The sequence below is a fragment of the Emys orbicularis genome, chromosome 6, assembly GCF_028017835.1.
Source record: "Emys orbicularis isolate rEmyOrb1 chromosome 6, rEmyOrb1.hap1, whole genome shotgun sequence".
Classification (NCBI taxonomy): domain Eukaryota; kingdom Metazoa; phylum Chordata; order Testudines; family Emydidae; genus Emys; species Emys orbicularis.
The window spans coordinates 124,378,283-124,450,371 of record NC_088688.1 but is presented as its reverse complement, the minus strand read 5'-3'; the positions used below and the strand labels follow the sequence as shown (position 1 = coordinate 124,450,371).

The following is a 72,089-nucleotide window of genomic DNA, read 5'->3' as shown; positions in this document are numbered from 1 at the left end:
CAGAGGGTTGTACTTCTTAGGAGCTATATTATGAAGTTGTTATGGGAATCTCCGTAATCAAAGAGATTTCAGTTCTTATGGGACCTTACATAAAAAAAATAGCTTTTTTATACCCTTGAGTTTTTTCTGCTCTTCCTCCTCATGGTATTTGAGTCTAAAACCCACAGTTCATCCACCTCAGGTGCTGTGGGGCAGGTACAATTGTCTGAAAAAGGTAAGTGGGAGGGGAGGGGTGAAAGACATCTCGCTGTCCAGTTACAGAAAACATGTGTATTGCCTAAGGGAATCTCCTGATTCAACAAGCTTCATGTACGCCATTATTTAGGTGATGGAAGTTTGTGCCTCTCTTCAAGACATGGTAACCTGAATCTTCAAAGCAGCCTTTTGTTGCTACTATGGAAATGGAAGATGCTGTGGTATCACTTAAAGATCCAAAGAAGCTTATGAACATTAGCAAAGTGCACAGGCTCTGGCTGGTTCCTGTAGGCACACTCTGTTGATTGTCCATGGATCCTCAAACGGGGGCAAAGTATGTCCCAAGAAGAAGGGCACCCTTGCAATAATGAAATCTTTAGCCTCTTGGAACAGTCAGTGCATCCTGACTCGTACATAACTAAGCTCACATGCTGCCCAATCTCAGTTTTGTTTGGACATAGCAAAATATTGTTGCACTTTTTTACAGCTCATGTCACATGGTACTACTTGGATTTGCCTCCCTTCATGATGAGAAACGTCCCTTTGAAAGGTGACCCAATATTTCCAATGGCTGTTTATCTTCACACAAAGGAATTCATGTGGCACCACCAGGAATTTGTGTCTGAAACACTAGAAAAGCTGCACAGAAGACAGAATGAGAAATGTACCCATTTCCTCAAGCAGGGAAACAAGCAAGTTTCTCTTGGATCCCGGGAGTACTGCACAAGTCATCTTATGACTGCTGGGGCCACTTAGGTGAGAGGCATGGAGAGTTAGGGGAATGTTGACCTAATGGTTTTGAAAGACCTTTGTGTCACAGCTAATCAATTCAGAATCAGTGGAAGAATTTCAGAGCAAATATGGAGAATTCCATGTATTGTGACATCAAACCCTTCAGACACATCTGTGAAGACTATTCTAAGGACAGAGTCCCAAACCACACAGCCGAATTTAACTTTAAAAAGGCTACAATAGCAACTGACAATACTCTAGGAAGCATGAACAAGGTCATAGAGGGATAGATGGCTTGGAAAGAAATGCCAGTGTACACAGTGGTCCTTTTAAAAAGTGATATATGCAGTGCTATGTCCTTTACAAATTTCATCAGTCTTATTTTGGACAAAGAAATTAAACACTTGAGAGCAATTTTTAACCCCAAGAAAGTCAGCAGCAGAGCTACAACGTCTGGTGTTTTTTTCATCGGTTGAGAGCATCAAATCAAGCAGTGACTTTTAGTTTCCCCCTCCTTGTGAAAGGTGTGGGAAAAGGTAACTGTTACTGAATTAATCAGACTTCTCTTACGAGAATTTGCAAAATCTTGGGTGATGTTTTTCTCTGTTCACAATCCTCTACATTTACAGCGAGATGTTGATAGCTCCAAAATGCATGCTATGCAACTTCTGATCCTGGCAGGCCCCCAAATGGCAATTGGAGACAAGGAGGCTGCCAATAAAGCAAACTAATTGTCCATGTTCTCCAAAAGAAAGTGCGGCAGGTCTGTAGAAGAAAGGCGTGGGCAATACGATTACAATGTTAACTCTGCACCAGGTCTAGTTTTTACGCTACACAGAGAGCAAAGCCTTCTGTTTGACCACTCAAAGAGAAGTGATCCAGTGTGGGACATTTCAAAAATTCGAGCAATGGACTTGCGGGGCTTTTGAGGATGACACTTCTGAAACGTTCTATCCCCAAAATCAGAGACTATCTATTAAACATGAAGAACAAGTGAATGAAGAGTCACATCAGCTCCAGAATCAGAAAAAATTGTCAATGAGAGAAGTAATTTTTTTTTTTTTAAATCACTGCACTCTGGAAAATGGCTTTGATGAAAGGGGTAAGTTACAATGAACTCTGCCGGAAACAGAACAAGCAGATTTCTGTGTCTCCAAGTTACATATACCAAACTATTGTAAGTGGGTAGTGCAAATATTTTGTACAAATTCCTTGAGTGCAATGTGACTCTCAGTAAGGACATTCTGATGGTTCCATTTATCATCAATGTTTGGGCGTAAGGAGCAACGCAGGGCCTTGCTATAAGCTAATGTTCAGAACCAGAGCGAGGGAATCATTGTTTGATTCCATCAAACAGCGGGAAAGGGTGAAATAAAATGGTGTCATGACATCCCCATGGCAACTGCATGTGCTCAGCTGATTGATGGCACCTTTTGTTATTACCACCTGGAAGATATTTTTATGTGAAGCTGCGAGATAGGAAAAGTTCATATGACTGGAATCTATACGGTTTTAAATGTCCATTGTTACTTCTGAACAAGAATGCACAATCAAGCTGACATGCTCAAACATGAATAAGAATCAATGTAGTCTCCATAAAACTGCCGTTGGCAGGAAAGGAAGCAAACCCCCTTGTCCTCAGTCATATGCATATGGAACTCCCCAAATCAATTTTGATTTCACAGGAGAGGAGCAGTTACTAGGACAGTACTTACTGACCAGTTAAGACTGCAGTAGATGGACCATGTGTCCAGAAGCCTCATGCCAAGCTAGCTTTACATTGGGGGACTATATGTTTTTTTCTATTGCTGCAGAAGTTGGGTAGAATGCGGCTTGCCTGTGAACATCCACTGTTAGACTCCCAATCTGACATTTACCCATTCTGTGTTCATTAAAAGGTAGATTGCCTTTTACAAACAAATACCTGACTGAAATTTCAACTGTCAGTTAACTTCTCCCACTTAGTACACAGTCTTAATACAGGACAGATATCCAGTTAGTGCAAGAAACCTAAACTAACAAACTGTGCTGTGAGCACCAAAATAGGAAGGACTCCCTTTGTATTGGATTTGGTTGTTGTATAGCCAATTGGTTCATTTTATCATTCATTTATTATATGTTGTGTGATGTTATTAACTCATGTGCTATGTCATATATAATCATTGTATGCTAAAGAGATGTAAGTTGTAGGATCATAGAAGTGTAAGATTGATAAGTAGTTAGAAGGGATAAGTACGCATGAGGTATCTAAGTAAAGCAGGGCTGAAACGCAAGGCCTACAGGTTGAGGCCTGTAAGATGTCAGCTTAGCCATACTAGGCCATAGGCTTAAGAAATGCTTGACATAAGTGACCAAAGACTGACCCTACACTACAAAATCACGAGAAAGATGAGCCAATGGATGATGTTATGAAAAAGTGACCGCAATGTACGGTTCAATATCACGAGATACCCTATTGTAACAATTTTCTAACACGTGGCCTGACTCACAGACTTTAAGGTCAGAAGGGACCGCCATGATCATCTAGTCGGACCTTCTGCACATTGCAGGCCACAGAACTTCAGTCAAAACCTCCACAGGGTCTCTGCCAATCTGAACCAGGAGAAAATTCCTTCCTGACCCCAAATATGGTGATCACTTAGACCCTGAGCATGTGGGCAAGACCCGCCAGGCAGATACCTGGGAAAGAATTCTCTGTAGTAACTCAGAGCCCTCCCCATCTAGTGACCTATCACCAGCAGGTGGGGATATTTGCTGCTAGCAGTCACCGATGGGCCACATGCCATCGTCGGCAGTCTCATCACACCATCCCCACCATAAATTTATTAAGCTCAGTCTTGAAGCCAGTTAGGCTTTTTGTCTTGCAGGGTACATGTTGTGCGTAGACGCTAATGAGAATAAAAGGAAGTACAAGCAACCTATGAAAAATGTGGCACTCCAATATTCGGGGGGGGGGGGGCACAATACAGATAAGGAAAAAGAGCATTGACACCTTCATGCACATGCGCAGAGTGTTAGGTATAGTCAGAATCACAAGAGAAAAGAGGGCTCCCGGACTGGGTACAATGAGTTCCCTATGGGAAGACTCCAGCAGGAGCCATCCCTCTGCTGCTGATCGATTGGCAAGGCAGCCATCAAACCTTAAGAATATCATTAAGGATGTGAGTATGACTGTATTTGTAACGTGTGCACAGGTCTTCATAGGGTTTCTGTGTGCGTGGGTAATCATTACCTTAACTGTAACTTTAATAAAACGTGGACAACAGACTAGACCTTGTACTTGTGACTGTACATGTGGTCACTATCCTTGGTCTTCATGAGTTCCTAGAGGCTTTAAATCTGAAGCCAGTGACTTTCACACTGTTGAGCTTGAAACTGTGGCCGCCAGAGCCGAACCCACGGTGGTGTAATACAGCATCACTAAACTCACTTTAAATCAAATAAAAGGCGACCGTTGGAACAAACCTGTTTTTTTATTTTATAATAAACCTGGAGTGCTCCCAGCAGAGCATGCAGGGTCCTTTGTGACCACTTGTGATTCCTTTCTAAAAGATTTGCAAACACCATTTCAGAGTCGCCAGTTTTTGAAGATGCCAGCTCTATCGTTGAGTTGCCATCTTTACCATATAAATGTTTTGGCAACATGACCCCAGGTGTACTGCCGGCCACAGCCTGTTTCCACAGGTGTGTCGCCCCAACGCTTTGTTGAGAGACGCCATGTCATGTGAGCAGTATGAGCTCAGGCCATTGGTGGATTAAGCCACCGTAGAACAACAGGGATTACATTGTGTGCACCAGTCGTTCTGACATTAAAGTCCCTGGATCTGAATGTCACTGCCAGGTTGCTGAGGAAACACCAGCGTCTGGTTTCAGATGATATTTCCTTGCTGATAATAAAAAGATGTGAGCAATTTTGGCTATGCAGCTGTTTATCATGTCTCCTTACCCTCGAGGGCTGCAGTGTGTAATTTGATTCTCATTGGTCTCAGCTATGTTGGTGCCACCATCAGAAGACTATTGTGCCATGGGCTACGGTCTGGTGACTCAGCATTTAAAGGCCTAATTCTATATTTGATAAGGATTTATTTTACATATGAGCATTCATCATTATAAGGGCATCTCTGAGACTGCACCACAAGTCACCATTAGGAGCTAGTGCTCAGAACTTCAGTATAGTTCAATATTCATGGATAAGGCCAGAAGGGACTGTTAGATCATTAAGTCTGACCTCCTGTATGACACGCAAAAGAACTTCACCCAGTTACCCCAGTATAGAGTCCTATAGTGCATTTAATCAAAGCAGATCTTCCAGAAAGGCATCCGGTGTTGATCTGAAGAGTTAAAGAGATGGAGAATCCCCTACTTCCCTTGGGAGATTGCTCCAGTGATTAACCAACCTCACTGTTAAAAATGTGTGCCTGATTTTCTAATTGGAATTTGCCTGATTTCAGCTTCTTCTTATGTCTTCCGCCGCTAGATTAAAGACCCCTGTAACATCTGGTATTTTCTCCCCAGGAAGGCAATTAAGTCACCTCTCAATCTTTTTGAGACGCTAAACAGATTGAGCTCTTTGAGTCTCTCACTGTAAGGCATTTTCGTCAGCCCTCCTTAATCATTTCTGCGGCTCTTTTGTGCAGCCGTTTCAATGTTTCAACATCCTGTTTAAAACGTGGACCAGAACTGGATGTACTGGATTCCAGTATCACTCTCACCAATATTGTAAGATCCCCTTCCTGCTCCTGCTCACTGCTCCCCTGTTTAGACCTCCAAGGATTGCATTAGCCCTTTTTGCCACAACATTGCCCTGGGAGTTTATGTTTGGTTGCTTGTTCAGTGTGACCTTCAAATCCTTTTCAAAACCATTGCTTTCCAGGATATGGCCCCCCATTCTGCAGGCATGCTCTGCATTCCTTGTTCATAGATATATCCCTTCGCATTCAGCTGTGTTAAAACACATTTTGTTTCTCTGAATGGGTCCAGCTTGCCAAGCAAACCAGATTGCTCTGTATGGCTGCCCTGCCATTATTCAGCACTCCGCCAATCTTTGGTTCATCCGTGTGTGACGGGTTGGACCCCCCTTCTGGAGACCACCTGATATACTGGGATTTCACTGAGCCTGCCCTGTTCAATCAGCGTGAGCTCCCTCTCCCTGCTTTGCTGAATTAGGCTCTCCGGCCTCTTGCAGCGCACACACACACAGACTGAAGTCAGCTCTGTGTGATAGGACTCCCCCAGCGCTCACATGTTCACCCCTTTTGGGAGATAAACCCAAAATAATACTGTCTTGCGTTGTATAGAAAAATCTGCACAGCGCAAGCTCATAAGAATCCGCCCTCTTCCTCAATGTGAAGTGAGATGTGCACACTTCTTGCCCCCCCGCAGTTAGAAATTGCATAAACTGGGTTTTATTATAAACAAGAAATAAGTTTATTAAGTACCAAAGATGGATTTTAAGTAAATATAAGAGATAACAGAACAAAGCAGATTACTAAGCAAATGAAACCAAACACGCAAACTAAGCTAGTTTCACTAAAGAAATTGGTTAGGCAGTTTGCAGAAAGTTTTGACAGGCAGCTGCACTGATTTCCCTCTTGAGACCTCAGGTATTACTACTCACAAGCTAGACACCCTTCCAGCTTGGGTTCAGTTCTCCCCTCAGTTCAGTTTTTGCTTCCAGGTGTTTTTTCAGTGTCTCTCTGGGTGGGGAGGCAGAGGAGAACCATGATGATGTCACTTCCCCGCCGTATATAACTCTTATGTAAGGCGGGAACCCTTTGTCTTCTAGTGGAAAACCACTGGCATTCCAAAAGGGGGGTGGGTATCTAATATCAGGTGACTCGGCCCCATGTCTCTGCGTGGCTGTGGCAGCCATTGCTCGTAGGTTGTCTCCAGTATTCACAGGAAGACTAAGCTTTTTTACAGACCATTGTCTCTGCTAATCGCCCATTAGCCCTGTCCGGCTTTTCCATTGTTGTACCTGAAGTGTTAGCAGTGGGCATCACCCAAAGTTGCATAGTTGAAATACAGATACATAGTCAATATTCCTAACTTCAGATACAGAAATGATACAGGCATACAAATAGGATAATCACATTCAGTAAATCATAACCTTTCCAATGATATCTTACAAGACCCATCTTGCATAAAGTACATCTCAGTTATGTCATATTCGTATCATAAGCATATTGTCATTAAGAATATGGAGTGAAACGTCACACTGTAAATTTGATCAGGAGTGATTTTAAAGTTACTTCCAGATTAGTGATGAAAATATTTAACCGCATCAGGTCTAGTACTGATTTCTGCAGAACTCCATTAGAAACACCTCCATCTGATGATTCCCCATTGATAGCTACTTCAAGATTTGTCAGTTAGCCAGCTCTTAATCCATGTAATGTGTGCTTTATTGATATTGTCTAGTGCTAATTTTTTAATCAGAATGTTGTGCAGTAAAGTCAAATGCCTTACAAAAGTCTAGGCTTATTACATCTATATAATTACCTTCATCAACCAAACTTGTGATCACAAAGAATGAAATCAGATTTGTTTGACATGAGCAATTTTCCATAAAATCATATTGACTGGCAGTAATTATGTTCCTTTCTTTCAATTCTTTAGCAGCTGAGTTGCACATCAGCTTTTCTGTTATTTTGACTGGGATTGATGTAACAATCGGCCAGACATCCTGACCTGAGTCAACTTACTTGCATTTTTAAATATTGGCACATTAGCACTCTTCCAGTCTTCTGGAATTTCCCCAGGATTCTAAGGTTTATTAAAAATTAACATTAGTAGGCCAGAAATCTTCTCATTCAACTCTTTTAGGTGTAAGTTATCAGAATCTGCTTATTTAAAAATGTTTATCCCTAGAAGATGCTGTTTAATATCCTCACTTATTAGTGGACTAGAAAATACTTCATCATCCTCACACAATACTAGTACATCATCCTGCTGCTTTCCAGACATAGGCAGAAGTGTTCAATAAATATTTCTGTTCTGTTGGCATCATCAACAATTCTACCATCTCCAGCTGGTAATGGGCCTGTACCATTGTTAGGGTTTCTTTTGTTTCCAATGTACTTTAAGAAATCCTCCCTGTTCTTAGACCTGCCAGCCATAGATTTTTCTTTCTGATGTCTATCTTCCCTTATCAATGGCCTTCATTTTATAACATCTAGTTTATATTGATTGCTGTCTACTTCCCCTTTTGTCTAAGTTATAGGTTGCTTTTTTGTTTCTAATTGCTGCCTTCACTCCGCTACTGAACCAGATTGTGCTTTTAGCCAAAGTTGCCTTCTTGATTATGGAATCATGGCTTTTGGCCATTTAATAATGCCGTCTTAAAGAGCTCGCAATTTTCACTCATATCTCTAAGTTTTCCCTCCTGATCAATTTCACTAAAATTTTCCTCAGATCTGGGAAATTTGTCCTGTTGAAGCTCCAAGTATACTTATTACTGGCTGGGACTGTCCTCTGTTTGCCAATATTGAATGTAATCAGATTTGATCACCGATCCCTAGGCAATGGTTTATTCATCGTTATCCATCACAGTGATGTCCAGAATAGAATTCTTGTGTTGGCTGCAAAACCTTCTGTGTTAGAAAATGGTCTGTAATTTTTAGAAACGAGTGATGTTCTACAACTGGCTGCATATGAAGACTTAGCTGAACAAGGCTATTGTCAGAAACCAGTGTCATTGGAGAGGCTTGCAAGGTGGCACAAAGTCCTTATCCTCTGATAACTGTTTAAAGAGGTCAGCCTTGACTAGTGTCTTTCAGCTTCCTTGTCGACTGCTCACTGCTCCTGAGCTGCAGAGATAACTGTAAACACAGGGAGCTCGATATCTTATATACAAAGGGCTGAAAATTAGTTTGTGTTAGAGAGACTTGAGTCTCATCTGCAATTCCCCTGGTGAATATCTTTTATTCCCTTCTCCCTTGACATTTAGAGGTGTTGTATCCCCATGAAAGGTCTGAGATCACTGGGAATAATTTCTATTTACATCTTTCCATAGACAAGACTGTGCCCCACAGTTTCCCAGTTTTGGAGGACATTACTTTTGCCTGTTAGTTGGGTACCGTATCAGAGATGTTATTTTCTGAATCAGCAGAATGTGGCCACAATACCACACAAACATCACTTCTCCTGCTTTGATTAATCCATCTTTGATTCCATATAACACCCCTCCATGCAAATGTACCATTCCAGCAAATTGAAAAGCAAGTGTACAGGAGAACAGTTTGCAATTACAAGGTTTTTTTTAAAGTTAATTGCGGCTGGTATTTTTATCTAAAAAATGCTTTGAGTGCTGCACCTTTTCACAGAGATGCTCATCATAACCTGTGCAAGTTTAAATTTGAGCATGGGATGCTGTGTGTTTGGCAGCCATTTTCATTGCCCCAGGGTGGCTGCGGGGGAGTGAGTGGTAGCTAGCTGTTTTATATGTTACCTCATGCTTTGAAATTGGTTATGTTTTATAGCTCTGGTGTGCCTGGGGAGTGGTGTCGGCATAGGATCGAATTAGAAAAAAACAGCTGTATTTCCCCATAGTTACTCAAGGTGGAGGGAACTTCCGCATGCCTTTTAATTTCATGATGTTCCTCTGGGAGTGCTGTAAGTATGTATTTGCTGACATCTGGTGGCTCTTTCAAAGTATGGTACTAAACTGCAGCATAGACACTGGCATTTCTAGAGTTCTGCAGAGTCTAACTCAGGGTTAGTCAATTATTTTTTGTCAAGGTCCAAATGTCCTGGTCAAGGTCCAGATTCCAGAGAAAATAATAAAACATAATTATAAGTAAATAAAAAGATTTCGGAGTCCGTTTAAAGCGTCTGGAGGTCTGGATTTGGTCCATGGTCCGCCTATCGACTACCCCTGATCTAACTGGAAGTCATGTGGCTAAAGCTCTTACTATGACAGCATCCTGCTGTCCATTATTGGTGACCAGATTCTTGTGCAGTTAGTTTATATGACCTAGAAATGTGCATCAGTAGTTCAAATTATTCCTTGCAACATGCACTACATTGCACTTGTCAACACAACTTCATCTGCCTCTGTGTTCTTCAGAGACACAAGGTGGGTCAGGGACACGAGGTGGTAATGGAGCAAATAGAGGCAAATCAAAAGAGAATAGTGTCGTCTCTACCACAGTTATATAGCTTATAAAATTGCCCAATGACTTGCAGATCATTAATCGTTTGTCAATATAGGGACACTACATACTCAGATGATGAGGTGTCTCACTACAGGTTCCTGAACCCTTAGGGCTTGTCTTCACTACCCGCCTGGATCGGCGGGTAGAAATCGATCTCTCGGGGATCGAATTATCGCGTCTCATCGGGACGCGACAATCGATCCCTGAATCGACGCGCATACTCCACCAGCCCAGGTAGGAGTAAGCGCCGTCGACGGGGGAGCCGCGGCGGTCGATTTGCCGCCGTCCTCACAGCGGGGTAAGTCGGCTCGGATACGTCGAATTCAGCTACGCGAATAGCGTAGCTGAATTTGCGTATCTTAAATCGATTCCCCCCCCCTAGTGTAGACCTAGCCCTAGACATGTAGACCCAAGAATGTTTTAACCTTGGTAAAACTCTATAATGTCCATCAATATAGTATTAAATTGCATATCCATAACATTGGGAGTGGAGATAAACTTATAACAGGATAGCCCCATAGAAACCATTCTTGTGGAGATGCAAGTTTCTCTCTATTACAAGAATGAGTTTAAATAACTTATAGGGCTACTGTAACAACAGAGAGGAGGAAGTAATTAAGATTAAAAAAACAATACTGCCCTTGAACTCAGAGAACACCAAGTTTCGGATACACTGACAGTCATCAGTATAGGCACTGCATTGAGGTATGGTGTAAAAGCTGGACCAGCCTGGAATGGCATTTTAATAAGTAGAATTCTTGCAAAAAAAAAAAAAAAAAAAAAGCAGATACCGTTACACAGCTTGGAACAATATTTTAGTAATGAGAACAGACTAAAAACACATTGTTAAGTGGTTATGGGCCAGACTTGGTGAATGAAAGTGTGCTACTAACCGGTTTTCATTACTAAAATATTGTCCTCAGGGTAATGAAAATCGATTAGTAGCACAGTCATTAACTCGATCTGGCCCAGAACCATTTTTTTTTAAACAGCAGTAATGACCCAGACCATCGTTATGAGGCGGTACAGGGGACCAAAATGATACACAGCTTCCAAGTAACTAAGGCCAGGTCTACACTACCGCGGTAGTTCGACAGCTGGCAATCGAACTTCCGGGTTCGATTTATCGCGTCTGGTCTGGACGCGATATATCGATCCCGGAAGCGCTCGCCGTCGACTGCGGTACTCCAGCTCGGCGAGAGGAGTACCGCGGAGTCGACGGGGAGCCTGCCTGCCGCGTGTGGACCGCGTCTGAACCGCGGTAAGTTCGAACTAAGGTATGTCGACTTCAGCTACGTTATTCATGTAGCTGAAGTTGCGTACCTTAGTTCGAATTTGGGGGTTAGTGTAGACCAGGCCTTAGAATAACTCTATATCACAGAAAACCTCTTCCAAACCCACCTTCTAGGGCCTGTTCTGGGCAATAAATACCTTTACAAATAGAGCCACGCGGAAGACTCAGTTCTGAGGCAGCACAGGGAACAAAAATATTCCGGAACATCCCAGAAAGACATTTTAATAAATAAAGCTGCTGTGAAACACAGCCGATATTGTTAAAAACACTTAACAATATTTTTGGAATGAGAACGAACTAATAACATTGTTATTATCCTGTTCCAGCCCAGAACCATTTTTAACACCATAAAGAACCAGGAACACAGACAAAATGGTGGCACAGGGAACAAAAATGATATACAGAATACATCTAACTGAGAATAACACAGTACTACATAAAACCTTGTCCGAACCCATCTTCAAGTGCCCGTTTTAGGCAATAAATACCTTTATGAGTAGAACCACCAAAAAACACACAGTTCCGGGGCAGCACAGGGGACCAAAATTATACACATAGTACAAGTAACTGAGCACAACACTGTATGGCAAAAAACCTGTTTCAAACCCACTTCCAAGTGCCAGTTTGGGGTTCTAAACAACTTTATTAAAACCACATGGAACATTCCCAAAGCAGCTCAGAGAACAAAAATATGGTGGAACAAGCTGAAGTGGCCTTGGGAATGGCATTTTAACACTAAAACTCTTAAAAAACCAACAGACAGCGTTAGACAAACTTGAGAACGATATTTTAGTCATGAGACTGGATTAATTGCACGCAGTCAGTAACCAGTTCTGGGGGCATCCTGGTGTGGATTGTTTGTACTCAGAGACGAGGGGAAAAGAAGCTTTTTTTGTTTTTTTGTGCCTCAACTGTTTTGAAACACACATCTATCAGTCCCTGGCAGATTTCATAGGAGCTTTGCCCATACCATGCCTTGTTGAACTCAACATCAAGAAAAAAAACGGGTTGATCAATATTCCCTAGAGAAATGGGCAACAGTAGTTTGCAGCAGAAAGACAGTAGTTTTGGCAGGTCTATTTAGACCCCAAATGCAGGCATGTCCATGTGCCCCCGCCACCTCCTGCCCCATCTACTAGCGGTTTTCCTTTAGTCTTTAGGAACAGCAAAACATAAGCCTCATCCTAAGCTTCCTCCTGGGTTTAACTGGAAGGCGAAGAGTAGCATTTGTCTCCCTGCTGGACCCCTTTGCACCTGTCTCTAGTTCCTGAGGGTGACTTAGCAAATATACCTGCACTTCTGTGCAGTGTCCTGGCTCCGGACAACCCTGGGAATCAACAGAAGAGGTGTGTGTTATGTGTGGTAGGACCACTAGATCTGTGTAAATCAGGGCAGGTCTTCACTACGGGGGGGGGTCGATTTAAGATCCGCAAATTCAGCTACGCGAATAGCGTAGCTGAATTCGACGTATCGCAGCCGACTCACCCTGCTGTAAGGATGGTGGCAAAATCGACCTCCGCGGCTTCCTGTTGACGGCTCTTACTCCCACCTTCGCTGGTGGAGTAAGAGCGTCGATTCGGGGATCGATTGTCGTGTCCCGACGAGACGCGATAATTCGATCCCCGAGAGGTCGATTTCTACCTGCAGATTCAGGCGGGTAGTGTAGACCTAGCCTCAGGAACCTGTCTGCAGCCTTCTATACTGGCTCCTATCCCCCAGCATGGAATGCATGTAAATGGTGCTGAAGGTTTTGCATGGGCCTCCATGGCTGGGTGAATGTCACACATATACCAAGAGTGAAATCCAGTGAAGTTAATAGGAGGTTGCAGCAGGGCCAGAACTTCACCTTCTAATGGTAAGTTGCTTATCTCAGGCCGCTGCTACAACCTGAAGAAAATATGAAAACCAGCTACTTTGTATAGTCAGTAGGTATTTAAAAAATGTGACTTTTGATATTAGAAAGCTTTCCCAATCATAACACCCAAAGCAAATCCACTGGGCAGATTATTTGCAAACAATTATTTTCCAAAATGAATGTTTTAGCCTCTAAAAAAGTTGTTAACACATCAACTATACATGTGCTCGCATGGGGCAGGGAAGTTTTGCAACAAACCAAACTGATTTAAATATTTGACAAAACATACCACCTTGCGACGTGATTTGATTTTAAGTCATAATGACCGAAACCCAGTTACAAAGCTCATTTCTGGAAACTGAAATATCCTTAACTGTGCACAGCTATGCCGCTTCCTGTGTGCACACACACTGGTGGAACAACGTCTGAACGCCAAAGAATTCTCACTTCTGTGCACAAACGCAGCCACGTTCAGCTACGTGTACTTACAACAGTAGTCACTGAAAATGCGTAACAATTCACGTCAGCTCAAATCTAACTCTCCTGCAGACCTGAAATATCAAAGCTGGCACCAGTATATTTTTCAGCCTGATTCTGATCTCATTCACTCCGCTTTAAACCAGTGTAATGCCATTGATATCAATACAACTACTGTAGGTTTACACCGGTGTGATGGAAAGCAGAACCTGGCCTTTTCTGCTCAGTGGCTAAAGCAGGCTAGAACTAACCCCCCCGAGGCTCTTCTTATTCAGGCTAAACTAATACTGAGTTCAGTCTTCGCACTGCCAGTTATATTGATGCAAATCTGGAGTAACTCCATCCAAGCATTTACACTGCTGCAACTGAAAGCCGAATCTGACCCAGTGATTGAAATCATCAGGAATTTTGGCTGAGAAAAGACTGCTACATGAGAACGGCCATACTGGGTCAGAGCAATAATCCATCTAGCCCAGTAGCCTGTCTCCCACAGTGGCCAATACCAGAGCTTCAGAGAGAGAGAGTACAGAACAGGGCAATTCTGGAGTGATCCACACATTTTCCATTCCCAGCTTCTGACAATCAAAGGCTTAGGGGTGTCCTGAACATGGGGCTATGTCCTTGACCATCTTGGCTAATAGCCATTGATAGATCTATCCTCTATGAATGTATCTAGTTCCTTTTTTAACCCAATTATACTTTTCGCCATCACAATGACCTATGGCAATGAATTCCACAGGTTAATTATGTGTTGTGTGAAAAAGTACTTCCTTTTGTTTGTATTTAACCTGCCTGCCTATTAGTTTCACTGGGTGACCCCTGGCTTTTGTATTGTGGGAAAGGGGAAATAACACGTCGCTATTCACTTTTTCCACACCATTCATGATTTTCTAGCTCTCTATCACATCCCCCATGAATTATATCTTTTCTAAAATGAACAGCCGTAATCTTTTTAGTCTCTCTTTGTACGGAAGCTGTTCCATACCCTTGATCATCTTTGTCACCCTTCTCTGACCCTTTTCCAGGTCCACTAGATACTTACTGAGATGAGGCGACCAGAACCGGACGCAGTATTCAAGGTCTGGGTGCACCCTGGATTTATATAGTGGCATTGTGATATTTTCTGTCATATTTTCTATCCTTTTCCTAATATTCTGTTAGCCCTTTTGACTGCTGCTGTGTACTGAGCTGAAGTTTTCAGAGAACTATCCAAGGTGTTTCCAAGATTTCTTGCTTGAGTGGTGGCATCTTATTTAGAACTCAGCATTCTATATGTATAGTTGGGATTATTTTTTCCAATGTGCACTAATTTGCATTTATCAACATTGAATTTCATCTGCCATTTTGTTGCCCAGTCACCCAGTTTTGTGAGATCCCTTTGCAACTCTTCATAGTCAGCTTTGGACTTAACTATCTTGGATAATTTTGTATCATCTGCAAACTTTGCCCCTTCATTGTTCACTCCCTTTTCCAGATCATTCATTAATATATTGAACAGCCCTGGTCTCAGTACAGATCCTTTGGGGGACCTTGCTATTTACCTCTCTCCATTGTGAAAACTGACTGTTTATTCCTATCATTTGTTTACTATGTTTTATCCAGTTACTGATCCATGAGAGGACCGTTCCTCTTGTCCCATGGCTACTTACTTTCCTTAAGAGCCTTTGGTGAAGGACCTTGTCAAGGGCTTTCTGAAAGTCCAAGCACACTATATCCACTGGATCACCCTTGTCCACATGCTTATTGACCCCCTCAACGAATTCTAGTAGATTGGTGAGGCATGATTTCCCTTTACAAAAGCTATGTTGACTCTTCCCCAATAAATTGTGTTCACCTATGTGTTTGATAATTCTGTTCTTTACTAGAGTTTCTACCAATTTGCTGGGGGTAAATTAGGATTACTAGCCTGTAATTGCCAGGATCACCTCTGGGGGTCTTTTTAAAAATCAGCATTACATTAGCTACCTTCCAGTCATCTGGTACAGAGGCTAATTTTAGCAATAGGTCATATACATAGTTAGTAGTTCTGCAATTTCATATTTAAATTCTGTTGTATGAATTTAGATGGAATAAATGGGTTTGTCACGGGGTGCTCTGCTCTCTGCTGGGGCGCCTTCTCCTGTCCGTGTCTGGGGATTAGCTTTGCCAGTTGCTCACTCCAGCACTCTCCCTGTCTTGCTCACTTGAGGCTTGACTGCTCCCGCTTCGTGGCTTGGCCCTCCAGCCAGGTCACTGTAGTTCTCCCCTTCCAGGGTATCAAACTCTCTAAGGACCCACTGACCTAGGCAATCCTTCCTCTTGCTGCTCTTTAACAGCTGCGCTGCCCAGTGGCTGGTAGGGGACCCCGGGCCTGCCCTCTACACTGGGTTGCAGCCCAGGGACCCTACCACAAGCAGTCAAGGTCTGCACAGTCCCAAACCTTAATGCTGTCTGTATCCCTGGGCTACTTCTTATCTTGCCTTCTCTCACCTTGAGAGTGATGGCTGTTCCTCTCTCTGAAGCCCCTTTCTGCTGTCAACTTCCTGTCTTTGTACCAGCCCCACCCACTCCATTTCAGCTGGGCTCCACCTCCAGTCAGCCTCTCCAGCCTGGCTCTCCCTCCGGTGCAGCCTTTCAAGTTAATTGGCCCCCTTCTCAACCTCATGAACCCTTTCAAGGGTGGTATGGGGGGAACACCCCAGCGCAGGGCCAGCAGTGTTAACACAACCCAGTCACTGTCTAACACTGAACAGTGTTAAACAAAGCTCAGGGCTTGGTGTACAGAGACCTCAGCTTGCTCAGCACTATGGCGAACACACCATTAACCATCTTTCTAACTTTTTTTTATTAACGATACAGAAAAAGAAGAAAAAACATTTTAAAAAAGTTAAAATATTTGAAATCGGAAGCATTAAATAAGGCATTCATTTTAACAGCATCCCCATGTCCCTTTCCTGTTAGCTGGAGAGAGTTTTAGAAAGACAAACACCCTCGTTTGACAATCTCTAAGATGATGAAACTGTCATTTTTAGAAAAAGAGAAGAAGTGAGTTGAGATGAGCTGGAGCTGTTGTTATTGCTGCTGCTGTTAAAGTCCTTTCATCCGGGGGGGTTTGGGACTCAGCTGGAGCCAGGAGGTGATGATGTCACCTGGGCCCCTCTCTCTGGTCTGGTCAGGATACTTCTCAAGATGAGGATGATGAAGGCCCAAGGTCCCAGGTGGGGGTTGCAGCCATGATGGTGACGCCCGCCTCAGGTGCCTCCCTCCATTCTTTTGAATGTTCTTTATTTTGTTTTTGTTCTTTTGTACTTTCCCCACAAAAGAGTCCATCACCTCGTTATTTTGTCCAGCTATTAGGCCTAATAGCCAACCTACCAATTTTGGCTCATTAACTTCTGGCTCCACATCTCCTGTTTTGAACAAGCATTATTTCAATACGGTCCTTGAAGCATATCAACTTGGCCTGTTTGTTCAGACTAATTTATTATTCTGGCTTCCTTTCTTGCCTTTTCCCCATCAGCACTGGTTATTATAGGTTATTGTAACATCTTCTGAACTTTTACATACTATTTAGAGTTGAGCTCACTATTTGGGTAAATGTGTAGGCCCAATTGTCACAACAGCTCCTGCGGGTGAATACCATCTGCTCCTAGTGATGTGTTACTGTTTTATTTATCAATTTGTTCCAATACCTCTTCTTGACGCATCAATGGGTGACAGTACTCCAGATTTGTCACCCAAAAGCATAGCTCTGATATGGGTATCTTACCTACTTCCTCTGCAGTGAATTTATTTAGCTTCCCTGCAATGGCCTGGTCCTTTAGCACCTTGGTCACCTAGTGGCCCGACTTCCTGTTTAGCAGGTTTCCTGCTTCTGATGTACTTAAAATCTTACTGTTAATCTCTGTATCTTTAGCTGGTTGCCTCGCAAATTCTTTCATGGCCTGCCTTATTATATTTTTACACTTAACCGGCCAGTGTTTGTCTACCTTCCTATTATGCTCACCAGGGTTTGTCTTCCAAATTCTAAAGGGTGCCTTTTTGCCTCTAATGGCCTCCGTTACTCCACTATTTAGCCATGGTGGCGTTCTTTTGATCCTCTTACTGTCTTTTCTGATTTGGAGTATACATGTCGTGTGAGCCTCTAGTGTGGTGTTTTTAGGTAGTCCCCATGCTGCTCGCAGGCATTTAATCCTTGTGACAGCTCCTTTTAATTTCTGCCTAACAAATGTCCTCATTTCTCTTTAGTTCCCCTTTTTAAAGTTAAATGTGGTGGGTTTCTTTGGTATTATCCCCTCTACAAGGATGTTAAATGTAATTACATTATGGTCACTATTACTGAGCAGTTCAGCTAGAGCAGGGGTGGCCAACCTCTGGCTCCGGAGCCACATGCGGCTCTTCAGAAGTTAATATTTGGCTCGTTGGATAGGCACCAACTCTGGGGCTGGACCTACAGGCGCCAACTTTCCACCGGTGGATGGAAGGCGCTGGAAGCGGGGTGGGGGAGCTGATGGGGGGCTGCTGACGTATTACTGTGGCTCTTTGGCAATGTACATTGTTAAATTCTGGCTCCTTTTCTGACTCAGGTTGGCCACCCCTGAACTATAGTTACCTCTTGGACCAGCTCCTATGCTCCACTTTGGACTAAATCGAGAATTGTTTCCCGCGTTGTGGGTTCCAGGACTAGCTGCTCCAAGAAGCAGCCATTAATGGTGTGTAGAAATTCTCTCTCTGCATCATGCGCCAAGGTTACATTTACTCAGCCAATATGAGGATAGTTGAAATCAACCATTATTATTGTGCTTCCTGCTTTTGTAGCCTCTCTAATTCCCTGAGCATTCACAAACACCATCATCATCCTGCTCAGGTGATCAGTAGTAGATTCCTATTGCTATACTCTTTTTGTTCGAGCAGGGATTTCTATCCACAGAGATTCTAGGGTACAGTTTGATTCATTGAAGATTTTTACTTTATTTAACTCTGTTTTCTTTCACATATAGTGCTACTCCCCCACCAGTGTGACCTACCCTGTCCTTCCAATATATTTTGTACCTTGTGTGACCCTAACAGTATCCCAATGCAAGAAGTTCACTGGTATCTGCTAATGAGTGTTAGCTGGCCTGACCGTTCAGTGTACCCCCAACTCACTAATGTAATAACCTGCATTAAAAGGTGTCATGCAAGATAGCAATAGAAAGCTAATAACATCCTGACCATTAATATGGTTGTGTGGGGTATGTATGGAGGACAAATTCAAAATTACAAACATACCAGGAAAATTGGGGCCGAGGGCTGTTGGGATCATCTTCCAGGTGTAACCAAGGCTGGCGGAGGCCAGAGCGGTGCTGAGGTGTTACAAGCAGGCTGCTTATCACCAGGGCCGGCTCTAGGATTTTTGCCGCCCAAAGCAAAAACAATTTTGGCCGCCCCCCCCCCGTTTTTTAATTACCCCACCCCCGGCCCCGCCTCAACTCCGCCCCTTCCCCAAATCCCCAGCCCTGCCGCCTCCCCCCAGGCTCTCAAGCCTAGGAGGGAGGGGGAGAAGCGGCGCCCGCACCGCGGCCACTCGGAGTCTCCCCCTCCCTCCCAGACTCTCAAGCCTAGGAGGGAGGGGGAGAAGCGGCGCCCGCACCGCGGCCACTCGGAGTCTCCCCCTCCCTCCCAGACTCTCAAACCTGGGAGGGAGGGGGAGATCCCGAGCGGCCGCGGCGCGCGAAACAGCTGTTTCGCGCGCCGTGGTGCGCGAGCGGCAGCAGCAGCGGAGGTGAGCTAGGGCGGCCGGGGCACATTTTTAGGGGCGGCATTCTGGTGCCGGCCATGCCGCCCCTAAAAATGTGCCGCCCCAAGCACCAGCTTGTTTTGCTGGTGCCTAGAGCCGGCCCTGCTTATCACCCAGACACTCCGTGCAGGCTTGTCTGCTGGCTAGGAGCATCCAGCCAAGGGCCCTACAGCAGCAGAGCCTTTTAAGGCACCCTGGGTTACAGGGCAGGCAATGACACAACCCCTCATGGGTCTTGATTGCACCCCAGAACGTGAGATGCTGGTATTACTATCCCCCATTATTAGCATTTCACCAAGTTTCCATGATGCCTATAGTGACAATAGCCTCATTCAATGCCAGGCACTCATAAGAACGGCCATACTGGGTCAGACCAAACGTCCATCTAGTCCAGTATCCTGTCTTCCGACAGTGGCCAGTGCCAGGTGCCCCAGAGGGAATGAACAGAACAGGCAATCATCAAGTGATCCATCCCCCGTTGCTCATTCCCAGCTTCTGGCAAACAGCTTTGGCAAGGAGTTCCACAGGCTGTGTGTTGTGTGAAGAAATACTTCCTTTTGTTTGTTTTAAACCTGCTGCCTATTAATTTCATGTGGTGACCCCTAGTTCTTGGGTTATGAGAAGTAGTAAACCACACTTCCTTATGTACTTTCTCCACACCAGTCATGATTTTATAGACCTCAATCTTATCTCCCCTTAGCCGTCTCTTTTCCAAGCTGAAAAGTCCCAGTCTTATTAATCTCTCCTCATATGGAAGCCGTTCCATACCCCTAATGATTTTTGTTACCCTTTTCTGAACTTTTTCCAATTCCAATATATCTTAATACTCATCGTCATGTTAGTATTTAGACCCATAGTATTCAGGTCCCTAAACCTCATTCCGGGCATAATATCCTTAACTATACATGAACAACTCTGAAAGAGCTGCTTGTATGAAATGCCTGGTAAGAATTCTAGGCTTTATGTGCAGTGGAGCCTGTCAAACCATGTCTGAGTTTTAGTGACATGATTGCAAGCAAAAAACATGTACACACTGTGCTGAGTTCAAAGACAAATTTGGGAATGGGGTGGAGTGGTGTTTAATTCATATATATTACTAAAGTGGTTGGAGAAATTAATTTGGGTGCTTTAGGTGACTCTACTAACTAAAGCAACAATGAGAAAGTTTACCATGCTTTGGAAGCGTGACAGTATGCAGAATCTTAACGCTCTGGGTCAGGTATGCTCTCTTGGTATGAAGATAATATCAGACTGTTCGTGTCAGTAAAGTGACTCCAGCACGAAGTAGCTGCTTTTTGCAGAATTGTTCGACTTGGATTGGGAGGGGGAACTAGATCAATCAGAATCCTAAATGTTCTGCCAATTTCAGTGGGCAGATTATCTAAAAGGTCCATAATAATATAGCTCCTCTGAGTGTACATACACTCTGAATTAAACACCCCTCCACTCCATTCCCAAATTTGTCTTTCAACTCAGCACAGTGTGTACGTTTTTTGCTCGCAATAATGTCACTAAAACTCAGACATGGTTTGACATTATATATATATAATTTTAATGTGAACTTTTTCAATCCTAGGATCTGTGCTTGTGTGCCAGGTTTCAGCCTGCAGCAAATTTTAATAGTGAAGTCAGAAATACTGAACAACGGGGTTCATAAATGAAAACATGGACAGACCCTTAAATTATAGAAATGCTCCTGGGCCCTTTTACAATACTCATTTCCTGGGGAGTTTCAAAAATAGACTTATGCTAAACTTCCTGTCATGGTGGTTAAGAACTGGAATAAATTGCCTAGGGGGGTTGTGGAATCTCCATCATTGGGGATTTTTAAGAGCAGGTTGGACAAACACCTGTCAGGGATGGTCTTGATAATACTTAGTTCTGCCTTGAGGGCAGGGGACTGGACTAGATGACCTCTCGAGGTCAGTTCCAGTCCTACGATTCTATGATTTAGATAACACATATTTCAAGGGACCATTCAAGATTAGGTGGCCCGTTAACTCCCCTCCAGTTATCAGGACGGAAGGGGGAGAACTGGGGGGAGGGTTAATGGGTTATGGAGACAGTTTAAAGTTATTCATTATTCTGCCAAAAGCCATGTTCTCTGCTCTAGAATTCCTGTTGAAGAATGTGAGGACATACTTCTTATGGGGTTCCTGGTGTTTGCTTTGTGCTGGCTTTAGCTCTCATGTTCATTTCTCAGTACCTGGGAGGAACATCAATGCCTTTATTACCACTCTCTTTGCCCGGCTTTCCACTCAGTGTTTTACCTGGTGCTCAGCTCTAAGTGACCAATCTGCAATACCTGCTTGTAAATAGCTTTGTTCGCTCTCTGCCCAGTTCACTACAACCTGCCTCTTAGTTCACGTTTGTTACAGATCACAGTGCTCAGGGACGGTGGGTGTCTCTTGATCCCCTAGAAGGGAATAAGGCAGAGGTTCTCAACTGGTGGGTGCTCCTCCAAGAGGAAGCATCATTTACCACTGCTGTCCCTGGCAGCTCAGGGTTTCGGGCTGAGCTCTAGCAGCTGCTAGATGGCACTTTGGTAGCCTCAGCTGGGACTGGACTCCATTCTGGGCAACCTTAACTCTGTGTCAATGAAGATTTTTTTGCCATTGAATTCAATGTTTTTTATTTTCAAAGTGACTAGTTCAGGTTTTTGACCCCTTTTGGTTTAATAACAGTTGATGTAAACACTAAGAAATTAATCATGAATGATCTTATGCATTTGTTCTACAGGCAGGCCTACTCACTTGACCCATCAACTTGGAAACATATAGTTCTTATGCAACTCAATTCCCAGCTCTCCACTGGCAGCTGTTGACATCTGTCACCCTGAGATGTCTAATAAAAACTGTTTTTTGATGGTATGCAAGGGGTTCTTTGTGGTTCTTTGTTAAGCCATCAAGATTTCAATAGTTCTTTACGGCTGTTTACTCTTTCACCAGGTTCACTGCTAGTTCTGTACAGAAGTTGTTTGAATTGCAAGTAAAAATATTTTATTAAACTAACAAGGCAGTAGTTGTGGGCTAATAGAAAAGTTGTGAAACTTTTTTTGCCCTAAGAAGCAACAGAGGGTCCTGTGGCACCTTTAAGACTAACAGAAGTATTGGGAGCATAAGCTTTCGTGGGTAAGAACCTCACTTCTTCAGATGCCATCTGAAGAAGTGAGGTTCTTACCCACGAAAGCTTATGCTCCCAATACTTCTGTTAGTCTTAAAGGTGCCACAGGACCCTCTGTTGCTTCTTACAGGTTCAGACTAACATGGCTACCCCTCTGATACTTTTTTTGCTCTGTACTTGTGTGTTAATGATAGATTGTTTAAAATCACAGCAAACAGTTGAAGTGAACAGGCAAATAGCAATTCCAAAACTTTTGCAATATAGGCCTACTTGTGAAAATAAAGCTAGTTTATCACTTTCTTGTGTTCAAAATACAATTTAGGCCTCACTATATTCAACTGTTAAGAAAAGGGAAAACAATATTAAAAAATTGTTTTGATTTAAAAAAACCCAATTAGATTGTTGCATAGAACCTATATAATATGGTTCCCTATACCAACAAAACAAAAATATACGTTTGAAATGCGTCCATCAGGAAAATATTTCATATTTACACCAAGACCTAGGGTAAAGCCTTTTTAGCCCCACTTTTTCAGACTATATGGAAATACTGTATAAACTACTACTCTTACTACTACCAACAATAGGAATCATGACAAAAACAATAGGCTAATACTTCTACAAATTGCAAATAATATGCAACATTTCATTTCACAGAAGGTGGTACAGCATTAAAAGTCGGTTTTAGCTGCGTTTTTCAAGGCTTACATTTTTCTAACTTGGCTCTGTATTCTATAGACCTATGCATTCTTTTTATTCTCCCTTCACTTCAGCTATATACAGTTCCAGATGTTTTGAATCAATAATACATTACTTTATTGACTGGAACGTGTAAAGAAAGGTAGATTTAGTCATTTTTTTCAGCAATATTATGCCATTCTTAGTTAGTTGTATTACGTCCATCCTTTTGGTTCCTTGCGCTGCTTTGGAACTAAGTGTTCTGGGTGGTTCTGTTCATAAAGGGAATTAATTACACAGAATAGCCATTTGAAGATGCATTCAGAAGAGGATTTCCATACTATAGCATTATTCTCAGTTGGTTGTATTATGTGTATCATTCTGGTCCCCTGTGCTATCTTGGAACAGAGTGTTCCACGCACTTCTATTCATAAAGGTATTATTTCCTATAAGGGGTGTGATGTTTTGAGTGTAAAATAATATTTCATTGAAAGATGACAGGGCCAGAAAGAGTTAATTAACTCAGACTGACCTGACCCCTGGGTGAATTGTAGAAACTGGTTAGGAAGATATGTAAATGAATAGAGCTTTGAAATGCAAGTCTGCATTGTTAGAGATCTCAAGGGTAGATGTTTGCTCAGGTCTTGTGATGTAAGCAAACAAGTCTTGACTAGTGCTGTAACTTTAATTCGAAGATCAAAAAGGAATATTAACATTTATGATGATACTTGAGTGAAATAGTATTATTGTCTATATGTCTCTTTGAAGGTTGTGGTAACCTGTATCTGAACTGTTTAATGGATAAATTACCCTGTGCTAATTGCCAGGATATTTGGAAGGAGAATTAAGCCTATTGTTTTCTCAGGCCGAAAGGCTGCTGGAAATGTATAAGAACCCTGGGACACAATCCTGCTGCATCTCACATCTGCTTTGGGTTTCAAGAGGGGGAAACCTTAAGCCACAAGGATTGAGATCCCCAGTCATTGACTGGAGCCACCCTGAATATGGATATTGGACTATAACCTATGGACTATTTCTAAAAGGACTTTTGGCAACTACAAGCTCACCTCTGCTATGCATCTGAACCTCAAGAATTGAATTCAAGTCTGTCTGTATATTGATCTTTTAACCAACACTCTCTCTCTTTTCTTTTTTAATAAATTTTAGCTTAGTTAATAAAAATTGACTATAGTGTGTATTTTGGGTAAGATCTAAGTTATAATTGAACCTGGGTATGTGGCTGATCCTTTGGGATTGGAAGAACCTTTTCTTTTATATGATGAAGTAAGATTTTCAGTAATCATCATCATATCTGACAGGTGTGTCTGGACGGAGGCCTGAAGCTGGGTACTTTAAGGGAACTGCGTTGTTTGGACTTCTGAGTAACCAGTGAGGTACTATAGAAGCTGTTTTGTGCTGGCTTGGTAAATCTAAGTATTGGAATAACCACCAGCGTTTGGGGTTTGTCTGCCCCGTTTTGTTTGCAGTTCACCCTGATTGAGTGACCTCAGCTGGTTCCCACGGGCAGCACCGTCACAAGGGGCACTTGAAAGTATAGCATTATTCTCATTTGTATTATGTGAATCATTTTGGTCACCCTTAGCCACTCAGAACCGACAGTCCTAGGTCCTTACTTGTGTTAAGAAGTGGATCTGGGTCAGGTTAATGATAGTGTGCTACTAATCAGTTCTCATTATTTAAGTATTATCCACAAGGTATTGGAGTATAGGTACAAATTTAATCCTGAGGCACTTCAGAACCTGGTGTTCTGAATCCTTATTGGTCTCAAAAAGTGGATCTGAGCTGGAACAGGCTAGCGGATCGGTTTTCATTGCTAAAATATTATTAAGGCAATAAGCCATGTGTACACATCTCATTGTGTGCGCCACTTTGGAACCGACTGTTTTGGGGTTTTTTGGTGTTAAAAAGTGGTTCTGGTCCAGAACAGGATAATGACAGTGTGCTACTAACATATCGGGGGTAGCCATGTTAGTCTGTATCCACAAAAACAACGAGGAGTCCGGTGGCACCTTAAAGACTAACAGATTTATTTGGGCATAACCTTTTGTGGGTAAAAACCCCACTTCTTCAGACGCATGGAGTGAAAATGACAGATACAGGCATAAATGTACTGGTACATGAAGAGAAGGGAAGGAAGTTACCTTACTAACGGGTTCTCATTGCTAGAACACTACCCCCGGGGGAATGCGCTAGAGGTGCACATTACATCCCCGGCCCACGCTGGAGCCCACCGTCCCAGGCACTTTTGGGTTGTGCTGATCCCTGGGAGGGAGCCACTGAACACGTTCTCACCCCCTCCAGGGACGGATCCTGTGGGCCCCAGGCCGGGGAGCCAAGCCCGCGCCCCAGAACTGTCCAGCGCAGTCCCCACGCTGCGCCGCACTGCTCAGCCCAGGTGCCGGCAGGATCGCCCTGCCCCGCTCCACGCGCACAGCATGTGGCCGGCACATGGGAACAGGAACGGACCCAAGAACGCAGCACAGCGCATGTGCCCCACCCACCACCACGCCGAGGACTAGAGCGCGTCCTTCCCCGGTCCAGGCAGGGCAGCACCCCCCCCCCCGTTTCCAAGGTGCCCGGGGCCTCCCGCGCATCGCCCGGCCCTACCGGAGCCTGGGGCCCACATCCCAACCCGTGCACCCTGCTCCAGGCAGCCGCTGACAGACTGAGAGTGCCAGGGCCCCTCTGGACCCTTTTATCGCCTGCGCTGGCCACATGACATAGATCCTGGTACTTCCGGTGTGGAGTCACTTCCTGAGGCCCCGCCCCATAGCGGACTCAGTGGGAGGAGCCTGAGGCTTGCCTCTCTCCCCTGCGCGTGCCATGCTCATGTGTGGGAGCGGGGAGGGCGGAGCGATCCCACGGCAGGTCCCGCCCCTGGCTCTAGGAGGCAAATCAGCCCGTGGCTGAGGTGGGGTGGGGGGTGCGTGGCCTAGGGTTGCCAACATTCTAACTGCACAAAGCCAAACACCCTGGCCCTGCCCCTTCCCCAAGGCCCTGCCCCCCCTCACAGTCACTCGCTCTCTCCCATCCTCACTCACTTTCACTGGGCTGGGGCAGGGGGTTGGGGTATAGGAGAGGGGTGAGGGCTCCAGCTGGGCGTGCAGGCTCTGGCATGGGGCCAGGGATAAGGGGTTTGGGGTGCGGGCTCCGGGACGGGGCTCAGGGCTGGGACAGGGGTTTGGGGTGCAGGCTCTGGGAGGGAGTTTGGGTGGGGGGGGCTCAGGGCTGGGGTTGGAGTGCAGGGTCTGGGAGGGAGTTAGAATGCGGGAGGGGGTTCTGACCTGGGGCAGAGGGTTGGGGTGCAGGTGCCACTCCCGCAGCTCCCATTGGCAGTGGTTCCCAGCCAATGGGAGCTGCAGAGCTGGTGCTGGGTCAGCACATGGAGCTTCCCTGATTGCCTCTGCGCCTAGGGGCCGCAGGGCCATGCCGGCCACTTCTGGGAGCTGTGCAGAGCCAGGGCAGGCAGGGAACCTGCCTTAGCCCCGCTGTGCCACCAACCGGACTTTTAACGGCCCGGTCAGTGGTGCTGACCGGAGCTGCCAGGGTCCCTTTTCGACTGGGTGTTCCGGTCGAAAACTGGACGCCTGGCAACCCTAGCGTGGCCCCATGGCGGAGGCAGGGTATGGGGGTTCGTGGCCCTGTGGTGGAGGCAGGGTATGGGGGTGCGTGGCCCCGAGGCAGGGTGTGGGGGGTGCAAGGGTGGCCCGGTGGTGGAGGCTGGGCACAGTAACCCCCTCCCCAGCTGCCACGTCCATAGTGGGGAATGCGCTCAGGTGAGGAAAGGACCCTTCCTACCACGGCTGAGCCGTCGGAGCATCTTCTGGGCCCCCCAATGGCTGGGCACAGCCCTTGCATGCACTTGTTGCAAGCACTTGTCGTACCTGCTGTTTTTCTGAGAGGCCTTTCTCCAGGAACCTCAGCCTCCACTGAAAATGAAATGTTCTAGCCCTTATGGTTGGTGAGAAAAGCTTTACGATGTGACACAAGTGCCCCCACAGGCTCAGAATCCAGCTGGCAAATGAAAAAGAGAATTACAATTTTTTAAGTCAACACTTGGGGTTGACAGTACTGCTGTATGTGCTGTATTAGAGGATTTTTAAAACCCTGGCTAACGCAGACCAGAGTGACTTCCGTCCTCGTGCAGAGACTCAGCATGCAGCCTGTGCATCACTTATACTGGACTTTACTGATGTACACCATGGATTTCATGCATCACATAAGTCTCATGTGGTGCATTACTCAAGTGCAGAACCTCTGCAGAGGGCCAGTGTCACTCACTAGTGACTGGGCCACTTAGTGTTAATTATTGAATGACTCGTGTGAGACAGAGAACACACAAGGGTTATCTGAAAAGGGTCAGGGGATGTGGCTGTTGCATAGGAACCTATCTCTGCTCTCTTATACCACAGTATGTTGGGGTGGAGTCCATTTGCTCAGAATCTCTGCTTTGCTCAGAAGTGCAGTGAAGTCACATTATTTCTGCTACCCTTGGCAGACTAGAGAATCACAGTGGTCTTTTCTGTCTCCATGCATCTGAAGAAGTGGGTTTTTTACCCACGAAAGCTTATGCCCAAATAAATCTGTTAGTCTTTAAGGTGCCACCGGACTCCTTGTTGTTTTTGTGGATACAGACAAACATGGCTACTACGTCTGACCTTGGAATCTAATGAATCACTGTGGCACCCTTCTCAGTAGACTGAGTACTGGGCTCATAAAATCAGGGCTACCCATATCTGTTTTAGACATTGGAAGCTATCCATTTCGGACTATAAACCTCTTCAAAACACGGTGTTCTAGTTAGAGTCATGTTCTAGTGATTGGATGCACCCAAAAGCAACAATTGCCAAAGCTCCATTAAATGCTCAGCTTTTTTTTCTTAAGAAGTGGCTTGCTTTAAAGACAATTGTTATATGGCTGTGATTTGTCTTTCAGGCCAAGACTGACGTGTGGAAATTACACTAAATGGTCTCTTCCATAATTGCTGCCCCCTACTGTTACAGTTGAGAGTGCCAATAAAAAGCAACCCCGAGACAGTATGTATGTTTAAAATGGTTTAAAAAAAAAAAAAAAGGTGTTTTATTGCTCATTTTTTCCTGTTATAAACTACAGATTTTTAATATTAATCTAACTTATCTAAATAGGAAAATGTACAAAAAACATGTCATTAACCATGTAACAAGAATATTAATGCAGTTTCCTAATTCTATAATGTAAGATAGCCACGGAAGCCACTAATTGACTTGTTTTTAGCCTGTGCTCGACAATCTTTGTTTCCCTGGAGCGAAGATTGAATCACTTCTCCCTAGAAGGGAAAAAAAAGCACAGTTTGAGAGATTATTATCCAGGGATTTGTAATAACTTGTATAGAAAACTGAACTGTGACGGAGACATGGTCATGGCTGCAACTAGCACAAAATATGTACCTTTGAATAATATATTTGCTAAACTGGATGTATCTTTTTTTCATAAAAACACTCTTTCAGCTAAAATGTAGGGTATCTCTCCCAGAAATAAGCATTAATTTTCATGCACAGAGCTGCATTTCCAGGCCAAATGCTGCACAACAAGACACTGATCACTGTTCACCCTCTTTGCTTCACAGCCTCGCCTTGCTAGAGTCATGTATTGGACACAATTCACCACCACTATGTTACTCCAGTTATTCAAAAGGTTCACTGAAATCCATGGAGTCGCACCAGTTTAGAATTGGAGTAATGCAGTGGGGAATTATACTAAAACTTCTGGGAAAGATGAAGCTATCAGCGGAAGGACGTTTTTGGTTGTTTTATTTAAATCACGGCCACACACTTGTTTATCTGCTTGGGGTCTGCTCTCCTTTCTCTGGGTGAGATTCACCTGAGGGTGCAAAGGGTCAGCACAGGTATTGTGCTGGCCCTCTGCCCTGGGGTGAATTGCATCCATTTACATGAGAAGATATTACCGGGGAGAGGAGATGACTGGTCATAGATGAGGGAAGTCTGCTCTGTCTCCTTGGCATGTGACATTAGCATCATCTTTAGAATATGGTACCAAATGCTGGTTTTTGGTCTGAAGATGTCAAGCATTCTGATCATGTACGGTATGTATTTCACACTGCAGTCATTAAATGCTGAATTAAAAACAGCAATGATATTTATAAGCTTATCTACCCAGAAATGTTCAGTGCAGCAGTATCTGCTTTTGAAAAGCTAAGGTATTTAGCACATTGCAATGCCCTTCTTTTATCTTCCTACACTTCAGCATGGGTTTAGTAAGGTGACAGAAGAAAAGATAGTCCTGAGCCAATGCTTCAACCTTTAACCATCTCCAGGCTCCTCCAGATTCCCTGTCTCTAGGCCATGCTTCCTCTACATCTGTATCTTTAGACCAACAAGAGTAGGTGAATGCAAAAAAAGGTAACAGGCTTCTGCGGTACTGAAGTGGATTTGTAATGTTAAACTTACCCTGCTATATCATGTCATCTGATTCTAGGAAGTTAGTCCTCTTACTTTTACTTTGCTCAGTGACTTTAATATTCCCTTCTGCCTGTGTTTCTCCAACCATGTTGGTAGCATGACATTGGTAAATGCCCTCATCTTCCTTCATCAGCGGGTTAATCTGGCAAAATGAAAGGGGAGAACATCACACTATCAACAAGTGAACAGTAAGCACAAAAGGGAAGCCATAAATCAATTCTTGATAAGAATGAAAAATCTGAAGGATTTTAGATTTCCTCTTTCAAAACAAGGACTAAAATGTCAGGTTTAAATTAGGTCTGATAGATTGTAGGAACTTTCATTCTATTTTAAACTCTGCTCAATCACTCTTCTGAGTTTCTTCTCTTAAAATGTCTCCCCTAGGAACTGTACCATCACGTACTTGCAATGTACTGTATTTTCTGTATGGAAAAACTTCCAAAATCAGCCTGCCCCTCTCTTTCCCCACCTCTGCCCTCAGTACAGTTTGCTTTGTTGGACTTACCAAAACCCACCCTGTGCTCTCATGTTTAGAAGGACCACCACGAACTTGGACTGCCATGTTTACTCTGTCTCCAGGCAATTCTTCCAGGAGTTTAACTCCCTTGGGTGACTCTGTGACCTGTGGGATTTTATGACATTGGCATACTGTTAACGTAGATATGGAATACTTTAAAAGCATCATGCTCATCGGTGTGTTGCCTCTGCATTTGGCAGGTATGAGCTCAACATGTTGCTGCCTCTACTAGTGTGACGCACTCTATATGATTTTATAAAAATATGCTAATGAGTGTGAATATTATGTAACTGGAATATGCTTCATGCAAAAGGTCTCTTGTAAGGTATCATTACAAAGCTTATAATCTACTGAGTGTGGTCATCCTATTTGTATAAATGTATCACTCTTGTATCTGAAACTAGAAATATGAAACATAACTCTGAGGTCCTATTGTAGTTATGCAAAGTGTGGGCCATTAATGGTGGTTTGGAATCTTGATGGCTCCCATTAACCAGGACAATTGTCTGTAGATGGCTGTTTTACTGGTAAGTCTTCCTGTATATGTGTGTGCTGGCAAGTACTGGTAATGAAGTCTTACAGTGACATGTGATCATGTCACCTGAACTGGAATCCATCTTTAACCTGGTGCTTTTCCATTGAGAAGGACGGGGTGGGAACCCAGAGAGGGACAAAGGATTCCCTCCTTATGCAAAAGATATACAAGTGGGTGGAACAGAACAAAGTGGGGCGGCCATCATGAGAAATCTCCTAGCTGCCACCTGGGCTGGAACAAGGGCTGTACCAGGGGAAAGGATTTGGCCCAGACTAGGAAGGCATCCAGTCTGTGAAAGAAACTTATTGAAACATCTCTGAGGGTGAGATTTTATCTGTATTCAGTTGTATTACTGTATTAGCCTTAGATTTGCGTTTTATTTTACTTGGTAATTCACTTTGTTCTCTCTGCTATTACTTGGAACCACTTAAATCCTAATTTTTATATTGAATAAAATCACTTTTTATTTATTAATTAACCCAGAGTATGTATTAATACCTGGGGGGGCAAACAGCTGTGCATCTCTCTCTCTATCAGTGTTATAGAGGGCGAACAATTTATGAGTTTACCCTGTAAAAACTTTATACAGGGTAAAACGGATTTATTTGGGGATTGGACCCCATTGGGAGTTGGGCAGCTGAGTGTTAAAGACAGGAACGCTTCTGTAAGCTGCTTTCAGTTAAGTCTGCAGCTTTGGGGCACGTGGTTCAGACCCTGGGTCTGTGTTGGAGCAGATGGGAGTGTCTGGCTCAACAAGACAGGGTGTTGGAGTCTCAAGATGGCAGGGAAAGCAGGGGCAGAAGTAGTCTAGGCACATCAGTTGGCAGTTCCCAAGGGGGTTTCTGTGATCCAACCCATCACAACTAGCTTCTGCAATGTGCACCAGTGCTCCACAGAGCGATGCCTGTCACAGAAGAACACGTGCCATTATCTTTCCCCTCAGCATCTCAGAGTGATGCTCTCACTGAGGGGAAGGAGTATGGAGCGGAACCTCTTGCAGCTACTGCGAGGAGTGAGAGGCAGATCCTAGTCAAGGACCAGGAGCCAACGCGAGGCAGTGCCTCCCTCTTACCCGGTGGTATGCAGCTGGTTGTAGCCCTGCTCGCCCCAGCTTGCTGCAGGCAGATTCTGACTTTTCTCTTTGCACACATCCAGCCAGTGTCACAGCGTGGGGCTCCTCTTGCCCCTTCCATCTGGATCCTTAAGTAACTGGTGGGTGTGCAGGATGAGGGGTAGCTTCCCCATTCTCCCAGCGTAGCCCTTGGGAATTGCTGGGTGCGCTACGCCCCTTCTGTTTCGGTGCCTAACTTTAGGCACCCTAGTTTGAATGTTTTGGCACAAGTGCCTAGCTGCCTTTGTTCAAGGTCTGTCCCTAGCTCCCAGGAGCGTAGCACCCCACTCCTCTGGCCATCCCCAAAGCCCTAGCTCTCTGACCACCCCCCTTTTAGCCCCAGAGCTGGTTCCTTGGAGGTGGGGGGGGAGAGATTTCCTTCCCACAGCCAGAGTCCCTAGGCTGAGGTTCTTCCTTTCTGCCCCTGGTGCTGCTCTCAGGACTCCTAATACAGATGTCATCAGTCACGCTGTCAGCCCAGCCTTCAGCCCAGAATCACCCCCAGCCAAGCCAGTCCAATATTCAACCTGAGCACTGAGTGGGGTTTGGGTTATTAATTCCCTTCCTCCCCCGCAGGGATGTACTGAGGCCAGGCCCCGGGCTGCTGTAAGTCAGAGATGCTCTCCTGACCTCAGTGCTGGTCAAAACTGGTGAGACCAACACTTCAATTCTCAAAGCCCCTCGGGGAGGCAGGTGTTCATAGCCCCTATTTGCGGACGGGGCATGCTAACGTGCTGAGGGAATTACTGCCCTCTAGTCTCATTTTTAAGTAATGCCATTTTATTTATGAATATAATAATCTGAAATCAGGTATGGCAACAGAGCAAAAGAAATGGGCCAAATTCTCTCCAGGTGAAAACTGGTTCCAATGGCAGTTTACATTAACAGCGGATTTGGCCCCATGTCAGTTTCTCTGTCTTACACACATCAGATTCTGCGTAACCTCTTGGCTAAAATGTAATCCATTTTTGGCATACCTTTCTCCATGTGATGATGGGAGTGGGAACTGCCTTCACTTCACAGGACAGGTACACTTGGGCACCAGTTAGATTATGAATCTTTTTTGGTGGTACAACAATCACAGGAGCTGGAAATAACAGGAACACTTCGGTTTTAGTGCTTTTACATGGGACTACTAATAGTTCTCAATGTTATGTGCCAATTTTAAATGTAACAAACATACAGATTCCCCCATCCAGCCAGAGATGATTCAGTAGCAAAGGTTTGGATCTGTCTCTAAACCGGAGGCAACAGAAATGGTTCTGAGCTTTTATTTTAAAAAGCTTTTAGCCCTTCTACCTGGGAAGCTTGGCTTCATTATAGAAATCAGTGCACTGTTGTCTTACTCCATCTGCCACCAGATAAACTGAAACAGAGATGGAATTTAGCCCATTCCTTTTAGCTACGTAGAATCATAGATAAGGCTACGTTTTAGTCACGGGTATTTTTAGTAAAAGTCACGGACAGGTCACGGGCAATCAACAAAAATTCACGGCCCGTGACGTGTTCATGACTTTTGCTATGTACCCCTGACTAAAACTTGTGTGTTGTGGTGGGGGAACTCGGGGGACTGACCGGGGGACGCTGCAGGTGCTGGGGGGGCGTGGGATTGTGGCCCGGGGGGTGCAGCCTGGGGGCGGCGCTGCGGGTGCTAGGGGAGGGGCCGCTATGGGTGCTCGGGTGGGGCAGGGGGGCATCGCGGGTGCTGGGGAGGAGGGTTGGTGGGGCTGGGGCAGGCTCCCTACCCAGCTCCTGAGCTCCATGTGCTGTCTTCACTCCGTCCCCACCCCTGGTTCTGCAGCTCCCATTGGCTGGGAACCATGGCCAATGGGAGCTGCGGGGGCGGTGCCTGCTGGCAGTGGCAGCACATGGAGCTAGGAGCTGAGGGAGGGGAGGCCCTCTCCAGGTAAGCACCACCAGGCACCCAAATCCCTAGCCCTGAGCTCCCACCCCCCACTCCCAAACTCCTGCTACTAGGGGCTGGAGGGGCCTGAGACTGCCCCAGCAGCAGCTGGTGCACCTGGCCCGGGGGCTGCCCGAGCTGCTCAGGCAGCCCCAGGGGCAGACACACCAGCCGCCGCAGAAGTCACAGAGGTCACAGAAAGTCACGGAATCCTTGACCTGTGTGACAAACATGGAACCTTAATCAGAGACTCATAGGAATTCCTAAGTGGAGTACTTTGCATTTGTCCTTATTGAATTTCATCCTATTTACTTCAGACCATTTCTCCAGTTTGTCCAGATCATTTTGAATTTTAATCCTATCCTCCAAAGCACTTGCAACCCCTCCCAGTTTGGTATCGTCCACAAACTTTATAAGTGTCCTCTCTATACCATTAGCTAAATCACCGATGAAGATATTGAACAGAACTGGACCCAGAACTGATCCCTGCGGGGACCCCACTCATTATGCCCTTCCAGCATGACTGTGAACCACTGGTAACTACTCTCTGGGAACGGTTTTCCAACCAGTTTTGCACCCACTGTACAGTAACTCCATCTAGGTTGTATTTCCCTAGTTTATGTTCCAGTCCTGCAGTGAGGTGTATGTGAGCGGAAGTCAATGGGACATGCACCTTGTTGCAGGATCAGGACCGTAAATGCCTAGTTGTGACCCCTGAACAGCTACTGTATTCCTATGAAGGAAGTACACTGTGAGACAAACTACACCAAACCCTGAAACTCAGTGACACATACTTTGGAAATGGAAAGAATGCATTTCTGATGTTAGGTTATCCTGGAGATGGCACAGTTAAGGCTGCATCCAGATTTCTACAAAAACAACAGAGAGTCTGGTGGCACCTTAAAGACTAACAGATTTATTTGGGCATAAGCTTTCGTGGGTAAAAACCTCACTTCTTCAGATGCAAGTGAGGTTTTTACCCACGAAAGCTTATGCCCAAATAAATCTGTTAGTCTTTAAGGTGCCACCAGACTCTTTGTTGTTTTTGTAGATACAGACTAACACGGCTACCCCCTGATACTTGACATCCAGATTTCTGTTATTAGCCCATTTTCTACCCCTTTAATTGGAGCAACCGACTTGTTTGCAGGTTGTATGCAGTGCCGTTGTAGCCATGGCAGTCCCAGGATATTAGAGAGACAAGGTGGGTGAGGTAATATCTTTTATTGGACCAACTTCTGTTGGTGAGAGAGAGAGAGAGAGAATTACCTCACCCATCTTGTTTGGGGATTGTATGCTTAAAACAGGCTAGAAGAATCTAATAGATTTTGGTAAATTTAGGATTACAGGGTTCTATATGCAACATAATCCAAATTGACTTCGGTTTTCAAAATATTCCTGTTCAAAGTCATGGCCATCTCGCAGGAGAATTTGGTCCATGTTTTCCGAGCACAGCAGTGATCATACAGCGCCACATTTCAGATAGTGCTATAGGCCTATAGACCCTCTCACACAGGACAATGCTCACAGAGGGGGCATTTGAAAAAAAAAGCTGTTTCATGAATTGTTGTTGTTGTGGACTGTATCATTGATGCTGAAAGAGATCACGGTCGGTGAAACTGGCGTTCAGAGCTCTCAGTTACCTAACACTGTACTTTGATCCTGCAAAGACATAAGCTTAATTTTACACAAGTGAGTAGGCCCATTGAAACCAATGGGCTTACACATGCGTAAAATTAAATATGCATGCAGGATTATGACCTAAGGGCTGTACAGCCATTAGCATTACAAACTTATTTATTTGGCTTTTGAAAACAAAGTCATGACAAGTCTCTTATCAGGGGTAGCAGCATTTTAAACAAAAGCCATTGACAAAATATCGCAATGCCAACAAATGTGCAATATAAACAATAGTATTTCAGGACTACATTTCTAATTAAAGCTATCTAACAATTCTTTTGAATGGCCATGGAACAAAGAACAAAGATTTACATCTGTTGAGAGAAGAGAGGAAGGGACTTATAACACAAGGCCTTAGTGAGGTTCAGGTGTTTTAGTTTCACCATATTTCCCATTTTTCTTTCAGCTTTGTTATCAGTATCTATAGCAACATTTATGAATACTAGCAGTCTTCCTCAGAGGGTGCACCCTTGCCAAATTAAGCCAATTTTCCACTAGCATTTACTGCCTCTACAAAGAAAGGTAATTTAGAAACAGTCAGCCTGGATTCCCCACCAGGAGCACTCCTCCTCCTCAGAAGACAATTAGCCCAGGAGGAAATCTTTGAGCTCTGTCAATATCCAGGAACTCATTGTCACTCCAGTTATGATTTCTACTATTGCCTGCCAAATTAAAGCTCAGATCTCCAGGGTTCACATCATGGGATCCCATTGTACGGACCCATCACGCTTGGCACCTGATACTACTTTTGATCTCTATTCAGTACGTGAACGCATGCAGAATATTGAATAGTGTGTGAACTCAGCTGGTATGAACATAGACTATTTTTTCCCTTTGGCAGCTGGCATAGGACACATCACTCTTTGGAAAAGAAAAGAAAAGTAAAGAAGACCATCTGTTACAAGGTACTCCATCTTTAAAATTACCATTGACAAATGAATCTATGCAGTAATGCTACTTAATTGAGTCTGTAAGAAGATAAAGCATCCTATACAGAATGTGGAGTAATTCCCTTTGGATTCAAAGATTAATACCTGCTGAGTCCCTTCTGCTTCCAAGCGTTCTGATGCTCTAATAACTTAATGGCACACATCTGCTTTAAGATACTGTTATCCTTGGATGTAAATTGAAGCTTTTGGGGAGAAAAGTTGCACATTATGACAGATTGCAGAACTGAATCGGGAGTATTATGATAAGTGATTTCTGATACACTGGGGCTTTCAGGATGAATTGCCAGCAGTCCATTGCGTAGCTGACGTACAGCACCTAATGCCTGCTTTTAGTTCACCAATGTTTATAAAAGATTTTCAATATGCAAGTGTCAAGGCAGGAAAGGTTACGGTTTTAAAATCCGTCTCAGTGCAACACTTTAGTTGTTTCCTTATCAATGAGTTCTTATTTATACCTCATGTAGGCAAGAAAAAAATAACCAAAAAGTAGGCACTAAATCATGTGCAAATTATGATCCAATATTCTAAAAACATGCCTGTGACGGGTTGGACCCCCCATCCAGGATGCCACCTGATGTGCTAGGGTCTCACTGGTTCCGCTCGTTCCACCAGCCTGGGTTTCCTCACCCTGTCTTAGCTGTGCCAGGCCCTCAAGCCTTCTCCGGCACACGCACAGGTAGGAACACACCCAGCTGCAAATGGACACAGAGACACTGAGATCAGCTGTGTGGGAAGAATCAGCTCGGGGATTCACCCAGCACACACCTCCTTTGGGGTATATACCCAAAATAATATTGTCCTGCGCTGTAGAGAAATCTATACCAGCTAAGCTCATAAATTCGCCCCCTCCCTCAATGTGGAGGAAGATATACACAACTTCTTGCCCCCCCCCCAGTTATAAATGGCACAAGCTGGGTTTTATAATAAACAAAACCAAGTTTATTAACTACAAAAGGCAGATTTTAAGTGATTATAAGGGATAGCAAACAGAACAAAGCAGATTACTAAGCAAATAAAACAAAACACACATACTAAGCTTAAGATCTTAAAGAGACTGGTTTCAAAAAGTAATTTCTCACCCTAAATGTTGCTTTTGGGCAGGATGTAAAAATTCTTGAAGGTTAGCTACCCTGCTTGCAGCTTAAATCTTCAGACACCATATTCACAGACCAGATCCCTTTTCCAGCCTGGGCTCAACTCTTTCTTCCTAATGGCCCATCCAGCCTGATGGCCTGCTGTCTGGTGGGTGTTTCCCAAGTATACACACAGTTGTAATTGTTACATAGCCAATATTCCTAACTTTAGATACAGAAATGATACAGGCCTACAAATTGGATAATCACATTCAGTAAATCATAACCTTTCCAATGATATCTCGCATGAACCATGTTGTATCAAACAGGGCCGGCTTTAGGACGTGCGGGGCCCGATTCGAAAGAGCTGCTGCCGAAATGCCGCTGAAGACAGCGGCAGCGATTTTGCTGCCGCCGAAGATAGCGGCGGCAATTCGGCGGCAGCTCAATTGGTTGCCGCTGTTTCCGGCGGCACTTCAGCGGAGGGTCCTTCCTCGGCAGCAGTTGTCTTCCATGGCCTTACTTTGCGGGGCCCCTCTTCCGGACACTGTGGGGCCCTCTGAGGCGCGGGGCCCGATTCACTGGAATCAGGGGAATCGGCCTAAAGCCGGCCCTGGTATCAAACATATCTTAGTTATGCCATATTCATATCATAAGCATATTTCTATGAAGAATACGGGGTGTAAAGTCACAGCAAGAAAAAAACTAACCAAAAAGTAGCCACTAAATCACATGCAAATTATGATCCAATATTCTAAGAACATGGCAATGAACATATATTTAGGACATGCTGGTGTATCCTGTGCCTTTATTTAAACAAAAGAAGACAGACCCAGACTCACTGAATCATTGAAATGTAGGGCTGGAAGGGACTTCAAGAGGTCACCTGGGGCACACTGCCACGTTGGGCAGGATTTAAGTATGCACGTTGGTGTAAGACCAGGGATGTGTTTGGCTCCTTACAGGACCCTGGCTATGTACTCGAGTGGCTCCCCATGCTGCCACAGCTTCACACCTATTGTTATTTGCGCTAGCCAGATCAAAGGTAGCTGGGGTATGTGTCTACAGGTGGGCAGTCACACTTCTGACTGCAGTGTAAAGATACTCTGTATCTTTCTGCCTCCATCCCCAGCTGTAAAAAGGAAGGAAGAATTCCCCTCTGTTATGGGGTATTCACAAAGTACCCCAGGTTCTCAGGTATAGAAATGAGCACCATGGAAAGTCCTATACAACATTAAACACCAATGGCAGTTCAGCACATGCACCTGAGGGCAGAATAAGGCCATCAGATGATAGCAGAGAAAAGCTTTTCATGGGACTGGGAGGAGAATACTGAATACAGCTTGTTTGCTCAGACACTCAATTCTTTGAGAGATGGAATGAAAAATATTAAAAAATGGTGCTGTCTTTGAGCATATCCAAGAGCTGCTTGTTGGGCAAAGCTTTTGGCGGATGTTTTAATAGGGAAATGGCAAGCCCAGTAGCAAGGGTTTTTAATGAATCCATAAACTCTAGGGTCGTATCCTATGCCTGGAGAATTGCAAATATAGTACAGTACCTATAGTTAAGGAAGGGGAAAAAAGTGATCCGGGAAACTACAGGCTCATTAATTTGACCTCAATTGTACGCAAGGTCAGAACAAATTTTGAAAGAGAGACTAATTAAAGACATAGAGGTAAACTGTAATTGGGATAAAATACAAAAAGTTTTACAAAAGGTAGATCGTTCCAGACCAGCTTGAGAGAAGATAACCAGTTTTCTAGACACAGAAAAAGCAGCAGCTCTAATCTGCCTGGATTTCAGGAAGGCATTTGATACAGTTCCACATGGGAAATTATTAGTTAAATTGGAGAAGATGGGGATTAATATGAGAATCAAAAAGTGAATAAGGAACCGGTTAAAGGGGAGACTACAGTGGGTCATGCTGAAAGATGAACTGTCCGGCTGGGGGGGAAGGTTACCAGTGGAGTTCCTCTGGGATCGGTCTTGGGACCAATCTTATTTCATATTTTCATGCATGACCTTGGCACAAAAAGTGGGAATGTGCTAATAAAATCTGTGAATGACCCATATTGGTATTGCCAATATGGAGACGTACTGGAATATTATACAAGACGATTTGGAAAATCTTGAAAAATGGAGTGATAGAAATGGGATGAAATTGAACAGAGCAAAGTGCAAGGTCATGCACTCAGGGACTAACAACAACAATTTTTGCTGTAAGCTGGGGACATATCAGTTGGAAGCGACAGAGGAGGAGAAAGACCTGGGAGTATTAGTCGATCACAGGATGACTATGAGCCGCCAATATGATGTGGCCGTGAAAAAGGCTAATGCGGTCCTAGGATGCATCAGGCGAGGTATTTCCAGTAGAGAGAGGGAAGTGTTAGTACCATTGTACATGGCAGAGGTGAGACCTCATCTGGCATAGTGTGTGCAGTTCTGGTCTCCCATGTTTAAGAAAGATGATTTCAAACTGGACCAAAACAGGTTGCTGAGAAGGGCTACAAGGATGATCAGAGGAATGGAGAACCTGCCTTACAAGAAGAGATTTAAGGAGCTTGGCTTGTTTAGCCTAACCAAAAGAAGGCTGAGGGGAGATATGATTGCTCTCTATAAATACATCACAGGGATAAATATCAGGCAGGGAGGAGTTATTTAAGTTAAAGGCCAATGTTGGCACTAGATCAAATGGATGTAAACTGGCCTTCAACATGTTCAGGCTTGAAATCAGATGAAAATTTCTAACCAGCAGAGGAGTGAAATTCTGGAACAGCCTTTCCAGGGGGTGGGGGCAAAAAAGTTACAAGACTGAACTTGATAAGTGTATGGAGGGGATGGTATGATGAGGTTGCCTACAATGGCATATGGCCCATCTGTGAATGCTTTTAGCAAATATCTCCAAAGGCTGGAGATGGGGCACTAAACTGGGAGGACTCCGAGTTACTACAGAGAATTCTTTGCCAAGTGTCTGGATGGTGTGTCTTGCCCACATACTCAGGGTCCAACTGATTGCCATATTGGGGGTCGGGAAGAAATTTCCCCCCAGGTCAGATTGGCAGACACCCGGGGGGGGGGGGGGGGCGGTTCACCTTCCTCTGCATGGGACACGGGTCACTTGCTGGTGTGAACTAGAGTAAACGGTGGATTTTCTGTCACTTGAAGTCTTTAAATCAAGATTTGAGGACTTCAGTAACTCAGCCAGAGGTCAGGGTCTGTTACAGGAGTGGATGGGTGAGGTTCTGTGGCCTGCAATGTGCAGGAGGTCAGACTAGATTATCATGATGGTCTCTTCTGGCCTTTAAGTCTACGAGGAGGGGATTTTTATGTTAATAGCTGCAGCTGCTATAATCTCCTGATATGGTGATGATGGTTTTATCACGAAACATTAAAAAAAAAAATCACGGGAAACCTCAGAGTTTTGTAATGTTCAAGATATTGTTAACCTGTAATATATACAATCTGGAAAAATAAACAGATTTGTACATAATCAGACACATGAATAAAAAGGCAAATGCTAATGATTATGCTAATCAGTATTGAAATTACAGTTCTAATGCCAAACATGAAGTAACTTCATTCAGCTAACTGCAGTGCTGCATTTGAAACTGAATAGTATTTGAATTGCTCTCACGCGTGAAGGCTCTCTCTTTGTCTCTTTTATCCCCTTGTTACTTAAACTTCTGCAGTAACAAAACCTGAGCTGAAAGGCTTCATTGCTGACGGAGTGTCTTGGGGCAGCCTTCAGGTTCAGTCAGTTTGGAATCCCAAACACTTGGTAATTTTGTTTGGCCCAGTACCGTCACTGAGTTTGCCAAACACGACTCTCTTAGACATTTACTACAGTCTATTTAAATCTCACTTATCCTTCCCTTAGAATTACTTCAGAGAGTCGCTGGGGAGACAAGCTGGCTGGAAGAATGTAACCATACAGGACATTAACCTGTCAGGAGCTAACACCTTATTGTCACAATGCCCCCAAGAAGCGGGTCCCAGAGGACAAGCATCTGGCTTAACTCAGCCTGGGCACAACTGCAGACGTGCTGGTTGGAAAGAGGGAAACGCTTTCAAGAAGTAGCCAGCATGCTTTTCTCCTCTCCCACTGAATGCGGACAGACCACGGTCAACGTAGCGTGAGGGCTTGGGGTCCTATCTAACTCATCAGTGAGCCCATGTGATCAGAGAGCATCTATGACTAAAAATGCCTTCTTCCATCTCCAGCTTGCTAGGAAACATCACCTCTTCCTGCCAGACAAGGACCCGCCCACAGCGATCCATCGCTGGCCACGCTGGATGCCTGTAATTTGCTGTATCTGATGCTGAAGATGAAAGCAATGCAAAGGCTCCAGCAGATTAAAACAATGCAGCTGTCCACCTCCTGCATGGGCTAGGCTATTATGAGCCCTAAAGTGCCTCTGTGGCTCCACGTCGTTTCCACTACCAGCATGTCCTGGATGTCGGAGTCATTAGTGGACCAGGTCCCAGCTTCATTATCAAGGCTGCATTTCCATCTATGAAATGCCAAGTCAGCGCCGCTCCTCTGGGAAAACGTGGATCAGAGAACCCAGGATGAAGCACGTGAGAGCCAGAGATAGGGGGTTCACAGCTGAGAGGATCTAGCTGTGACACCAACTTCAAAAGAGATTCGCTCAAGACAGAGTCTGGCCATCTTCAGGAAAAGCTGCCAGGCCTTTCCCTTTGATACAGCCTTCACACCATAACCAGAATGACATGCACAACGCAACACAACCCCAAACAATGCCCACATAAACAAAGGCAGACAGGCAGAAGACTACAGGAATTCCACTTTGTCAACATAATTAAAGTGTGAGGGATGCCGATACTGTTCTGACGGGTGCAAGTGCAAAACCGTCTAAGAGAGAGATGGACTGAGATCTGTTCTGGAAAGAGCAGCTTAATGCAGAAATACTCCCATACTACAAGCTACACTAAAACCCAAAGGTTATTTGGGCCTTGAGGATGAACCTCTAAATATTTTCAATCAAAATAAAGCAATGTGGCATGTCCCATGATCCCTTGCAACACAGAATCTCAGCAGTTCAGAACAGAAAAGAAGGAGAAAAAGACACACAAACCCAAAAGGTATTTCCAGTTCACATTCAAACAGCTTCTTTAAAGGCAACATTAAAATTCTTGGATAACAATATTTCCTATCCGATCCTTGCCTGAAACAGATTTCAAATAATTCTGACTCTCCCTAACCCCTCTGCACATCTGGTAAATGAACATCTGGAAACTGTTTAGCACCATCAATACTATCCCATCTCAGTAGCAACTACTTAATTACGGATGAGCTGGCACTTCCATTTCTAACCCCTATTTTCATGCCAGAAAGAGCCATTGTTTTGAGCAGACAATGGAGATGAAGTTTGCAATACAGGCTTCCTTTCCCCAAGGGAGGCTGCTCAACTTGTGTTACACACCTTGAGGGATCTTGTTGCTTCCTCAGCTGCTTCCAGACGTCCCGATAGCAACAGTACTTTTATCATTCTGTGCTTGGCTAGCAGGCTGGGGCCATTCCTGGTGGATGTGAACCTTGCTATGCTTATCTAAACCTCTCTCATGTCCAGACTGAATTACTTCAATGCAGTATATTTGGAGCTACACCTGAACCACTCAGAAACTTCAGTGAGTACAGAATGGAGTCTTTTGGTGGCTTATTGAGCAGTGCCTCTCTCAAGGAGCATATCATAGAATCATAGAATATCAGAGTTGGAAGGGACCTCAGGAGGTCATCTAGTCCAACCCCCTGCTCAAAGCAGGCCAATCCCCAGACAGATTTTTGCCCCAGATCCCTAAATGGCCCCCTCAAGGATTAAACTCCCAACCCTGGGTTTAGCAGGCCAATGCTCAAACCACTGAGCTATCCCTCCCCGTATATTTAACGGTGTGTCACAGCCAGCCCTGAATGCAGTGCTGCAAACAATTCTAGGTGATGGTATCGACCTACTGTGACATTCCCCAGGATACAATCTGGACTGTTGAACAGCAGTGTCCCCTTAAGCCACCAGCCTGGGGATGTCTTTTATACAGCTTTGCTGGGAACAGCAAACCCCTCCAGATTCTGCTCACATGCAGCCCCTAGCTGAATACATGAACGCTATGCCCAGCCATCCATGAACTATATTTGGGGCGACACCCGCATATCCCTCAGTCCCAGCCTGGCTCCCCAGAAATGTGCATCTTGTACTGTTCAGCAGCCCCCTGGACCATACAAACTCATAGTTAGTTAGTCATTCCAACAATGGGTAATGAATACGCACCCCTGCCTGTTTTCTGACCTGCTCTGTGGCCTTCATGACACAATGCAAAAACCAGCTATTTCTCCAGGTGTCTGATGCAAAAAACTGTCTGTTTCTCTAGGAGGAGGTGTGTGATTGGGGTTGAACTGACGATGACATTTATTTTCAGGGCTTGAGAAAAGTCCTGTGTTGTCAGATTGAACTCTGTGTGTGATATTTCTGGTGTTCTTTATAGATGGCTGGTGTCTTAGTTAGGTACGCCAGATATAATTAAATAAATAAATATCACCATGGCCTGTGATCCTCTCACTTCTCAAACTGTGGGAACTGGGCAGGGCCTATATAAAAGGCCTTCAAGCAAAAGAGGTTGATGTAACACACGTTTTGTATTTCAGACGGCAGTGGTGACTGTCTCCTACCACAGGCCCTGAACTTCACAGTCACCAGGGGCCAGCAGGACACTTTCCTTGGCATACGGGAGGATGGGAGGCGGCCCTAGGCCATCAATTGGTGCAGCACCCTGATTTCTCCGACTAGCCACTCTCCATCTGTTAGATCTCCGCAATGGAGATTAATGGGAGACTCCAATGTACACAAGCAGTACAAAGCTGGGTGCATCTGTGCGGCACAGCAGGGGTTAATCAAGGTCAGCCAAATCAGGCATGTGTGGAAGGAGGAGAGGCAGAGTCTGAGGTGTCACCATCTTTCCGTGCTCCTAAATACCAGTCTCTGCTTGAGATTCCATGCAGTTTCCAGGCAGAGTGCTAGCTGCTAATTCTGGCATCTTGTTGCATGACCCTTCTTGCCAGCACGGATATTTGAAGCCCCCACAGTTGAGTCTCGGTGCCAGTTCTTGTGGCACTCCACTAGTATTTTACAAGACTGTGCCACAAGCTACTAACCCACCTGGGCCCCATCGCACATGAGAGATGAACAGAACTGGGCAAAAACATTTCAGTAAATAGTACATTTGCTAAATAATGCATTTTTCAGGGCATCAAAACTCTTTGTGAATTCAGGAACATTTTCAGCCAAAATAACTTGGAAAACCCCTATCTTTTGAAATGTCAGTCCATTCTGACATTGCATTTCGAATCAACATTTCGTTTCAAAATGACGTTCCAAACATTTCATTTGACTTGAATAACCTTTTGGGTTTTGGTTTTTTGTTTCAGCAAGAAAAATTCAGTTTTGCTTTGAAACAAACCATACTGGGGGCCGGGAGGGGGGACATTTTTCAGTCTGGCTACTGAACCAAACTATCAAGTATTTGCTCAGCTCTAGTGAAGACCCAACTACTTCAGTTATCTCTTCCATTGGCAGAATGTAGTGTGCAGCTACCAGTTTCCAGTGACCTAGATTTCCTCTCTGTTCCTCGATGGAAGAGTTTCATTATTTTCTCTCCAGTTGATAGTTCTCTCCTTTTCCATTTCCAGAGAAGCTTTAATTAAACTTGCTAAAGGCTCCTGTTCTTTTTCACTTCCTCAATGCCAGTCGTCAGTCTTCATATGTTCCAGTCATGGGTGACAGATGAAACCCCCTGTTCAGGGAATCTAGCCGCCCTGGACCCGCCCCTTCCACCTGAGGCCCTGCTCCCCTGCCTGCCAGAGGCCCGAACCGCCACCCCCGGCTGGCCCGTCCCAGCCATCCGCCCCAGGCTGCTACTGGCCCAACCCAGCCCCTGGCCGTCAGCCTGAGCCCCGAGCTCCTGCCGGCTTCAATAGAGAGGGGGAGCAAGGGCGGGGCCTCTGGGCGGAGTGTGGGTGGGGACATGGCCTGGATTAGGGGGAGATTTAGCCTCCTCTGGCCTTTAATGTCCCACGCCCATGGTTCCAGTTTCTTGATCATTTGCTCTAGCATTATCCAGATTCCCTCTAATATTTCTCCTGTCTAGCAAGGGGGAATTTAGGTTTGGTTGTATCCTTTGCATCCATCAGCCCAGATCCTCAGACGGGCATAGTTCTGTTAACTCAACTAGGTAATGACATTAGAATGATAGCAACCTCCCTGGACCACAGAGCACCAAGTCATGGAATGTGATTCATGTTTTACACTAGCTCTTTTACCTGTTACCCGTACTTTAAAATATATCTTTATTTAACCTCTGGGGTCAAGTCCTTCCATTCCACACTTGTGTTCTTCCAGTAAAGCATTTATACTCTTCATTCTGCACACGGTTTTAGTCCTCACTTGTGTTTTCTTTCTAACCCAGATTCCTCTTTATTCATGTACCCAATGATCCTTTCCCCCTTTGTGTAATTTTTTGCTGGAGGGCATGCATAATATTCATTTCCCCTGTTTGGCTGTCAGGGCCTTTGCATTAAAAAGCACATGCACTTTCCTCAGACACTCCGACACACCTGCACGTCTCACTTATTTCCAAGCTGCACCATCACTGTTTAGTCCATTACAATTCTAACTAGACAGACACCAAATAACTGAGCGCCAACAACTTCAGAGTGCATTGTCATCTTTGCAGTGCGAAGGTGGAGTCCCATGACTCACATCGTTACTGGTGCAACGTAACGCACTGACACAATCACACATCAGGACCTTACTCTGCGATTATTCTGTGGCTGCATTTGACAAACTGGCTCTTCAGGATTGAAATTTCATCCACCCCAAAGCTAGATTTACAGCTGCTTTGCATTGCCAGAGTGGTGCAAAACTGCCAGGAGGTTATGGTGAATTGGGCTGCTTTCCCCGCATCACTGTGACTCAGGGCTGGTTTACACTACGGGGCGGGGGAGGTGTCGATCTAAGGGCATGGCTACACTTGTGAGTTACAGTGCATTAAAGCAGCCCCGGGTGCCGTAGCTCACTCCCCGTCCACACTGAAAAGGCACGTAGAGCACTCCGACTCCAGGGCTAGAGCGCTCCTGGTATTCCACCTCGGCGAGAAGATTAACGGTTGGTGTGCATTGGCTGAAACGCCCAGGCGTCAGTGTGAACGGGGTGTTGCATTACTGCGCTCTGATCAGCCTCCGGAAACGTCCCGTAATCCCCTTAAGTCAAGTGGCCACTCTTGTCATTGTTTTGTAATCCTGCAGGAATGCAGATATGCCCTTTGAAAGCTCCGTTTCTGACAGCTGGCTGCTTATCTGCTCCGAGACAAAGCAACCGTTACTGTGGAATGCTGTGTGTGAGAGAGAGAGAGAGGCAGAGAGGTGAGGGGGGTCTGCTGCTGTCTGAACTTACAAGACAGCATGCTGACATGCTCTCAGCCCCCCAAAAACCCACTCTCTCTCCCCCCACATACACACAACACACTCCCTGTCACACTCCACCCCACCCCCTCCATTTGAAAAGCACGTTGCAGCCACTTGCATGCTGGGATAGCTACCACAATGCACTGCTCTCTGTGGCCGTTGCAAGAGCTGCTAATGTGGCCACGCCAGTGCGCTTGCAGCTGTCAGTGTGGACAGATTGCAGCGCTTTCCCTACTGCACTCTACGAAGGCTGGTTTAACTCAAAGCGCTCTACATCGGCAAGTGTAGCCATGCCCTAAGTTATGCAACTTCAGCTAAGTGAATAACGTAGCTGAAGTTGACATATTTAGATCTACTTACCATGGTGTCTTCACTGTGGTGTGTCAACGGGAGATGCTCTCTCGTCGATTCCCCTTGCGCTTTTCGTTGAGGTGGCGTACCAGAGTTGATGCTAGAGTGATCGGCAGTTGATTTATTGCATCTATACTAGACACAATAAATCAACTCCCGCTGGATCGATCGCTGCCCATCGATCCAGCCAATAGTGTAGACAAGCCCCAATGACAAGTCTTCAGTTGAGGTATTGCAATTATGAACCATTTGTGAAGACTTCACAGCCTGGTGGGAATACCTTGACTTTGTTTAAGCAAGTTAAACAGGCAGAATGTGAACCCCGATGCTCACTCTCAGAATAAAGAGGGATACAGAAAGAAACAAAATCCCGTATTTCTAAAAACATTTCAACACCAATGCCAGTTTGCCTGTATCTTACAATAGCATTCCCTCTATTACACCTAGGGTGACCCGACAGCAAATATGAAAAATCGGGATGGGGGTGGGGGATAATAGGAGCCTATATAAGAAAAAGACCCCAAAATCGGGACTGTCCCTATAAAATCAGGATATCTAGTCACCCTAATTACACCACTAGAGTTCTGTCTTTAATGCAGACTTTTGCATTAGGTCACAGGGTGTAGTTGCAACTAACCTTACTTAACTACTCAACAGAATGAAAACAGATAGCTGTCCATCAAGATTGCCAGTTACTATAATGACCAGCAAGGTTTGGGTTTAAGTTGTCTTTTCAAATGTCCATTTATAGAACGCTACCTTTGCAAAAATATTGACAATATTTCCCTATCTTCAATTTAAGTTTACCTGACACTGTTTCCCTGTGACACTCTGTACCCCATATGACACCCTGTACCCCATGTTCACCACTTCTATATGTTATGATATATATTGTACAAAGTATGCCGTGTGAGGTATCATTTGAAAACTCATAATCTACGGAATGTTATTGTCCAGATGAAATGTGTGTAACATCATTGCATGTAAAATTATGTGATGTTGCTATATGATTATTACTGAAAGATGTTGTAGTTCTGGGTAACACCCACAAACCATTTTCTCAGAGACAAAGGCACACTAGCATGCCAGGAACGTGCTAAGGCACCATTACCTACTTAACTGGCCAACCACCAGGAGGGAGGATGGTATAAACAAAGAATTTTCATTTCATCCCAGAAACGCTTCAAACCTCACACATACGGGAGACTGTTTGTCTGCACTCCAGTGGAGGGTAATCCTCAAAGAGGGGAGTGGGATATAGACCTCACCTTTCCCCCTCCATCTCTACTCACGGCAGCGAGATCCTTTGAAAGACAAAAGAAGCATCACTGAACTGGGGGAGTGGTCCTAGCCTGGAGGTTTTTCAGACAGTACAGACTGCTGTAGGCTTTTAGGCTTTTTTTGCTTTTAAATCTATTAGCCTTGGTAAAGTTTAGGAATTAGCTTGCGTGTTTATCCTTTTATTTCTTTTGTAACCAGTCCGGACTTATATGCATCTATACTTGTAATCACTTAAAATCTATCTTTCTCTAGTGAATACACTTATTTTATTGTTTTATGTAAACCAGTGTGTTTTGGCTCAAGTGTTTGGGAATCTCTGCTTAGGGCAACAGGGCTGATGCACAATCATTACCCAGTGTTGGAATGATGACCTAACTATGAGCTTGTACTGTCCAGTGGGCTACTGAGCAGTGCAAGACACACATTTCTGGGGGAGGCAAGGCTGGCACTGAGGGATATGCGGGTGTCACCCTGTATCTATTCATAGCACTGATGTACTCAGCTGGGAGTGACTTTACATGCTAGTGGCTGTGAGTGAGCAGAGCCTGGAGGGGTTGCTGTTCCCCAGTAAAGCAGTGCAAAAGGGATGATTTAGTTGGGGTCAGTCCTGCTTTGAGCAGGGGGTTGGACTAGATGACCTCCTGAGGTCCCTTCCAACCCTGATATTCTATGAAAAGGCATCTCAGGTTGGAGAGCTAAGAGGACACAACAGTTCAATGTCACATTCCCAACTTAATGCAAACGGAAATATCAGATTTTACACACAGTAAGCTACAGCTACTCTGCTTAAAAATAGAACCATGAGCCATTCCCGGGGTATTTATGGAAATGACAGCATTTAACAGTTCACAAGTCCTACAGGAGATGTGCAGAACAGTGCTCTGCTTTAACGCGAAAACAAGCTCTGTTACACACGTCTTCTGTGGGACCTGTTAGCTGTGAAAAGCCCAAACCAATCAAAATTCAAACCAACCAACTCAAAATCAGGTTAAAACTCCATCCTTAACTCATCCGGTGTGCCTCGCAGGACACGTGGAAATTAAGGTCACTCACTCATCGCAGACCACAGCCATATCTGTGTGCAATGGAGAAATGAAGGATTGCGGGCAGTGAGTTCAATCGATTCTTTTGAGCTCTGGAGAGTGGATGTCGTTCCCAAACACGAGCTAGCATGCCAGAGCTTAGCCTGGAGTCATTCCATGGGAACTGACACACTCTAAAACTAGGATGGTATAATGGAAACATGGCACAACCTCAGCTGCAGATGTTCTATGTGATGTATAGTCACAAGTAAGCTGTGAAAATCAGCACTGGATTCCATAGTATTCTTTTCCCCTGTTATTTTGATTCCCCTTAATAAAAGGGCTAGGTTATAAAGAATTATACCCAAAGAAATGTAAGTCCTATAACAATGCACTACGTTACTGAGTGACAAAGGCACTCTTGATTTCTGCCAACTCCCAGCAGATCAAACCTATGTAAGGAACAAATCTGCCCCATAGGCTATTTTTACTAGTGACTGTCAAATGTTTACTCCCAGTTGTGACCATGGCACCGATTCCAGCTAGCAGTGTGTTCCGGGGCAGGTGGAAAATGTTGACTATTTTGGGTAGCGGTGTCTCTTTAAGGATACACATGCAATACCGAAAGTGGCTATGAATAATGTTATTAAAGCATTGTTGAGTTGCCTCTACTAAGCAGGGATTATTATAACTGCTCCTGGGTGAACGTGAGCCCATGCTCACATCCACAACAATCCCTTCCTTAATTTCCATGCTATGAATGCTGGGATTTTGGGGTGGTGGTGTGGGGGAGGGCAGTTCTCAAGCTCCCCCGGCGCATTGTTCTCTCTGCTTTATATGACACATTCAAGAAGCTTTACATGCAGATGCCGAGGTATGAAAGAATTTCTGTAGATTTTCATAGGCTGAATTGCCACGGAGCGCTTAGCATAACAAAACGCTCTTGTCTAGTAAACTCAGCAGCCAACACACTGATCTAATAAAGACTTTAGAATAAGAGTTTAAAGAAATACTCACAAATAGCTGAGAAATTATAAATCCTGAAAGACCTTAATGCGGCAGCCGAGTAATGCTGTGTGACAGCCGTAACGTTTCAAACACTAGTATCTAATCCACTTCCAACCTTTAAAAAAATATGAGAGAGTCAGGAAGTCCTGATCTGCAAAAGCACTGGGCACCTGCAGTTCCTACTGACTTCCCTGGGGCTGGCCTGTTCAGCACGCCTGATAACTCTTCACTTAGGGCCAGGTTTACTAAACCAAAGACCAATATTCCACGCCTGGAAGTTAGGCACTAAGGGCCAAACCCTCAAAAGTATTTGGGCACCTAATTCCCATTGAAATCAATGGGCATCTCAATACTTTGGAAGATCTGGGCATAAGTTTCCATATTTAGGATCCTGAATACACGGCCTGATTTCATAGTTTAAAGCCAGAGGGGACCATTCTGACCATCTAGCCTGACCTCCTGCTTAGCCCAGGCCAGAGAACCTCACCTAGTGATTCCTGGTTCGAGCCCATAGCTGGTGCTGGAGCTAGAGTCTCTTTTAGAAAGGCGCCCACACTTGATTTATTGTCAGAGGCAATGAGCCCCCACAGCTCCCAATGATGCCAAAAGGATCCAATCACCCCATCCCACAAGGAAATTCCTCCTGTAAACACTGAGATTCACCCCAGGGGTTACCCCCATTCTCCACCCTGGAGGAGGAGTTTCAGACCTTGCCTGTGGGGAGGAGCACATGGGCTGTGGCTCAGAATTCTCACCAGGGTGAGGCTCCATGGGAAACCATTCTGTGCTGCCACATACCCTGGAACCGTGGTCTGGGGAGCTGTATGTGCTAACAGGGCTTCTCCCTCCAGACGTCATTGGCTCCCCATTCCCTGCTTGGGCCTTCCCTTCCCCTCCCATTGCCCAGGGGAGTACAGGGCATGGAGGGGTACTGACACTGCCTTTAGGAGTATTAACTCCAGCATGGATTTCCTAAGGGAAATCTCCCAGGTGAGGGGGAAGGGTCATGCCACGAACCACCAGCAAATTCTAAGCGCATTTCAGAGCCCAGGGCCCTTGATTAACCTCCACTGCACCAGATCAGCATCTCCACGTCTAGGTGACCCCATCAGTGGTGGCAGAGGGATCAGGAATAGCAGCCAAGCAAAAACAACTATCTTTGGCTATCACTGCCAGTGGCTGCTTCCTTTCCACGTGCTCGCTCGGTCCTAGCACTGAGCCAAGCACTTTAAAGCAGCCTCTAGTTGCTTTGGTTTGCAGAGTCCTTTTGTTCGGAGCTAGGCATGGCTTGCTGGCCAGACCATGCCATGTTCGCCTGGATTCTGCTATCACACCTGCTTTGCCAGGGCTCACGCCCCCTTTTCCTTGGGTTCACACTTGTGCACAGCCGCTCAGTAAGGGTGATGCGTGAGCAGGAGCACCCCAGGATTTCACTGTCATTTGCTACCATTTGGGGCGAATGTCATGGAAGCTGCTTGTTTTTGTACAGCTGCATTCCATGTTCTGCTTCCTGATGGCATGAGAGTCCCGGGGCATCCCTGGTCCAAGCTCATGCCACTAGATAAAGCCAAAATGCTCCCTGTCCCCTTTCAATCTGAACTCTCCAATCCCTAGCGCTGAGGGCTGGGCTATACAACTTCAATATCTGATTCACATCAGATTTTGGCATGGAATTACCTAGTCTGATTATTTTATTTTTAAGGGAAAAGTGCAAATGGAGCTTGATCATTCCCAACTACTAAGTATCTGCCTTGGCCCCTCTCGAACCCAAGGTTGAGAGGCTGTAACTTTGCCATGTCACACACTTTCAAAGCCCGCTTTGTAAAGCCCTCCAAGGAGCCCTGCTCCCCAGCTTACCCACACAGGACACGCAGAGCTTCCCATCCGAAGGGCTTGTGTGAAAAACCAAATGGAGCTGTTTCTCTCTCCTGGAGACGCGTGGCTGAGCCCACCCTCCCTGGATGTGATCCTGAGAGCCAAGGAGACTAAACACCAAAGGTGATGCTTAGATCTCTAAACCACCCCTGCCTGGCCATTCCTAAACCAAGCCTGGTGTATGCTGCTCTGGGTACCTGCTCTTTCCCCAGGAGATGCCTCTACCAACCCGCCCCTACCTCCCACAGTATGTTAGTTGATATACCCTGTGTGTGTCCCATGCCACCTCCAAGCTCTGTGTGGCTGCAGAACTAGGCTAGAGAGCGGAATGTTTGTTCTCCTGTATGCAGTGATGTTGGATGCGGAGACAGGAGTGGTCTGGGCCTGGGTCCAGAGCAGGGCCGGCTCCAGGCACCAGCAAAGGAAGCAGGGGCTTGGGGCGGCCAATGGAAAGGGGCGGCACGACCGGTGTTTTCGGTGGCAATTCAGCAGTGGGTCCCTCAGTCCCTCTCGGAGCGAAGGACCTGCCGCCGAATTGCCGCCGAAAAATGAAGTGGCGCGGTAGAGCTGCCACCGAAGTGCCGCCGATTGCAGCTTTATCTTTTTTTTCCCTCCGCTTCGCTGCTTGGGGTGGCAAAAAAGCTGGACTGGCCCTGGTCTAGAGGGAGTTCATCCTTCCATGCTCCTCGATGCCCAGAGATTTCCCCTCCCTCAGACATGCCTTCGTGGGCAGAGGGGAAGAAGAGAACTGGAGCATCATGGCAAGGAATCATGGCAATGGATTCACTTGCGGGGGAGGAGGGGTATATTGTGTGGGCCGAAGGAATTTTTCCTGCAACCACCTTTGCTTGTTCATCCTTTGTGATATCCAGGTGAATCGCCATGTCACAAAAACTGACACACCAACTTTCAACTCTCTGCCTCTGTTACCCATCTGGTAACTGGGAGCAAATAACTGTATCTGGGGCGGGAGGCCAAAATAAGGACTGTACAATGCTGTAGAAGTCCAAGGCATTAAGGTCAGTCAGCAGTTGAGGTGAGATTAAAACTCAGGGCCTAATGATTGGTTTTGTTTACAGCTTGCTAGTTCTTTGCTTTCTTCCCTTTTGTAGTCTTAAATTGCTGAAGTGGATGCTTGTACTTGTTTCTTTAGATTCTTAAGTATTTAGTGGCATTTCAGATTTTACAGATTTTCTACTAAGAAGTTTCATCCTTAAAATGCTCATCTGTGCTGACAAGGACAAGCCAAGGGCCTCATTAACATCCTTAGCATAAGGCCAACTCACATTCTCACACAAAATTGACAGGCAAATAACTCATGCTGTAGTCGCAACTGACAGCACCTTCCCATATAACAAACTTCCACAAGTCAAGAAAGCTGAAATGCTCTGATCAAATTATATTGCTCCATCAGGTTAGACGCACAAGTTGTACTGACTCTGACCTGCAATCCCTGGTGGAGGAATATAGCCTGCTCAAAGCATTTCAGCCTTTGTGGGGGAAAAATGGGCAGGGCCCATTTCGGTGTTTGCACTGAACAACCATGCAATCCCCTCCCCACCTTTATTAAAAATATATATATATTAAAATATGGAGATACACCTATCTCATAGAACTGGAAGGGACCTTGAAAGGTCATTGAGTCCAGTCCCCTGCCTTCACAGCAGGACCAATTTTTGCCCCAGATCCCTAAGTGGCCCCCTCAAGGATTGAACTCCCAACCCTGGGTTTAGCAGGCCAATGCTCAAACCACTGAGCTATCCCTCAAAAATAACCAGAGGGATTTTTCTCAAATACTTCTAAAACACACAAGTAAAATACTCACTTTCAGGCACAGACCTACCATGAAAAACATCTGCCCCAAAGTTGACTATTTTGTAAAAGTTTAAGTAACAAAGTTTTAATGGAATCTGATTTGCAACCTTAGCTACGGCGAGTGTGACCTGCACCTGTTCTTGCATATTCCAGTACTAAAACAGATCACGAGGAAAGAAGATTGTAGAGACAAAGCCAAGCTCACTGGGATCTACCGGTACAAGACTAATTTATGAATATCAAATTGTGCTCACATTGGCACTGAATTTAGCAGAGCTTTTGCCTAATCTCTCACTGGCTGAGTCAGCGAGAGGATTAAAGGGAGTATGAAAAGCACTGGAAGAGATGAAAGGAGATCAGGCATTTATTCTTGATATATTCAGAGTATTGTAAAGAACGCTCTGGGTGACAGTGGCTCAAAGGCTTCTTAGGACTGTTTCATCTAACAGGAGATTCCTTGCTGTAAAAGTGCAGCCTCCTCCGCAGGATAGTACAAGAACCTGGGCTTGCCTCTGGAAAAGGGGGTAAAGCCTTTTAATCAATGTGTTTGTTCCCAACTAAAGTGTTGATGAAAAGGCAGGCCGCGGAGCTAAGGGAGCACCGTTAGTGTAAACCCAGGGGTCCAAACCTTCAATAACCCAGTGTTCCCCGCTACAATTCAGGATGTTTAAAAGCCAGAGTGGGAAGTGAATTTTAAACCGATCTCCGTGCACACCATTCTGTCTCAGAAATGTTCCAGCTACACAATGAGAATCAAAATCACATTTAATTTAGGAGCCCTTTCCCTCTCTGGGCTTCAGGGACGCTCATTAAAAACTAAACAAACTCACAGGGATGGTTTGATTACAAATAGGAAAGGAAGCAGCTGGTACCCAGGCTTACCCAGTCTGCATACAAGCCATCTCCCAGGGGGAACTGTTAAAAATTATCCCTCTGATTACAGCTGAATAAATTAGTGCCCTAGGGTCATACTATAACGAGGTGCTCACTTATACAGAAATGCCCCCTCCTTGTTGCATTTTCATCATTATGGAAACAAAAAGAGGAAGATGCAACAAAATGTTGCCCGATGCTAACAGCCGCCATTCAGTAACGATATGGTTGTGACACAAATCTGCCAGTGGCAGGAAGTGCAAAGGCTGACAGTCCTCAGGTCACACTGTTGTGGATAGGAAGACTGGCATAGTGTATGGGATGCTCAGAATTGCTTGGCTTTTGTCCTGCATATAGGGGCTGGGGGTGCTGCCGCACCTCCTGGCTTCAAGTGGTTTCCATCATATATAGATTTTACAGTTTGGTGCAATGGCTCTCAGCGTCTGTACTACACTGATTGTTTCAGCACCCCTGGTCCTGCCATCAGATCCGCAGACAGACAGACTCTGGTGCCCATGCGGTGACCTTGCTTAAGGTTTGCCCCTAAACTACAACAACATTAAGGCCCTGATCCTGCAGTTGGATCCTGGCAGGCAGGCCGGCCCCTTCAACTCCACACGGGCCACGCACAACCTTTCAGGGCCTTAATTTTATTATGTGGATAGGAGTAAATCCTGCATCTCGCCCCATCCTCTATCTGTCTGCAGGGCAGAAGGCTCAATATGCAGCAGGATGACATGCAGGGAGCCTGCAAAGGGAGTTCTGTAGCTGCTGGGTGCAGAATCCAAAGGGCTCCATCACCAGCAATGGGCAGGGGTGTTTGGGGGGCAGAATGGGGCATGCCCAGTGAGTCTGCAACTACACAATATAGGGGAATTGCACTTGTCTCTGAGGTTAGTGCAACACTGAGGCTGCAGGAGCAGGTGGGGAGCAGTTTTTTGGGGGCCTGTGGGGGGAGAGCAGAGTGCATTTCTGGCAGAGGTCCCCTGTGCTTTTGGCTTTGTGCAGGGTTTAGGATTTGACTCACTGGGGTGTATTTAGTTTTCTGGGAGAGGAAGGGAGAATTATCCTAGGCATTACTTTCATGGAAAGTTTTACGTTTTGAGTATATACATATTTAACTGTACATTAAAAATCTGCTAAGAAAAGATTCCCTTGTGTCAAGTTTTAAGGACTGAAATCTCCTGGTCAATCTAAACTCCTTTTTGAAATACCGAACGTGATTAGAGCTTCATAAGATTAGTAACCAACCACAGTTCATTTTAATCAAAATTTCCGGTTACTCAAGTGCAAAAAAAGTCTCTAAACCTGGTAAACGTCTATTGTTTTTTCTTAAAACACTAAAGGAACTTTGATGTGGCCAAAATGGTTCTGTTTTTCTTTTAAATCCATGGCAATTATTTTGTTTTAGCATGCCAAGAATTTGTATGCCAAATTCCAGTTCCAAGTCAATTTTTATTACCAAGTTATCAACTCTGAAAATGCAGGTTAATTACCGAAACATTAACAGAATTAACCGTCCAAACAAGCTGATTATATGAAGGCAGAGAGCCATTTAAAAAAAAATATATTAAAAGCGAGCATGTCTAATCTGGAATTCCATTCTCTAATGCTCTAGGTAATGTCTCTACAATTCTCATCACTTAAAGGCTCAAAACCCAACCTTTGCCTTTCGGAGGCATTCATTGTATTATTAGTTTATTTGAAGAATAAGTTACAGTCAAGGAACAGAATAATCCTGCATGCGCATTTGTAGAAAAGGATTTTGAGCAATGTGCTTGTATCCCTCCAGTGAACCATTTAAAAAAGAAACCCAGAAAATTACTTTTTAGGAATGCCGCTTGCAAGACAGACCAGAGAATTAGCACTACAGGTACAGAACTTCAAACTTTTGGATTATGACATTGTCACAGAATGAACCAGCACCTAATCTTAACTCATTCATTGCGAGACCATATAACTGATACTTCAAGATTATATAGTCTCAGCTGGCCCCGATTCAGAAAAGCACGTACGCATATGCTTAGCTTTGAGTACATGAGTAAATCCCATTTTATGTGCTTAAAGTTAAGCACGTGGTGAAGTGCTTTGCTGGATTGGGCCATGAGTGCTCAGCACCTTGCAGTATCTAACCCAGAACACTGAATTGACAAGTAGCATTATTATTTTTTTGGTAAATGTCTCTGGCCAGTTCAGAAGGGCAGTGCTGCCTTTCTCTCCGTTAATGGCTCTGGGAAGGCAGGGGGGATGAAAACACAAAGGGTGAATGGGCTCCGCTCACCAATGCAGAGTTCCTGCTCTGGGCTCCCTGTGTTGGAAACGCCTTCCAGAGCAGAGGCTGCTCTGGGGTGTGCCATCTGTAACTCTCACTCCACTGCGGGGGACCCAGAGCGGGCTGGCACAGCCTGGGCAGTGAGAGCGGCTGACTAGCAGGGGCTCTGGCCTGGGAGGGGCAGCAGGATCCCAATGCTTCACAGAGCTTTATGGCGGGATTTAAAGCTGCTCCCCTCTGGCAGGACCTCAGAGGCCCTTGGACGCAGGGGAAAACACAATGCACTCCCTGCAGCCACAGGGTGAATCAAGCCCCCCGCCCATCAGTTCATAAGACTGTATCCATAAGCACTTCTCCCACCACTAGCCCCATGGAGCATTGTCACAGTGCTCCCTTGCTCATCCAGCCTCAATCTGCCCACCTCAATCTCCCCTAGCTATTACTCCCTGGGGAGGAAGGCTTCTCCTGCTCCCCCATGGGTATTTTGAGGAGAGAAGTGCAGCCCCCTTGCTGACCCACCAAACCCATCCACAGCCTGCAGCTCTTGTCCCGCTCCCTCTAGCATGCTGCAGGGCCAATCTGTGCCACCACCCACAGAGCTCAAGTACAATTAAAACAACTCCTTCAAGGGAGACTGGAACCTGCAACCTCCACAGCCTCAGACAAAGCCACAGCAGTCTGGCCCTCACACACAGCTCATGTTGGGGGCCAGAAGTGCATGTGATGGGGACAAGGAGTGAGCAGGCCAGCTACTGTAATGTTCACACCATGCTGTGTTGCTGTGAGGCATCACAATGGTGACAATCAATTCTTAAGAACACACTAGTACATGTGAGGCATCCTGCCCAGCTCACCTTGACAAGACACCACACAAACATGGCCAAATTCTCCCCCCAGCCTCCACCTGGCCTCCTGTGCAAGATTGGGCTCACACACATGTGCCCGCGCTCACACTTCGACCCCTTGCACTGGGGCTGAAAAGTGTATCTGCAAAACTCCCTTGTCCAAATGGGTTTTTGTGGGTGCAAATCTGCACACGAAACTTAGACTTGTTCAAATGCACATGCAGTTGTCTGCACCTCCAGTGCACACGCAAGTGGAGGCTGGGATTGAAATGGTACCGCAAAGGCCAGTCCGGTTTAAACCCACACTAAATAATATGGAAACAATTCAAAGATTAAACAAACAGCCACGGGAATGAACCTTCCTTTGCCAAGTGCCTTGAGATCGGTGCTGAAAGTGTCACTGTTCTCGTTAGAAGCACAAAGGGAGCCGGGGCCTGCACAAGGACTGAAAGACACCCCTGAGCCCGAGGGTTTCCAGGCACTGTCCAGGAGGGGAGCAGGGCACAAAGGCCTGGACAGCGGCGCATTTGATCCCCACCCCGAGGCCGCCCAACATGCCCCGCTCGGTCCAAGCTCGCCCCACGCGCTGCACCTGCAGCCCCGCTAGCGACAGGCAGCGAGACTCGGCTCTGAGCGCAGCGGTCCCCGGGTCCGTCCGTCCCGCCCGGCGGCTCCAGCGCGCCGGGATCCCCGGGGTGGGGAGAGCGGGTGCCCCGCTGGACCCAGCCCAGCCCCGGCCGCCCGCCCCCCGCGCCCGGCCCCGTCTCACCCAGCCGGCACTCGCCGTCGTGCGCCTTGCGGACGCGCCGGGGCCCGGCGAGCAGGTGCAGGGCGCAGGCGCTGGGGTAGGAGCGCCCGTCCGAGCCGCACACCGCCCCGTCCTCCTTGCACAGGCAGCGGCCGGTGCCCTCGGGCGCCCCCGCGCCCCGCGCCTGGCTCACGCACACCAGCCCCGGGCCGCAACGGGGCCCCCGCGGGCCCCCGGCGCCCCGCCCGCCGCAGCGCTCGCCCTCGGCGCCCAGGCAGCGCTCGCAGCAGCCGCACTCGTCCCGCGCCGCCAGCTCGGGCGCCGGGCAGCGCGCCGGGGGGCAGCGCTCGGGCCGGCAGAGCCCGCACCCGCCGCCCGCGCCCCGCCGCGCCGCCAGCGCCAGCAGCAGCAGCAGCAGCCGCCCGACGGGCCGGGCCATGGCGCGGGCTGGGCGCTGGGCAGGGAGCGCACGGCACCGGGCTGCAGCCGCTGGACAGCGCCGCCAGACAGAGCCGGGGGCGGCCCCACCACGGCTCAGACAGACCCCTCGGCTGGGACAGCCCAGCCCCCGGCTTCCCCCACCCCGGCTGGGACAGCCCCCGCCCCCTCGGCTGAGACAGCCCGCCCCCTGCTCCCCCCACCCCGGCTGGGACAGCCCCCGCCCCACCCCACAGCCCGGCCCCCTGCTTCCCCCACCCCGGCTGGGACAGCCCCCGCCCCCTCGGCTGAGACAGCCCGCCCCCTGCTCCCCCCACCCCGGCTGGGACAGCCCCCGCCCCCTCTGCTGAGACAGCCCGTCTCCTGCTCCCCCCACCCTGGCTGGGACAGCTCTCGCCCCCTGCTCCCCGCCCCTCCAACAGACCAGCTCCCTACTCCCCCACCCTGGCTGGGACAGCCCCCTCCCCCTGCTCCCCCCACAGCCCGCCCCCTGCCCCACCCACCCCAGCTGGGACAGCCCCCGCCCCCTGCTCCCCCCACAGCCCAGCCCCCTGCTCCCCCCACGCCGGCTGGGACAGCCCCCACCCCCTGCTCCCCCCCTCCAACAGACCAGTCCCCTACTCCCCAACCCTGGCTGGGACAGCCCCGTCCCCCTGCTCCCCCCACCCTGGCTGGAACAGCCCCCCGCCCACCCCACAGCCCGCCCCCTGCCCCACCCACTGCAGCTGGGACAGCCCCCGCCCCCTGCTCCCCCCACAGCCCAGCCCCCTGCTCCCCCCACACCGGCTGGGACAGCCCCCTCCCCCTGCTCCCCCCACAGCCCAGCCCCCTGCTCCCCCCACCCCGCCTGGGACAGCCCCCTCCCCCTGCTCCCCCCACAGCCCAGCCCCCTGCTCCCCCCACCCCAGCTGGGACAGTCCCCGCCCCCTCCCCCTGCCCACCCCACAGCTCAGCCCCTGTCCCCACCCAACCCGGGCAGAGACAGTCTGCCCCCAGCCCCCCTACAGCCCAGCCCACCTCCTCCAACCCTGGCAGGGACAGCCCAGCCCCTCTCCTGGGACAGCCCACCTCCTGCCCCCCCTACAGCCCAGCCCCCCTGAGCCCAGTCCCCTGCCACCCACCCCCAACCCTGGGCACGGACAGCCCAGCCCCTCCCCCCACTTACACATCCTGGTCCCCTGGCCCCCCTCCACAGCCCAGCCCCTGGCCCCCCCACCCCGGACAGGGACAGCCCACCCCATGTGTTTCTGTGGGTTCCCTGTCTTCCTGTTCTCATTGGCCCCTCTGCACCTCACAGGCACGGCTGTGGTTGAGCAGGTGTGGACTGATGTACAGGGTACACAGAATCATAGAACTGGACGGGACCTCAAGAGGTCACCTAGTCCAGTCCCCTGCACTCATGGCAGGACTAAGTATTATCTAGACCATCTCTGACAGATGTTTGTCCAACCGATTCTTCAAAATCCCCAATGATGGACATTCCACAACCTCCCTAGGCAATTTATTCCAGTGCTTAACCACCCTGACAGGAAATTTTTCCTAATGTCCAACCTAAACCTCCCTTGCTGCAATTTAAGCCCATTGCTTCTTGTCCTGTCCTCAGAGGTTCAGAAGAACATGAGTTTGCTTGTCCCGCGTACCATTCGTTGCTTGGGCCATGGAGTCCATCTGCAGTCCAAGGGCTGCATAGGCTGCAGCACGGTGGCACCTACATCTATGCATGTTACACACGATGTGAACTATAGGCAGGGCGGGCGCCAAGTCTTCAGCACTGGGCCCTCCTCACAGCCGTGGCAAGGAGCAGCAGTGCTGCCCACACAGCTTCAGCCTTGCAGCCCCTCTGCCAGGATGGGGGCAGGCAGCACAGGGCCTACAGTCAGTGAGTGGCATTGCAGCCTGGTGCACAGGGGGAGGGGTCAGTCCCTCTCAGCTTTGGCCCAGCAGCCCTGCTGTCATGATGGGGTAGCCACAGGATCCAACTGACCAGGCAATGGGGTGGGAAATCAGGCTGCTGCCGTGGGGCTGGCTCCTGCACCAGGGCTCCCCCCCCCAGGAGGCCTGCCTGGCCTCACCCACTTCCAGCAGCCTGTCTCTCCTCTGCTCTGCCACACCAGGACTCGCTCAGCAACAGCTGGGGAGCCTGCAGCAAGCTGGCCGGGAGAAGAGTGGCAGGGAGCCAAGGGGTGTACCCTGAGAAATACTTCTGGGGGGAGCCCCTGCTGCTGGACATGGTAGCATGGAGGGGACGCAGCCTGTGGAGCTGGAGCCTGGTGTGCATGAGAGCTAGCTGCTTCTGCTGTGCTCTGTCCTCCTCCCTCAACCTGCCGTCTGCCCCAGGAACGGCACCTCATGCTGGGATGGCTCCTTGGCTCTCTGACACCTCCTCCTCAGCCTTGGCCAAAACGTCCTGCATCATTTCGGCCCTGATTCTCTCCCTTCTCCCACGCTGGGTGACAGTCCACTCCCCCCGGCTCCTGTCTCAGCCCAGCAGAGGGGGATGGGCCTACCGTGGTCCTTGTCGGACTAGGAGGAAAAAGGATTTCTCTCCTTTTCCAGGGGCTGTCTCTCTTCAAGGTCACAGGATGATACTTTTTATGATTTGGTTTTATTTTATTCAGCCTTTATTCACTGGCCTCTTCAGAAGCTCAAGCAAGCCAAGACACATCGTTTTAATTTGGGTATGTCAGTTTTATCATACTTCATCAATCTCATTTCCCCCCCAGGGGCCATTCCTATGAGGGGCCCTCTTACTAACTTTGGCTTTACAGTCCCTTCAGGCAGGACAAGCTCTGGAAGCATTGTTATCTGCAGGGCACCTGAGTGGGAATGAGAACTTCTCTTCCAGGCTAGTGGAGGAGAGCCATCCACCTGTGCTTAGGAGACTTTTCGGTTTCTGGTGACTGACCAGCACATCTCTCTATGCAGGGGGGTCGTGGGCTAGAGAGGCAGACATAATCAGTATGCCCTGCCCTGGAATTTAACTGACCATCTAGAGTTCCTATCCCAGGAGAAGTTCACATGCATCACCAGCCAGAAACTCGAGACAAAAGTCAATAAGGTGCAGATGTAGGATGGAGACACATTATTTACAATCACCCTGCATTTCTGCACAGCTCAGACTGGTAGCCCTGGACTGAAAACATCCGCTGCTACCATTTGAACTGACAAAACAGGCAGCCTGGGACACTTCAATTGAGCCAGAAAAACTGTCCGGCGTGGCCGGCTGTACTTGCATTAAAAAGAATGTATTACAAGACAAATACCCCATGTGACACTACGCCCCATGTTCTTCAGAGAGAGATGGTTATGATATAATTATGGCATAACTAAGATGTGTTTTATGCAAGATGGGTCATGTGAGATGTCATTGGAAAGGTCATGATTTACTGAATATGATTATCCTATTTGTATGAAGGTATCATTTTTGTATCTGAAGTTAGGAATATTGTTTATGCATCCGTTACAACTGTGTTTACACCTGGGGAACGCCCACTAGACAGAATGCAATCAGTCTGGATGGCCGGCTGGAAAGGGCAATTAGGGAAAAACAATAGGTCTTTGAAGATGCTAATTTTTCACCTTCCTGGGGATGCTGCAAACAGCCTCTGAGTTGTGGCTGCAGGGACATGTGACCAAGTCACCTGGTTCTGGACTCCATGACAATACTAGTATTTTTCCACTGACCGGGGGTGGGGATCAAACTGGGAGACAAAGAATTCCTGCCATATGCAAAAACTATTAAAGACAGGGGAGTGACATCATTGTGGTTCATTCTTCACTCTCCGCCCAAGAAAGAGGACTGCTGGAAACACCTGGGAACAAAGAGACTGCACTAGGGGAGAAGGACTGAACCTATGCTGGAGGATGTCTGGCCTGTGAAAGGAATAACCGGAATTTTAAACTGCAAGCAAGTGCAGCTTGCCTTCAAAAATCTCTGCAGTCTGCCTAAATCGACATTTAGAGTGAGAATCTGCTATTTATAACCAGTTTCTTTAGTATATTATGCTTAGATTGTGTGTTTGTTTTATTTGCTGGGTAATCTGCTTTGATCTGTTTGCTATCCCTTATAATCACTTAAAATCTATCTTTTGTAGTTAATACACTTGTTTTTGTTTTGTCAAATCCAGTGTGTATAGAATCATAACTCAGGGCAGAAAGCTGTGTATATTCCACTCCACACTGAGGGAGGAGGCGAATTTTATGGGCTTACACTGTACAGATCTCTGTGCAGCGCAAGACGGTAAAATTTTTGGGTTTAACCTTTAGAGGGGGTGTGCACTTGAGTCCTGGGCAATTCCTTAGCTGAGTTTTAATCGCACTGTTTAATTGCACTGTTAAACAATAATAGAATACCATTTATTTTAATATTTTGGGATGTTTTCTATATTTTCAAATATATTGATTTCAGTTACAACACGGAATACAAAGTGTACAGTGCTCACTTTGTTAGTTTTGATTACAAATATTTGTACTGTAAAAAAGATAAAGAAATAGTATTTTAATTCACCTCATACAAGGACTGTAGTGCAATCTCTTTATCATGAAAGTTGAACTTACAAATGTAGAATTATTATTTGTATAATAATTGTATAATAATGAGGATGGATTTTACCTCAGGAACTCGGTGTGTGGCAGGGGAGGAGAGGCTGGTGCAGGGTGTGCTGAGCTCGCCAGGCCTCCGTTCTCTATGCAGTGTTTCTCAAACTTTTTGTGCTGGCAACCCCATTTTGACTTTAAAAAAATTGGGACACCTCCCCCACTAGAAAAAATTGTGACCCCTCTACCCTCAGGGTGGGGGGCTCCAGCCCCTCTCGGGGGCATGGGGCTCTGGGCTCCAGCCCTGCTTGGGAGCGCCCATGGAGCTGTGGGCTGGGACTTTAGCCCCCTACTGCCAATGCCTCCCTCCCCACCCAGAGGTATGCGATTAACGCGTTAAAAATATTAACATGTTCACTTTGTTTTCTCTTCTCACAGGCGTTAAGTGCAATTAATTGACACCCTATTCCATACCATTCATGATTTTATAGACCTCTATCATATCCCTTCTCTCTTATCCTATGACTGCTTAGTTTGCTTAAGAGCTTTTGAAGGACCTTGTCAAAGGCTTTCTGAAAGTCCAAGTACACTTGTCCACATTTGTTGACCCCCGGAGAGAATTCTAATGGAAATCATGCCTCACCGATCTATTTACAAAAGCTGTGTTGACTCTTCCCCAACAAATCATGTTCATCTATGTGTCAGATAATTCTGTTCTTTACTATCATTTCCACCAGTTTGCCCCGTATTGAAGTCAGGCTTACTGGCCTGTAATTGCCATGATCTCCTCTGGAGCCTTTTAAAAAATTGGCATCACATTAGCTGTCCTCCAGTCATCTGGTACAGAGGCTGATTTAAATGATAGGTTACCTACCACAGCTAGTAGTTCTGCAATTTCACATTTGAGTTCCTTCAGAACTTTTGGGTGATACCATCTGGTCCTGGTGACTTATTACTGTTTAATTTACCAATTTGTTCCAAAACCTCCTCTATTGACACCTCAATCTGGGACAGTTCCTCAGATTTGTCACCTAAAAAGAACAGCTCACGGACCATTGTGATCATCTAGTCTGACCTCTTGTATAACAGATCCTATGGAACTACCCCAAAATAATTTCTACAGTGTATCATTTAGAAAGCCATCCAATCTTGATTAAAAAATTGTCAGTGATGGAGAATCCACCATGACCCTGGGCAAGTTGTTCCAGTGGTTTATTACTCTCATCATTAAAGATTTACATCTCATTTCCGGCATCAATTTGTCTAGCTTCACCTTCTAGCCATTGGATCACATTACACCTTTCTCTCCTAGACGGAAGAACCCTGTAACTGCACGTCCTCACCTCTACCGTGCCCCATGAGGCCTGGACACGTTGCAGGGGGCTTCCCTTCTCACACCCCCTGTTGTGGCCACTTTCTCAGCCACAGTGACCACCCCCAGTTGGTTTCTTCCCCAGACTCACTCACTGGGTGTTCTGTGGTTCAGCCCTCTGGCCCCCACTCACAGTGGTTTGGTCCCTTTCTGAGGATACCAAAGATCCAACTCAAAGTCCAGATAAAATACCCAAACTAATAATCCTTCTGCCCCTGATGGGCTTCCCTAAAGTCCCCTGTTTCTTGGCCCCTTTTCCTGGCCCCTGCAGAGATTCTCCCAGCTTGTGTGTTCTTCAACAGGATTCTCCTTCCGCCTCCCTTCCACGGGGATTCCAACAGCTTCCCCGAGGGGTCTCCCTGCTGCAGAGCATCTCTTATAACTAAGCCCCTTCGTTTTCAGTTTAAACCAATTTTTACCAAAAAATTCCCCCGTTTTTACAAAAAGTATTATTCAGTTTTTTCTGATTTCCCCTCTACTTTTGTATCATTCAAATATATAAGAATAACTTGTTTTATTAGGAAAATACAGTACATGGCATGAGAGATATGTTTTATGATAATACATTAGTCTGTGTGGATATGCAAAGCTGCCCGTTGAAGTCAGGCTATGTGTTAGTCTAGAACAGGGGTCCCCAACGCGATGCCTGCGGGCGCCATGGTGCCCGCTGGGGCATCTATGTGCACCCGCGTACTGGCTGGCGGACAAGCATCCGCCGAAATGCCGCCAAAATGCCTCGGTGGCTCGTCGTCCAGCGCCCGCCACCCGGAAAAGGTTGGGGATCACTGGTCTAGAAGATACACCCAATAAACAAACAGGCAGCACGCAAGCTCTGAAGAGTGTGTGCATCTGACAGTACTGATGAATCTCACGCCCACCACATACACGTTTCAAGCTGTTAGCAGATAACTGTTTAAAGATTTGACACACTAAAATGGGAAGAAAATGAAAATCTGTGTCAGAATTTGTTTCAGAACACAAGGAAGTCAAAATTTAAAAAACAACAACAGGAGAAAAGGATGAAGTTGAGTGTAAGTGCTGCAAATGGGGTGATCCAATTATTACATGTAAATATTTATAAGCTAATAGTTCTAAGCCTACAACAGTAAACTGTTTATTAAAATGAAAAGTTGTATTTGGGGATTAGAGATGTATTATTTTCTTAAACTCAGCGGTGGTGTGTTTTGAGTTCTGTTCTAGTTCTGCAGCAACCCACATTGATGAGCAGAATTCAAAGCATTAATCTACTGAATACTTCCCCCCTGTCTTTCTGTCCACCAAAATAAACCCCGATATTTACCCAGAAAAATTATTAAAATAGCTTTTTGCACTGATTTTCACCTGTTTTTGTTGTTGTGGCAATAAACACTGATAAATTCCCTGGAAAAATGAAATAAAATAAAAACTGAAAACGAAGGGCACTACTTATAACTAATAGCTCTTCTACCCTTCCCCAGCCTCTTCTAATCCCTTAGTCAGGAGTCTACTCTGTTCTCTGTGGGAGCCTCAGCCTACCTTCCTCAGGCTCTTCCCAGAGGAAACCTCTCCCTTTTCCTCCCTCAAAACCTCGGGTTTTGCTCCCTGCCCACCCCTCACCTCTGGTCCTCTGGACTTTTTCATCGGGCCTCTGCCCCGCGAGCCCCCCACCCCAGCCCCCTCCCCTCTAACCCAAGCCGGCTACGTGACCTGCAGGCAGTTCACTTCTGAACCGTGCCTAGGGAACAACTATACACGCTCGTGCTCTACACATTTCATTTCCTCACCCTCATGTCCCACCCTAAAATTAAGTGGCAGGACCTTTTACCACCTGTGCAGGGTGTGGAACTCCAGTGGGCCAGCCTGTATTCCACCTTGGTCCCACGGCCCGCCGGGGATATCTGTTGGCGGCTCCTTCATGGAGCCATAAGCAGGGGCGTGTGCCTGGCGCGGTTCACCCCATCCCCGACGCCTGTCCCTTTTGCGGCATGAGGGAGACCCTGGCACATGCCTATTTGGAATGCACCAGGTTGCAGCCCCTTTTCTGGCTCATCCAGAACTGCACTTTTCCCCACACCTTTTCATATCCACCCCCCAAAGTCCATGGCCCCACCAAGCCGCGAGACCTCCTCGTCAGCCTCCTCCTGGCGCTGGCCAAAGTTCCCATCTACAACACCAGGAGGAGGATGCTAGATGAGGGGGTGCTCTGCGACTGTGGGGCCTATTTCCGCTCCTCTCTGGTCTCACGCCTCCGGGCAGAGCTCCTCTGGGCGGCGTCCGCCGGCTCCCTAGACACCTTTGAGGAGCAGTCTGGGGTTCTCTGCTCCGTGTCCCCCTCTGGATCTCTAATTTTGAACCTCACTCCCATCCCTGTTTAATCATTTGTTGTCCCACGTGATCAGTGGAACCCTGGGTTTAGTGGCTCCTTCCCTGAGGCTGGGGGAGGGGCCTTCTGATAAGGGTGGGCTCACACCTGCCCTTTCCCCAGAATTCAATAGGTATTTCTCCCTCCAGAGTCTTCCTTCCTTTACTGAGGGCTCGGCTCTATTTAAATACTGCTCCCCTGCTTCGCCACCACAGCTGGGGTCAGGGCCTAGTCAAGCCCCATTACACCCAGCTGGGGTCACTAATTAGCCCTTATGTTCTCAGCTCATCAGTGAGGCTGCAGGATATCGGCTAAGTCAGGAGCCAGGCTGAGCCCCGCTGCCTCACAGGGCTGGCCAGCCTGGGACAAGCCCATTATTGGGCTGTGTGGAGGGAGCTAATTAGGAGGGAGCTCACCTGTGAGGGAACACGGGCTTCTATAAAGCCAGGAGGCGGGTAAGACAGAAGCAGGGAAGAAGCCTGTAGTCTCTCACTGTGAGGTAAGGGAGAAGCAGCCCAGTAGGGGGGAATTGTGGGTCAAATCGGTAAGGTGGCGTAGATGCTGACTGTTAACTGTTTGCTACAGGTCCCTGGACTGGAGCCCAGAGTAGAGGGCAGGTCTGGGTTCCCCTGCCCTCCAGCGCAGAGTGGTGTTGTTAAGGGTGGTGGCTATGAAGACTGCTGGAGTCAGGGCAGTGAGTGTGAGGGCTGCCTGACACTGCTTGTGGAGAGGGACTTTGAAAGACCACCCCGGAAAGGGGAAACTGCTGAGTAACCTAGCCGGATGGCCAAGTCACAGAAAGGAAGCGAGAGCTCTTGGAGCAAGGGGGGATACAGGGTGAGAAAGAGACAGAGTGATGGAGTGCAACCACAGGCAGTGGTGTCAGCCTTGCAGAGCTAATCCCCAGAACCACCAGGAGGCAGCACCGTCCAGCGGTGAGTAGAGCCCCCCCGTCACAGTTCCCCACTGTGTATGTGTGGCCTACGTTCTTTGTTCCCAAGGCGGTCGGTCTTTGTAGGGGGCCTTGGGGCACTTAGCTTGCTCCTGCTGGTCCAGCGACTCACCAGTGGTGCCAGTCTCTCTGAGCGGCTTCTGTCACACGCTCGTTTCTCGTGCTCCTGTTGAGGTCATAGGTCTTGCTCTCATCACTCCACAGACTGACCAGACTCTTGCTCTGTTCCTCTGGCCAGCTAGCAGTGTGCCAGATGCAGGTCTTCCTATTAGTGAGGTTAACTGTGTTCACAACTGGGCAGGTCATGTGGCAAGGAAGGGTTAAATGCCAAGCAGCTGTACTTGAACCAGGAGGTTGCTTCCAGTTCCTGGGAGCTGCATGGAAAATTGGGGGCTAGAAAGGCTGGTACATGCAGACCTAGGGGATTGTGGGATAGCATTGGTGGACTCTCTGAACATGAGCCCGGTGACCTGGGCTTCTGCTACATCTACACTGCAAAGTGAGTGGGTTTGGACCTGCATGACATGGACTCAGACCCATACACCTGGGTGAGGCTGCAGGCCCACATCCCCTGAGAGGCTTCGTGTCTGGACAGTAGTGGGGTTTGGGTTTAACACAAGTATGCAGGGACAAAATTAAAAAGGCCAAGGCACAAAATGAGATCAAACTAGCTACAGACATAAATGGTAACAAGAAAACATTCTACTAATACATGAGAAGCAAGAGGAAGACCAAGGACAGGGTAGGCCCGTTATTCAATGAGGGTGGGAAAAATAATAGAAAATGTGGAAAATGGCAGAGGTGCTTAATGACTTTTGTTTTGGTTTTCACCAAGAAGGTTGGTGGTGATTGGACGTCTAACATAGTGAATGCCAGTGAAAATGAGGTAGGATCAGAAGAGACTAAAATAGGGAAAGAACAAGTTAAAAATTACTTGGACAAATTAGATGTCTTCAAGTCACCAGGGCCTGATGAATGGCATCCTAGAATATTCAAGGAGCTGACTGAGGAGATATGAGTCATTAGCAATTATCTTTGAAAAGTCATGGGAGACGGGAGAGATTCCAGACTGGAAAAGGGCAAATATAGTGCCAGTCTATAAAAAAGGGGAAATAAGGATAACCCAGGGAATTAGACCAGTCAGCTTAACGTCTATACCCGGATAGATAATGGAGTAAATAATTAAGAGATCAATTTGCAAACACCTAGAAGATAGTGAGGTGATAAGTAACAGTCAGCATGGATTTGTCAAAAACAAATCTTGCCAAACCAACCTGATAGCTTTCTTTGACAGGGTAACAAGCCTTGTGGATGGGGGGAAGTGGTAGACATGGTATATCTTGACTTTAGTAAAGCTTTTGATACTGTCTCGCATGACCTTTTCATAAACAAACTGGAGAAATGCAACGTAGATGGAACTACTATAAGGTGGCTACAAAACTGGTTGGAAAACCGTTCCCAGAGAGTAGTTCTCAGTGGTTCAGTCATGGTTGAAGGGCATAATGAGTGGGGTCCCGCAGGGATCAGTTCAGGGTCCGGTTCTGTTCAATATCTTCATCAATGATTTAGATAATGGCACAGAGAGTACACTTATAACGTTTGCGGATGATACCAAGCTGGGAGGGGTTGCAAGTGCTTTGGAGGACAGGATTATAATTCAAAATGATCTGGACAAACTGGAGAAATGGTGTGAAGTAAATAGGATGAAATTCAGTAAGGACAAATTCAAAGTACTCCATTTAGGAAGGAACAATCAGTTGCACACATACAAAATGGGAAATGACTGCCTAGGAAGGAGTATTGTGGAAAGGGATCTGGGGGTCATAGTGGACCACAAGCTAAATATGAGTCAACAGTGTAACGCTGTTGCAAAAAAAGCGAACATCCTTCTGGGATGTATTACCAGGAGTGTTGTAAGCAAGACACGAGAAGTAATTCTTCTGCTCTACTCCGCACTGATTAGGCCTTAATGGAGCATTGTGTCCAGTTTTGGGCAGCACATTTCAGGAAGGATGTGGACAAATTGGAGAGAGTCCAGAGAAGAGCAACAAAAATGATTAAATGTCTAGAAAACATGACCTCTGAGGGAAGATTGAAAAAATTGGGTCTAGAAAAGAGAAGACTGGGGGGGGGACATAACAGTTTCAAGTATGTAAAAGGCTGTTACAAGGAGGAGGAAGAAAAATTGTTCTTCTTAACCTTTGAGGATAGGACAAGATGCAATGGGCTTACATTGCAGCAAAGGAGGTTTAAGTTGGACATTAGGAAAAACTTCCTAACTATGAGGGTGGTTAAGCACTGGAATAAATTGCCCAGGGAAGTTGTAGAATCTCCATCATTGGAGCTTTTTAAGAGCAGGTTGGACAAACACCTGTCAGGGATGGCCTAGATAACTCTTAGTCGTGCCATGAGTGCAGGGGACTGGACTAGATGACCTCTCTAGCTCCCTTCCAGTTCTATGATTCTATGGCTTCTAGGATTCAGCAGCTTGCATTGTGCTGTATTAGCCAGCAGATTCCCACCACTAGCAGCCAGGCTGGGATTAATATTTTCACCTTGTACTTCTAATGTGATGGGCATGGTACCCTGGGCCAAACAAAGGTATCCAGCCACGGATCTGCAGAGCCAGAGCTATTCATCTGTGCTTATTCTTAACGTCCTGGCTCTGGTGTTGGCATGTCTGCCGTTAATTGTAGTTTCAGTGAGCAATGTGTCTTGTAAGAGCTCCTCCTCGCCTGCCTTAGGGCACGCAATGCTGAATTCCTTATTCATCTAAAACTCCCAATCAGGAATGCAGCGTCAGGCCCTCCGGTGCAGCTAGAACTGTGACACAATGTACAGACGCCCCCCGACTTACGCAATTGTTCCATGCCGGAAAGCCTTGCGTAACTCGAAATTTGTGTAAGTCCAATGTCATCACTGCATTTTTGTGTGTGGGCAAAGTTCGATTTTTAAAAGGCAATTCCACTAGATGGCACTCATATCCCAGGTTTGTAACCTTCCTCTCACCACACCAAAACTTCTTGTAATGACTCATAGAATATCAGGGTTGGAAGGGACCTCAGGAGATCATCTAGTCCAACCCCCTGCTCAAAGCAGGATAAATCCCCAGACAGATTTTTACCCCAGTTCCCTAAATGGCCCCCTTAAGAATTGAACTCTCAACCCTGGGTTTAGCAGGCCAATGTGCAAACCATTGAGCTATCCCTCCCCCCATTTCACTGTTTCCCAGTAGCCCAGAACATCTGTAGACCCACTGCTTATGGTGGGACTCAGGCAGTTCTTTGTTCCTGGTGAGCCCAGGGAAGGTGTCTGTAACCAGACTCGGAGGGTGGTCACCAGAGCTGGTTGAAATTATTCACCTGAAATAGTT

At 46.5% G+C, this 72,089-nt stretch overlaps 1 protein-coding gene across 1 annotated transcript; it reads right to left on the bottom strand.

The window, feature by feature from the left end:
* Positions 1-28,510: 28,510 nt before the first annotated feature.
* On the bottom strand, positions 28,511-59,516 carry IGFBPL1 (insulin like growth factor binding protein like 1). The gene is made up of 5 exons (XM_065407035.1): positions 59,099-59,516; positions 32,887-32,996; positions 30,252-30,368; positions 29,735-29,888; positions 28,511-28,593 (listed from the first exon to the last, which is right to left on the bottom strand). Exons 1-4 carry the CDS (start codon positions 59,514-59,516, stop codon positions 29,739-29,741), a joined length of 795 nt encoding a protein of 264 aa, XP_065263107.1. The 3' UTR covers positions 28,511-28,593; positions 29,735-29,738.
* Positions 59,517-72,089: the final 12,573 nt, after the last annotated feature.

Excerpts from the sequence above, each read along its gene's own strand:
- IGFBPL1 (XM_065407035.1), bottom strand. The coding sequence starts at position 59,516 with ATGGCCCGGCCCGTCGGGCGGCTGCTGCTGCTGCTGCTGGCGCTGGCG. Across the intron at positions 30,369-32,886 it reads CCATCATCACATGGAGAAAG|GTCACAGAGTCACCCAAGGG; the intron begins GTATGCCAAAAA and ends AAAATCCCACAG. Across the intron at positions 29,889-30,251 it reads AGAGCACAGGGTGGGTTTTG|ATTAACCCGCTGATGAAGGA; the intron begins GTAAGTCCAACA and ends TCATTTTGCCAG.